Genomic DNA, 71,768 nt, shown 5'->3' with positions numbered 1-71,768 from the left:
ACGAGACCTCTAAGTGTCATTGAATCAAAAATCTCCCTTGCTTTGATCATTTCACCTCGAAGACAGTAACCATCAATAAGTGAACTGTACGTCACTATGTTTGGAACCTCACCTCTCTCAATCATGATGTTGATAACAGCCTCAGCTTCTTCTACTTTACCTTCCTTGCAAAATGCATCAACTAATGCAGTAAAGGTTTTCACATTTGGAGAAATGTTCTCATCCTCCATTTCTTTTAGCATCTTTGAGGCCTCATCCCAATGACCTATGTTACAAAGGCCACGAATTAAAGAGGTGTAGGTAATGACATTTGGTGAAATTCCTTTTTCAAATACCATCTCTTTAAAGAGTTTGAAAGCATCATCAATCAGTTTATCCTTGCAAAGACTATCAATGATGGTGCTATATGTAACAATACTAGGCTTGCAGTTTTTTTGTTCCATTAGCCTGAGCAAAGCAACTGCTGTAACGTTATTACCGAACTTGCAAAGCCCTTTAATCATTGTGCTGTACATAACAACATTAGGTTCACAAAGTTTTTGTTTGACGAGCTTCTTGAATAACATCTCTGCTTCAAGAATCTTATCTTCAAGGACGAGTCCATCTAAGAGTGCACTATATATAAACTCATTCGGTGCAATAGATCGTCTAAAGCAACAACCTAGGACTGCGAAACCATCTTTGGAGCGATACAACTGGCAACAACACTTGATTGCAATGCTCATAGAAAATTCATTAACAGGGACACCAAGGGAACACATTTGGTTGAAAAGATGAAGAGAGGTAGAAAAATGTTTCATTTTAGTAACAGCATTCAACAACTGAGTGAAGTGAACAACAGATGGAAGAGGGCGTCTCTGTGACATTTCATCGAACAGGTTGAGTGCATCATTCAAGTTGGTAATTTTATGAAACATAGATCGATTCGAGGAAACATCGGAATGTAAAGAGAAAGGGGTTTCGGAATGAAGATGGAAGGAGGAGTTGGTGGTAAAATTACCTCGGAATTTGATGAAAGCTATGCGATTCATCATCTTCGGTAGGAGGAAACGGATCAGAAGTAGCCTTCAACCTAGCTATGAAATGTTACCAAGCATGTTCTATTTCCATTTCTACAAAACTCAAAAATTGAGTCACACACCCACATTCACATCTTTCATTTATCTTATTTTGCATTTTTCACTTTTCTCTTAGACTAGTGGAATTTTCCGACGAGTTGTGATATAATTAAGTTCGTGTCGATTAATTTTACTATGGTTCGTTATGGTAGCGGCATTCGGTACTACAACCAAAAGATAATATTCAAAGTCGTAATCTTCTAAAAATCGATATGTGTTTTACATCGATCTAAAACTATAAAACTAATATTTTTTTCGAAAGATAGACACATGTCATACCCGAAGATCACCCAAATAACTCATTTTTAGTTTAACAATCACTATTTCTATGAAAAATTTTAAAGGATTTAAAAATATATTATCTTATATGCTAGAATATTACATGTGTTTGGAAATGAAATATTTTCTAATTTGTTTGCATGTGATGTAAAACCAATTTTTTTTACCATTGAATTCTCCATATTTCTCACATGTGATGTAAAAAAAGAAATGTCATTAGATGACATTTTTATAAATACCTTTTAAAATGAGGGATGATTTATGTATTGTAGCTAAGCGCTTGGTATAGCTAAGTACTTGATCTTTTATACAAATATAATAACGTGTCATATTATACACCAGAAAGGACAACACCGTTGTAAGTCGTATTCTTTGTATCCATGAGTAAGGATTCTTGATTCAGATATAGATATAGATATAGATGATTAAAAGTAATAACTTAGAATTATGAGTCATTTAAAAAAATTAAAAAATAATAAATTTCAAATATTAAATTCAATAATTCACCCAACATATCCATATTATAAAAACTATTTACATTTCAATGTGGCTCTAGTCTACTGTAGGTTTTCTTTTTAGGTTTTTATCTAACTAGTTATTTTCCGTCCGCACGTTGCGGCGGGGACCCAATAACTACAAAAGGCGTGTCTGCAATGGCAAAAATAATACCGAATATCAAAACATAAATAAAAATGACGTGGTAAGGATAGTCTCTCCGTCCTAAAAAACGATTTTAAATAACCTAATATATAATAATAGGACCCACACGTTCTACACGTTGGAAATTCAGTTGTTTTCAGTTCAGTTATTACAGTGCTAACACGTTAAAATATGGATGAGCTCGGTACCGGTAACGGGACCGAAAGTACCGATCCGGAAAATCATCGAAATTAGGTACCAGCACCGAAAATGCTCGGTACAATACGGCGTGGTATTTGAAAGCTGTGCGATTCATCATCTTCGGTAGGAGGAAACGGATCACAAGTAGCCTTCAACCTAGCTATGAAATGTTACAAAGCATTTATCTTATTTTTCATTTTTCACTTTTCTCTTAAACTAGTGGAATTTTCCCGCAAGTTGTGACATAATTAAGTTCGTGTCGGTTAATTTTACTATGGTTCGGTATGGCAGCGGCATTTGATACTACAACCAAAAGATAATATTCTAAAAATCGATATGTGCTTTACATTGATCTAAAACTATAAAACTAATATTTTTTCGAAAGATAGACACATGTCATACCCGACGATCACACAAATAACTCATTTTTAGTTTAACAATCACTATTTCTATGAAAATTTTTAAAGGATTTAAAAATATATTATCTTATATGCTAGAATATTACATGTGTTTGGAAACGAAATATTTTCTAATTTGTTTGCATGTGATGTAAAACCAATTTTTTTACCATTGAATTCTCCATATTTCTCACATGTGATGTAAAAAAGAAATGTCATTTGATGACATTTTTATAAATACCTTTTAAAATGAGGGATGATTTATGTATTGTAGCTAAGCGCTTGGTATAGCTAAGCGCTTGGTATAGCTAAGCACTTGATCTTTTATACAAATATAATAACGTGTCATATTATACACGATAAAGGACAACACCGTCAGTGGCGGACCTAGGAATTATTTGTTGGGGGTGCGGATAAGGTGTTCAACCATATTTTCAAGGGGTGCGATCGGGTTTTTTAGGTAAAATATACACTAAATTTTTTTTTCAAGGGTGCGGCCGCCCACCTTGGCCAAAGGGTGGGTCCGCCCCTGAACACCGTTGTAAGTCGTATTCTTTATATCCATAAGTAAGAATTCATGATTCAGATATAGATATAGATGATTAAAAGTAATAACTTAGAATTATGAGTCATTTAAAAAAATCAAAAAATAATAAATTTCAAATATTAAATTCAATAATTCACCCAACATATTCATTTTACATATTCTAAATACTATTTACATTTCAATGTGGCTCTAGTCTACTATGGGTTTTCTTTTTAGGTTTTTATCTAACTAGTTATTTTCCGTCCGCGCGTTGCGGAGGGGACCCAATGATTACAAAAGGCGTGTCAGCAACGGCAAACAGAATACCAAATATCAAAACATAAATAAGAATGACGTGGTAAGGATAGTCACTCCGTCCTAAAAAAGCGATTTTAAATAACCTAATATATAATAATAGGACCCACACGTCCTACACATTGGAAATTCGGTTGTTTTCAGTTCAGTTATTACGATGCTAACACGTTAAAATATGAATGAGCTCGGTACCGGTAACGGGACCGAAAGTACCGATCCGGAAAATCATCGAAATTAGGTACCAGCACCGAAAATGCTCGGTACAATAAGGTGTGGTATTTGAAGGTAAAAATCAATAAATACAGGTATGGTGCTAGACCAGTGTCGAACCAAAAGTAACGATTATGAAAACGTCAAAAGGAGGGTACCAAATTGGTAAAAAAAAATGATTTGGTATAGTAAATTTGGTACCGATACGATACCAGTTTGATTACAGGAATTGATACGATTTGCTCATCAATATTCTAAATATCCAAGTTAATTTTACATGCTACATTTCATTCATTACAGAAAAAGACAAAAAAGAAAGCAAAATAAGTTGTTGTGTATATAAAACCTCATTACGAAATACAGTTTACTTACTGTGTGTATGAAAAATAATCTAAACGTGCAATTACTTGCATTGCTGCATTGCTACAAGATATGATGAGCTCGGTACCAACCGGTATCAAAAATACCGTTATCGAAATCCCCAAAAGTGGGTACCGATACCGAATATACCTGGTATGGTACGGTTCGGTATTGGTACGACACTGGTATTTGAGGGTAACAACCGGTTAATACCGGTGCCGAACCGGTACCGAAAATACCCCGGTTTGGTAAATTTGGGATCGGTACCAGTACCCGTACCCGATACCATTTGCTTATCTCTTAGTGATGTTACTATTCATTCCATTCTAATTTTAATATATAGGTAATACATTTCATTCATTACAGAAAAAGACAAAAAAGAAAGCAAAATAAGTTGTTGTGTATATAAAACCTCATTCAAACGAAATACAATTTACTTACTGTGTGTATGAAAAATAATCTAAACGGTGCAATTACTTGCATTGCTGCGTTGCTACAGGATTTGATGAGCTCTGTACCAACCGGTATCGAAAATACCGTTACCGAAATCCCCAAAAGTGGGTACCGATACCTTCTATATACCTGGTATGGTATGGTATGGTTCGGTACTGGTACGACACCGGTATTTGAGGGTAACAACCGGTGAATACCGGTACCGAAAATACACCGGTTTGGTAAATTTGGGATCGGTACCAGTACCCGTACCCGATACCATTTACTCATATGTTAGTGATGTTACTATTCATTCCATTCTAATTTTAATATATAGGTAGTGTGTTTTGTAAGTTTTAATCACATCTTTAAACTTTAAAAAAATTGTGTTGGTTAATTATTCCAATTGCCGGCATTGTACAAGTAACTAAACGAAGTGTGCCAACACCGATTAAACAACGTCAGTATCAGTATAAATATTCGTTTCTATTGTTTTTGATTGATGTAAAACATGCCTCCATATCAACATTTTTGTTTCTCTTTCGGTTTTTATAGCGAGTGTTGGTATCATAACGAACCGAACCAATACCAACCAAATTCCTACCGCATAGATTTAGGGTATGTTTGGTGCGAGGTAATAGAATGGATGAGGGAATAGAATGGACGGGGGAATGGAATGGGCGAGGTAATGGAATGGAAAACCGAATAAAATGAATCATTCCATCCATTGTGATGTTTGGTTACTCAGTTGTGAATATAATGAAATATTACTTTGTACAATTTGATTGGCTTAGAAAGGTTATACGCTTGCAAAGTATGTTGACTTGATTGGCTTAGAAAGGTTATACGCTTGCAAAGTATGTTGATGACCAAATTCCTTACCTACACTGAACAAATGTGCATGTTGACACTTTACCCAGTTTGAGGCAAACCAGTTCGTCCTCTCGTAACCCGGCCCGATTTGCACTACCAAATCGGTTTCAACCAGACCCAAACTGCCAATTCGTTCTTATCAGTACCTTTAGTCTATATGTGTTTGGTTATCAATACATGAACATTCGGCTTGCTACAATATTATCAAATCGTTAGTTAAAATATCAAAAGTTAACCTTTAGCAAGTGACTAGATTTTAGAAATATCTGCATTTTTTATAGCACCGGGAAGCACATCATTGTTGGGTTTGCAACATAAGCTTCGCCCCTTCAAAGCTTCGCCCATGATGATGAGAATTCAGAAGCAATGTTAGCCAGCAGCACAAAGATAATGGCTAATATTGTATTTAACTCAAACTAGCAAATACAATTGATAAACTGTGAAATATCATGTCTCAAGAGAATGATATTGCAGGTAACTTTCATCAACAAGCAAAATATCACAAAACTATAACAAACACAGATGTGAATTCATTAAATGCAGAATGTCTGATGACCAAACACATGAAAACCACATGTCAAGCAACCAAACACATGAACACCAAATAGAATTAAGCAGAGATTCCCACATATACTATTTCAGTTTCTCTCCCAGGTGCACAACCTAGGATGGTCCATTAATTCTTTTGAGACAAGCTTACCGAACAACTTTAGCATACTCCTATCTAGTGAACCAGCTGCGATCTGATCTATTAATAATGATAAAGTCGAAGCATCAAGTGAGTAACCTCTTCCATCCATTTCATTTAAAAGCATCTTTACATCATCATAGTGCTTGTTCTTTAGACATCCTTGGAGAAAAACACGGTAAGTAACATTATCTGGGGGGCATCCACTCTCGTCCATTTTAAGAAACAATAACTTTGCTTCCCCCAATTGACCTCCCCGACAAAAACCACCGATCATCACAGTGTATGTACGAACATTAGGTTGCAAGCCTTTATCAATTAGACCTTGGAAAAGAACCCTCACAATATCCACTTTCCCAAATTTTCCTGCACCATCAATGAGGATATTGTACACAACAATATCAGAATTAAGCTTGCTATCACCCATCAAATGAAACAAAGAGAGAGCATCTTCTACTTGACGATTGCTGCAAAGGCCCTCTAAAACTATTCGATAGGTGCATTCGTTTGGATTTTGGCCTTGTGCATACATCTCATCAAAGAGTTTGCGTGCATCTACACAACGCCCAACCCGAAACAGTCCTTGTATCATGGTGCTGTAAGTGACTACATTGGGCGGCAAACCTTTTCCAGTCATTTCACGTAACATTTGCATGGCCTTTTCTATGTTCAGATTTTTGCAATACCCATTCAACAAACTACTGTAAGTGACAACATCGGGACCCAAACCTCTAAGCGTCAGTGAATCAAAAAGTTTTTTTGCTTTGATCATTTCCCCTCGCAGACAGTAACCATCTATAAGTGAGTTGTATGTCACTATGTCTGGAACCTCACCTCTCTCAATCATGATGTTGATAATAGCCTCGGCTTCTTCTACTTTACCTTCCTTGCAAAAAGCATCAACTAATACATTAAAGGTATGTACATCTGGAGAAATGTTCTCATCCTCCATTTGTTTTAGCAGCTTTGAGGCCTCATCCCAACGACCTAAGTTACAAAGGCCACGAATTAAAGAGGTGTAGGTAATGACATTTGGTAAAATTCCTTTTTCAAATAGCATCTCTTTAAAGAGCTTGAAAGCATCATCAATCAGTTTATCCTTGCAAAGACTATCAATGATGGTGCTATATGTAACAATACTAGGCTGACAATTTTTTTGTTCCATTAGCCTGAGCAAAGCAAGTGCTGTAACGTTATTACCGAACTTGCAAAGCCCTTTAATCATTGTGTTGTACGTAACGACATTAGGTTCACAAAGTTTTTGTTTGATGAGCTTCTTGAATAACATCTCTGCTTCAAGAATCCTATCTTCAAGGACGAGTCCGTCTAAGAGTGCATTAAATATGTACACATTGGGTGGAATAGCTCGCCTAAAGCAGCTTCCTAGGAGTGCAAACCCGTCTTTGGTGCGATACAACTGACAACAACACTTGATTGCAATGCTCATTGAGTATTTATCAACGGAAACACTGTAGGTCCCTTTTCGCGGAGGATTACGAACCTAAACCTTGTTATACAAACCTACTAGCGAGTGCGGAATCCAAGCTAGCAAGCAAACCGAGTTAGTAGCAAGTAGAGAAACAAACACACAAGTTCACCGATTAACACAACTTGTATTAATGCAATGAGGGTTCGGTTACAAGCTCAATGTTTACAGAAATGTTCTATAAACTCTCTAAGTGTGTGTGTGTTTTCTGGACAGAATGCTCTCAAAGCTATCTCTCGGAGGTGTGTGTTCTATCTGTCTATCCTATCTAAAACTCAACACTGCATGGGTATATATATACCCAGCCTAGCATGCCTGATCGAAGGATCTGATAGATGGGCCGAAGGATCATCTATCGAAGACCAAGTATTCGAAAGATCATCAAGGACCTCGAAAGATTACCTTTCGAGGTCTATGATTCGAACCATATCTTTCGATGAGGTCGAAGGATCCACATTATCCTTCGACCTCTTATCCTTCGACACAGAACATCTTTCAACTGTTGACTAAGTCAAACCAGGAGGACGGTTGACTTTGTCAACTTACAGGACTGATAAGGACATCGTTTACATACAGACCGAATACAGACAAAGTACAGACACAAGTGCACCAACAAACTCCCCCTTGGCTGTAGCTTTGTCTTTATCTTCTATAGTTATAGACTCGTCTCGAACTTCGACGGTCTTTTGTCTTCGAGTTATCAAAACTCTGATGTCCTTTCAAGTCTTCATAGTCGGAGGATCTTCAAAGTCTTCACGTCTTGAAAGCAGAGAGTGTATCAACAAACTACCCGTATCATGTAGGAAGTGTGTTGACAAACTCCCCCTTAACATAAGCTCCCCCTTGAGTTATGCTCGTGAAAAGACTTTATCTTTATGAAGTGAGATCCTTGTGGTGTTGATGATGGCCAACGGCAACTCGATCATCTTCATCTTTTGAGCGCCTTCTCGTCGTGTCTTCATTCCAAAGCTTGTCATCGACCATGTTCTCCTAGCCTTTAGAATCTGCACATGCAAGAAATCTAAACGCGTAATGAGAACAACTGCTTGGAACAGTATAAACAAATGACACACGAATGACCATGTCATAATCAAACACCGTCCGACAGTTTGAAAGTTTAAATTTGTCAATTTTAGTTTTTTAACTTTCAAACATGCAAATTTTTGACCGTTTATGAAGATTTAGTCAATTCGGTTTTCAGTCAGGTTTCAGGTAACGAAGGCTTGAGCTCCAACATCGTACGATCGAAAATAAAGCAGAAATAAAATCTTTTTGGCTTTTATAAAGTTTATATTAAAACACGGATTTTAGGCGTGTTTTTGAAATTAAAAGACAACAATTTAAAATCCTTTGAGTGTTATCAAACGACATCACCGCTAATGTCGTGCTGATATGCACCAAACGACGAAACTGTTTAAAAGAAAAACAATAAAAGTTAAGCAGTAAATAAATAAATATATACAAACATTCTTTTTGCGAGTTTCGAGGGTAAGAGAATCATATCAGTGTACGGTCATGCCAAAACACTCTTGTTGTTCAGTTAGTTAACATTAAGATAAACATCCTATAACAATTATCGGTATTGTTGTCCACTTAAGCTCAACTTATCAGATGTAATCATGGCGAGGGGATACGTTAAGGTATGATTTATACTTACCGACCGGTGTTCATCCACATCACGACACATTCCCGTATCACGGTATGCACGAGAGTTCATCTTACCGGTGAGTATACCGATTATCATCTGTTTGACCGTATAAAATGTGAGATACTCACTTATTTTGATTTGAAAACAAGCCCTATGTGATATAATCACTTATTGATGAGGAACTTGATTTTCATATGCATGAGGGCACAGGTGCAAGTCCGTGAACAGGTCAGTACTTCCGTACAGCAGAGAGACGAACTTGACACCCGGATAAATGTGATATTTTTATCACTTATTTGATTTGGACATGTGATTGTTTATCACTTATTGAGGTCGAATGCAGTATGTAATATGTACACGTATGTATAGTATCATGGAAGATCTAGACTTGCGTTCCCGTTAGTTTTCGGTAAAAGATACAACCATGATACCCAGATGATAAGCAGCATAAAGACCGAATATCTCAGAACCTCGGCAATCTATCAAACGAAATTTCGGTACTAAGACCATATGCCAATGAATGGTTCCCACCTGGTCTTCAGTCGATTAAGATTTATATCACCCTGCACACTTTAAAATGATTGTGAGCCTACCGATACATCTTATATAGAGCTGCTTATCGTTTTTCATTTAATGTTTAAAGAGGTTTGGATAGACCACTGATGTACTATCATTTTCTCTTTTGCTCGCCAGGAAACTCATTTTTGTTTTTCTATTGTTTTTGTGTTTTTGAAATTTTTCAATGTTTTTGGATTTTCAGATTTTTGGATTTACTCCCCCTAAAATCAATAAACTAAGATAAATTTAAAACACACAAAGATATTTTCAAAAATGATTTTCCGATGTTGGTTTTACTCTTGCTTGACCTTGATGCCGTTTACCAAAATTAAGTTTTATCAGAAAAGGTTTAACAAATTTTGGAAAAGTGAGTTGGCATGTCAGTAAGCGGTGCGGACCATGACAACATTGATGAGTTTCATATTGAAACAATCACGTGTGAGGTGATATCCGAGATCAACGTGTCAGGTCAAAGAGTGCTGTTCGAGATAATAATAATTCACAAAGTAGCTTAAATATCGACAAGTATAGGAGAGATTAAGAATTTAGAGGCGTATCCTGCAACTGTTCCGTGCATTGCAAGGAATCTAAGCTCTCTCCCAACTGGATATCCACCCGGTGTGGACTTCAAGGTCGAATTTGCAACTACTGAAAAGTCTCTTGACAGCAATAAAATCATAAACCTCCGGGTCCGGCTGGTCTTCCACATTGTACCAGCAAAGGTCTTTGACTTTCTATTTCAGAAATGGTGTGCGGATGTTCAATCCATGCAAAGGCATCGGCACACACTTCACTTCATTCGTTCCTGAGGACCCGCTCAAAACCAGAATGACCAAATTTTCGGCACGTTCTTCATTTGGTCGAATTTTGCAACTTCATTCATCCAAATTTTCTTTTTCTTTTCTCTCTCTCCATCAAAGGCAACAATTTCTTCTGTCGCCTATCTTGTGCAAGGACATTCCACTATCAACAATCCTAAGACTATCAATAGTTCCTCCTGGAACTTCCTGCACACTCACTCAGAGATTAGTTGGAGAGTGGGACCCAAGCCATTGTGGTCTTGGGTCTTCCATTTTCATCAATGACAATAACTTCTTGTCTTTGATGGTTTGTAAATTGTGATGGTCCCCCTGATTCAGTAACCGATTTAGGTTTCCATGTCTGTTTTGTTTTATCAGTGTCATTCTTTAAAATTTTAACTTCATTACAGTTTGAAGTTTTTGAATTTGTTGATTTTACAGAAACAGATTGTTTTTGAACCACATCGGTTTTAATTGCTTTTTCAATCCTTTTGACCTGTTGGCGTTTCTGCTTCTTCTCCCTTTCTTTTACAAGTCGGGGATCTTGTTTTGTGGAAACAGATGGCTTACGGTCAGTCTTGCCACGGGGATCATCAACCTTTCCTTTTTGCTTATGAAGATAAGGGCAATTTCGAATTATATGCCCAATGGTTCCACACTCAAAACATGATCTTCGTTCAACATACCTCGAAGAATCATGTGTTCTCTTAGCCGATGATGTTGAACTTTGTGAACCCGAGGTACTAGGCTGTGAACTGTTTTGTTCATTTCTTTTCAAAACAGTAGCTTTCTTGACAAAATCTAAGTTAGATTTATTTTCAAACGTTTCAATTTTGTCCGTTCCCGTCGATTTCACAAAGTTAACATTTTTCTTCTTCTTTTGATTCGGCTTCTTCTGGACTTGAGCCGGTGCCTTTCCTTTGGGCTTGGTGTGATTTTGCTGTTTTGGCATTGCTGGTAATTTCTTGTTGCCAAATTGTTTTCGAACTTCAGCCTTTGGGATTGGAGGACACTGTGTAACTGTAACATGTGGTCCTTTCTTCCCCAAAAACTTACTTGTCGAATTTTCAAAGACTTTATCGATAAAGGATTGATTAACGTTCTTAATAGGAAAATCTTTGTCTGAGTAAATTTTATCATCACCAACCAAAGTGTACAGCAAGGTCACACTCTCCGACTCCTTCTCAGACGAGGACTCAGTTGCAACAGTCTTAGCGGGTGTGGCAGGGGGATCACATAGAATGTGATTCTCAAGAGGTATGTCCTCATTTTTTACTACCGCATCAGACTTTGCTGGGACAGTATTATCAGATTCATCATCAGACGAATCAGCATCCTCAATCACAACTGGAGGATCCTGTTTCTGTTCAGCAGTTACAGATGTATCTGCTGACACATTTGAATCTGAGGATACTTCTTTCTGGTATCCGAGTCCTGCTGCAAACTCCTTCACATCAAGAGGAACAGATGGTTCGAAGAACACTCTATCCTCCTCATCAGGCATGGCATCATAATTGTGTCTGACTGGTGGTGGACATTTTTTGTATCCTATGCATGTGACATCCCGTTTTTCTTTCTGAACGTCAATGATGTGATCCAACACATAGCTAGAGCTCAAATAACTGTCTAGCTTAAGCTGGATCGCATCACTTTCAGTTTTGACACAAGCCATTTCCTTTTGCATCATCTCAAGGCGAGATATATACAAATTGATGTCCGTTTGTTTTCTGGAAACCATTTTAGTCAATTCAGTTTTATCTTTCTTTAATGTCTCAATTATTGACTTAAATTCTTTTTCATGGTTTTCATAAAACATATTGGCTTCTGTGCATTTCGAAAGATCCACAGTCAACTTCTGATTGTGGATGAATGTCACATCATATTTTTCTTGCAAAGCCTCGTGTTTGCTTTGCAATGCACACCACTCAGCATTCAAGGAACCATGTTTGTCTTGCAAGTCAAACAAACTAGCTTGTAAAGCATCATGTTTGGCTTGCAACTCAGACATGCTTGCCTCAAACTCAGCACATTTAGCCTACAAGCTATCACAGTTATCACAGTTTACAGCAATGGGTTCATCGACACATACCTGACTTGAAGAACTGTCGACATTAGCCATAAAGGCTGAATGGAGAGAAGACGAAGTACAAGCAGCTTGATCCATCAGAACAGATCTTCTTTGAGTTTCTGCTGCAGCTTCCTCCAAAAGTTCATCAAAGTCAACATCATTCGAAACATTAAATGTCTCACCCACATGATCATCACCTGACCCAGATGAATCTTCATCAACACTCCTGCTGTACCCAGAAGAGTCTTCATCCTCAGAAGATTCACCACCACTGGCGGAAGATTCTCCACCACTGGTGTTAACTACATCCTTCACAACTTGAGCAAAGCAAGCTGTACCATTAGGAGCATCACCACCAAACTGGATTGACCAGTCGCAACCTTCATCCATCTGAACTACAAGTGCCCGGTTGGCTTGATTGTTGACAGGCACTAAAGTACGTTCATTATTTCTGTTCTGGTTCTGCTGGTTGCCCTGGTTTCTGAAGGGGTTCTGGTTTCCATGCTGTGCTGGCTTTGCACATTCCCTCTTGAAGTGACCCCGTTCACCACAGTTGAAGCACTTTACAGCTTGCTTATCGAACCCATACTTGGTGTCTCGCTTACTTTCCAAGCTGGTTCTGCCAGTACTTTCCATCCAATCCTTTGCTCTTCTCACAGCACTAGCAAAGGCCCACTTGATATCCATCAAGTCCATCTCTTCTTTATCTATCTGCCGATAGTCTTCCTGTGTCAGATTAATGTTACCAATCTGACCTTCTATCAACCCACAGTACGCGCTCACTATAGTGTTAAGTAGCTCCATGTGTTCCTTGGCTACTTCTACACTGACTTTAGAAAAGCTTGAAGTGTCGAGCTGTACTGTATTTGGCTTTGATTGTTGACCAGCAGATGATGTTCCTCCATAACATGCACGTTGTTGTTGAGCAGGAGGAGGTGGAGGTGGTTGGATTGGATTTCCAAATATGTCTGTGGTGGGAGGCGGCTTAACAGGGACTTGTATTGGATTGCCAAAACAATCTGTGCTTGTGACAAACGCCGTTTGAATTGGAGCATGTGAACCAGTTCTTGCAGACGAAGAGCTGGAAGTTCCATAATACATTTCTGGATTCTGTGGCAATGGAACTCTCTTCGCCTTCAATGTTTCCTCCTGATCCTTGTTTTCTAAAAGCTGCACGAAGTCGTTAAAACTTGTAGTTCTCAACGCTCCGTTATACTTAAGGATTTCCAAGAAACTACTCCATTGCGGAGGTAAGGCATCAGCAAACTTCTTTACCACCTCTGCTTGAGTTGTTGTAACTCCAAAATTGTTCAATTCAGTAAGCAGGTGATAGAAACGACTTGTCATGTCTCCCAGAGACTCCTTATCCAGGCAAGCGAAGCTGTCAAATTCTTTCTTGAGTAGATCATGACGCAGCTGACGTGTTGCTTCATTCCCTACTCCTCTTGTTTTCAACCCGTCCCACAACTTCTTAGTTGTCTTGAAGCTGACAAACTGGTGATAAATATCCTTGCTCAAAGCCTGGGTGAGAATGGCGTATGCTTTCTTTTCCAGATCATACGTTTTCTTTTTATCTTCGGGAAGATCAGCAAATGACGCAGTCTCTGAAGCAGCAACCTCTATGGCTTGATCGAAATCTGTGGTGAAACGTATCCACAGTTCCGTATTTTGACCAAGAACATATGTTTTAAACCTCTCAGCCCATCCTGGATATTCATTCAAACTCATCAGTTTTGGGGGTCGATTCAAACTTCCTGTTTCGCTTTCGCTTAATAAGATACTTTGTACACTCGGAGTTTGACCCGTTACTAATGCCCATTGATTTGATGGTAAAGCATTTACTTGTGAAGATGTAGATACTGGAGATTCGGCCCATGATGGTGATAGACTTGTACACGTGTATTTTCCACTATCAGGAGCCGGTGTACCCCACCATGAAGGAGTAACTCCTGAACTTGTATATTTACCACTATCTGGAGCAGGATTCCACCAACTCGGATTCATGATTGATAAGCAAAATAAATGCTAAGTAATAATCCGAGAGATCACACAGCCGAACGATCCTGTTCGAAAGATCTGAAATCACAGAAACTTGTTAACAATAAACAGACCACAATCGAAAGATCAACTATTGTTCGAAGGATCAACAGTACTCGAAAGATTACTGTTGAGTCTTGAACAATAATTTCGAAAGATTCAAGAACTCGAAAGATTCAAGAACTCGAAGGATTCCCTTTTGAAAGATCCTTATCTTTCGAGTTAAATATCCTTATCTTTCGTATATCTGACTTTCGAAAGATCACACTTGTTCGAATGATCAACAGTGTTCGAAGGATCACTGTTGACTTTCGAGCAATGGCTTCGAAAGATTCAAAATCTCAAAAGATTCACACTTGAAAGATCCTTATCTTTCGAGATAAAACAATTATCTTTCGAAAAGATTCCCTGATCGAAAGATATGTTTCGAACTTCGAAGGACTACTCGAAAGATGTTTATCTATCGAGCTGTCACTGATCGAAGGATGGTCTTTCGATGTCGAAGGATACCTTTCGATGTCGAAGGATATCTTTCGAATGTGCACTGACACACTGACACAGATGTGACGGGTTGGTGAAAAGGTGATGGGTTGGTAAGTCAACTTTCGGCAAAAGGGTATGGCAGACTGTACTATCTTACCAACCACGATTTTCAAACAAGAACTTACCCAAAATGGTAAATTTAACCCAGAAACCGGTGACCGGAACCTTAACCGGAATATTGCCGGAATTCACCAAATCACTCAAAAACAAGTTTTCAAGTTACCCAACCCACTTACGAACACTCCCGGTAAGTTTAAAACACGTTTTTCAGTTTAAAAGTGTAGAAAATCAACAAAAACGGGTGTTAAACCAAGTGTTCAAACACACACCAAGAACTCGAATAACCCGGTTTTAAACAAGGTAAAGAGCCAAGCTCTGATACCACTTGTAGGTCCCTTTTCGCGGAGGATTACGAACCTAAACCTTGTTATACAAACCTACTAGCGAGTGCGGAATCCAAGCTAGCAAGCAAACCGAGTTAGTAGCAAGTAGAGAAACAAACACACAAGTTCACCGATTAACACAACTTGTATTAATGCAATGAGGGTTCGGTTACAAGCTCAATGTTTACAGAAATGTTCTATAAACTCTCTAAGTGTGTGTGTGTTTTCTGGACAGAATGCTCTCAAAGCTATCTCTCGGAGGTGTGTGTTCTATCTGTCTATCCTATCTAAAACTCAACACTGCATGGGTATATATATACCCAGCCTAGCATGCCTGATCGAAGGATCTGATAGATGGTCCGAAGGATCATCTATCGAAGACCAAGTATTCGAAAGATCATCAAGGACCTCGAAAGATTACCTTTCGAGGTCTATGATTCGAACCATATCTTTCGATGAGGTCGAAGGATCCACATTATCCTTCGACCTCTTATCCTTCGACACAGAACATCTTTCAACTGTTGACTAAGTCAAACCAGGAGGACGGTTGACTTTGTCAACTTACAGGACTGATAAGGACATCGTTTACATACAGACCGAATACAGACAAAGTACAGACACAAGTGCACCAACAAACACCAATTGCACACATTTGGTTGAAAAGATGAAGGGAAGAAGAAAAATGTTTCATTTTGGTAACAAGATGCAACAACTGAGTGAATTTGACGACAGATGGCAAAGGGCGTCTCTGTGACATTTCATCGAACAGGTTGAGTGCATCATTCAAGTTGGTGATTTTATGAAGCATGGATCGATTCGTGGAGAAATTAGAGTGAAGAAGGAAGGATTTGGTGATAAAATTAGGTATGAATTTGATAAGAAGAGAATTTGTGAGATTCATGATCCGTCGATTCATCGGTGTCTCCTGCAGGGAAACGGAGTTGATGGTTCAACCTAAAAATAGAATTTTGAAAAGCATGTTCTATCTGTATTTAAGTATTAAAAATTTAAAGTTTATTTTGTACATTTAACTAGGTGATGCCCCGCCCGCGTTGCGGGGCGATGGCCGAATAATTTTTAACCAATTAAAAAAACAGTACTATAGTTTTGCTAGAAAGAAATAGTAAAAAGAGTGTTACAGCTTTTTGACACGATTTTTACCTGGGGACAAAGTCATATTTTTATTTTTACTTTTAGGAAAAATCAATTTTTTTCCCGAGGGAAAAATCCTAATTTTTAGCTTGGGGAAAACCAATTTTTTATTTTGCAATGGGCCAAAAACGTAATTTTGAATTGAGGGTGATATCGTAATTTTGAACCGAGCGGAAGTTCATAAGTTTTAGCTGTGGGCAAAAGCATAAATTTATTTTGAACTGCGGCAAATACGTAAATTTAAACAGTGGACAAAGCCGTAATTTTAAAGTAGGTATAAAATAATAAACTGGTGTAAAATCGTAATTTTTAACCGGGGGAAAAACAAAATTTTATTTTGAACTGGGGCGAAAACGTTATTTTCGCTGAGGATAAAAGCATAATTTTTTTACCGAGGGCGAGCAAAAACGTATTTTTTAACAGAGGGCAAAATCGTAGATTTAAGCCGGGAGGCAAAGTATAAATTTAATTTGGAGTTGGGGTAATATCGTAATTTTAAACAGGGGATAAAATCGTAATTTAACGGGACTTATAAATAACTATTTTATGAAAAAAATAAAAAAAATAAACCTCACCGCCACTTTTAGCCAGCCATGTGATTTCACTGTTCCCCGCTGACGTCATCCATCTTGTGATTGTATGTGTTGTAAATTCACGGATGACAAGCCCGACGGGTATACTTAAAACCCGAAACATCCGGACAAGGTATACCCAAAACCTGATGGGTATGAGACCGAGTATGAGATTGAAAAAAAAATCACAGGTATGGAACGAGCGACGTCTTCGAAAACTCTCAAAATAATTTAGGCATCACGCAAATTAAAATACTAGGCCCAAAATTATGGTAAGGGGAGATGAATTAAAAAAATGCCTTGAACTTGAGACCTTTACATTATTTTGAGATGGTTTTTTCCACCCCTCCAGAAACAATTTTATGTGCAATAAATGAATACGTATTTTAAATACATAATTTACTATATATAAAAAAAACTTTTCGGACCCTTTAAAAATTTGGGCCTCGAGTGACGGCACGGATTGGCCGGCCATGTATGGAACGGATATGAGATCACACATTTTTTTATGTTTTCTAGTTACATGTGTCAATGGTATTACCGTGAAAAGAGAGTTGTGATGCATAAATATCTCTTTCGTATTTATTAATACCAAGGGTATTATAGTTTTCTTTATCATGACTTAATAGAACTATACTAACGGTGTTAGTGTGGTGTGGACTGAAACTGTTACAATCAACAAATTAATGGATAAAAGATGCAATATTTAAATTATTGGGCTAAGAGTGTTAAAATCATCAAACCACATGGATGAAAATTGTAGTTTACTCTAAATACTAAAATGATAATTCTATAAAATAACCGACGCATAACCTCCTCGCCTAAAATTCGTTGCCCTTTGCTCGATTATCTCTCTCCGCCTCTCACTTGGTCTCTCTCTCTCTCCTTCCATTTGTGTATTCCGAATAGGTGTTGACGGCGAAGATGTGTGGTGAGAAGAAGGAGGAGGAGGAGGAGGAGAAGGGTGTTGGGGGAAGGGTGATCAAGTTTGAGAAGTCGACACTAAATGGGTTGGTTAGGCTTGTTTTTTTGTTTTATTTTCAAGTAAGTCCAACTATTAAAATAGTATGGTATTTTGGTCGATAAAAGTTTTAACCAAAATAAAAAAAGGTAATGTCTATCTACGCGACTACGCCATGAACCAACCATGTAATTAACTCTTGATTTTATTTAAAGATTTACTTACTTATAATAATAACTAGCGTGATTTCCCTGCGCGATGCGGCAAGAATTTGACCGGTATCAGTTTTCATGAGGCTATCGATATGATACCGACACTTGGTTTAAAGTCATGTTTTTTCAACAAAGTTCATACATAACGCTGAGAAAAATACATCAAACAAAGTCGCGTATTCATCTTTAAAAATAAAAAATAATTAATGCAACTTCTTAGAGGAAAAATCAAATTAAATAAAAACAAATTGGGCTAGAATCGTATATTATTTAAGGTATAATGGGTGAAACTGGAACATAATAAAATGAAATATAATATCTTAAAAATTTATGTTACTATTCATTAGGGTTCTAAATTTATGTCCGCAATGTGGTGGGAATTCGCTCGCTACTGGTTTGGTTCGTAAGAATATCACTATTGTACCGACTTTCGGCTTAATGTCAATGATATACACAAATAAATGTGTTTCACATTGAAAACCATGAAAAACGAATATCGTTACCGGTTTCTATAATAACAATACCGGTACCGATGTCCATAAAGAATCATATAAAAGAATAATGGTATTCGATTCGATAATAACAAATAATAGAAAAACCGATGCACCACTAAACCATGTTAAATAAAACTCTTTTCTTCAACAAAATTTATACAGACACATCGATAAAAATACATTAAACACAATCACCATATTTAGTTACAAAATAATGAATGCGAGTTATAGGAGAAAGATCAAATTAAATAAGAATTAAATTGAATAAAAACATATATAATTTAATGTATATGTAAAAATTTTGTTTTACTACTCGTCGCAAATTCAAATTAATATGTATAAAATAATAACTGAACATAACAACATAAAAGTTCAAATTAATATGTATAATAAAGGTTGTGCTCCCTACCTCCCTTTGTTTTTTTCTTATTGGATATACCCCATGCCTAAATCACATATATGAATTACAAGGATGCAACATCGATGAAATTATGGAAACAACATTGTACTAAAATAGATACAATTATGTAAACATATAATAAATGATACCCATTGAACAAACACATGAAGACCAAATACAATTCGGTACAGATTTCTTATTGAAGGTACCATCTTCATTTCTCTTCATCAGCAATCAATTTTCAACTACATAAAAAACCGGGACCTTCCATCACTTTACTTTCTTTGGCACAAGCTTACCTATCAAATTAAGCATGCTATGATAACATTCGTAAAGATTTTGAATAATCAATGGTTGATTGCTAATACAGTGCTTCTTTTAGAAAAGAAAAACTATGATCTAGCTATGATATCCACATTGTTGATATATATAAGAGTAAAGTGCCATTTTGGTCCCTATGGCTTGGCCAGTTTTGCCAGTATAGTCCAAAGGTTTCATATATAACTTGTGGGTCAAAAAACTTTTCACCATTGCCAGTGTGGTCCAACTGACTTAACCCCATCCAAGAACTCCGTTAAGTCACGTAAAATTTTGTCCTTTTCTTTTATTTATAATAGTTCATTTATTAAACCCTCTCCTTTTAACCCATTATCTTCAACCTATGTGACCATGGACTCCTCTTAGAAGACCTTATGTGATGAATATAACATTTTTACTATATACAGCTGAATGTGTGCGTCTCAAACATAGCAATCTTTGAATATGTTTGTATATATGTATCTAAACAAAACTGATTGTCTGCTGCTGCTTACCGGTCTGCGATCATCAAGTACTGTACGTGATATATGTGATAGGTTATTCGAGAGGGGGGGGGGGGGGGGGTTGGAGAGAGAGTGAGAGGATATAAATGAAACCTTTGGACTATAGTGGCAAAACTGACCAAACCACAGGGACCAAAATGACACTTTACTCTATATATAAAAATGGAACGGGCATATAAAGCCGATAAAAAAGTGAAGCATCATGTCTCAGGAAGCAAAAAGTAAAACACAAAGAAGATATTACCATCTGAATCGTCTACAGGGCTGATTTCAGAAAAGAAAAACAATGACAGACACGGTGTAGATGTTAAACTCGAACTACCACATCAAGTCGATAAAAATGTGAAATATCATGTCTCAGGAAGCAAAAGATAAAACACAAAGAACAAGTTACAGCTGGTATTCATGAAATGAGCAAAACATCATTAAACTACAACAAAAACAAATGCGTAATCGTTGTGAATTCGTTACATTGAAAATGTCTAATGATTAAACACATGAAGACCACATGTCATCCCACAATTACTATTTAAGTTTCACTCCCAATCGCACAAGCTAGAATCGTCCAATAATTCTTTTGGCACAAGCTTACCTAACAGCTTAAGCATACTTCTATCTAGTAAACCAGCTGCGATATGATCTATAAATAACGATAAAGTCGAAGCATCAAGTGAGTAACCTCTATCATCCATTTCCTGTAGAAGCATCACCACATCATCACAGTGCTGGTTCTTTAGACATCCTTGGAGAAGAACACGGTAAGTAACATTATCTGGCGGGCAGCCACTCTCGTCCATTTTAAGAAACAACAACTTGGCTTCCCCCAAGAGACCTTCCTGACAAAAACCACTTATCATCACAGTGTATGTACGAACATTAGGTTGCAAGCCTTTATCAATTAGACCTTGGAAAAGAACCCTCGCAATATCCACTTTCCCACATTTTCCTGCACCATCAATGAGGATAGTGTACACAACAATATCAGAATTAAGTCTGCTATCACCTATCAAATGAAACAAAGAGAGAGCATCTTCTACTTGACGATTGCTGCAAAGGCCCTCTAAAACTATTCGATAGGTGCATTCGTTTGGATTTTGGCCTTGTGCATACATCTCATCAAAGAGTTTGCGTGCATCTACACAACGCCCAACCCGAAACAATCCTTGTAACATGGTGCTGTAAGTGACCACATTGGGTTTTAAACCTTGTCCGGTCATTTGACGAAACATTTGCATAGCCTCTTCTATATTCCGATTCTTGCAATACCCATTCAATAAACTACTGTAAGTAACAACATCAGGAACGAGACCTCTAAGTGTCATTGAATCAAAAATCTCCCTTGCTTTGATCATCTCACCTCGAAGACAGTAACCATCAATAAGTGAACTGTACGTCACTATGTTTGGAACCTCACCTCTCTCAATCATGATGTTGATAACAGCCTCAGCTTCTTCTACTTTACCTTCCTTGCAAAAAGCATCAACTAATACGTTAAAGGTTTTTACATTTGGAGAAATGTTCTCATCCTCCATTTGTTTTAGCAGCTTTGAGGCCTCATCCCAACGACCTAAGTTACAAAGGCCATGAATTAAAGAAGTGTAGGTAATGACATCTGGTAAAATTCCTTTTTCAAATAGCATCTCTTTAAAGAGCTTGAAAGCATCATCCATCATTTTATCCTTGCAAAGACTATCAATGATGGTGCTATATGTAACAATATCAGGCTTGCAGTTTTTTTGCTCCATCAGCCTGAGCAAAGCAAGTGCTGTAACGTTATTACCGAACTTGCAAAGCCCTTTAATCATTGTGCTGTAGGTAACGACATCAGGTTCACAAAGGTTTTGCTTGATGAGCTTTTTGAACAGCATCTCCGCTTCAAGAATCTTATCTTCAAGTACAAGTCCATCTAAGAGGGCATTATATATGTACACATGGGGTGAAATAGCTCGTCTAAAGCAGCATCCTAGGAGTGCAAACCCGTCTTTGGTGCGATACAGCTGACAGCAACACTTGATTGCAATGCTCATTGAGTATTTATCAACGGGAACACCAATTGCACACATTTGTTTGAAAAGGTCAAGAGAAGAAGAAAAATGTTTGATTTTAGTAACAGCAGTCAACAACTGATTAAACTTAACAACAGAGGGCAAAGGGCGTGTGTGTGACATTTCATCAAACAGGTTCAAGGCATCATTCAAATTGGTAATTTTATGAATAAAAGAGGAAACATTGGAGTGAAGGGAAGCTGTGTGAGTAGCGAATTGGAAAGATGAGAGAGAATGAAGAAGGAAGGAGTTGGTACCTCTGAATTTGATGAAAGCTGTGCGATTCATCATTGTCTCCGGCAGGGAAACGGAATTGAAGCTTCAACCCAACTATCAGCTGGCAGAAAGCATGTTCTTTTTGTATTTCTAAAAAAACTCAAAATACACACTCATATCATTTTTTTTGCAGGTGTGACTCGTAAATATCGGGAGGTCTGGGTTCACGCTAGAGAGACCCCTATTCAGATCCCCAAACACACTCAAATCATGAAAACCTCGTTTTCCAAATAAAAGGGGTAGTCAGGCAAAGCAAAAGCGGTGATCGGAGACAACCTTTTAACACTTTTAAGAAAAACCCATAAAGATATACTAATTGTCATTTATTACCTTACATTTTGTTATACAAGTTTTATCAAACTTGATCCATGATATCTTAAGTACAATATTCGATTATAAAGTTAATGTGATTCGTATACAAGGAGAGCATTTACACATACATAAAAATCACCAAGAACATACAATATAGAGGTGGCAATCTTGACCCAAAGGCTTTCAAGTGGGTTAGTTTGGGTTGCTTTTAAAATTATATGGGCTAGTTTGGGTAAGATATTTTAACTAAACGGGTCACAACGTGTCGATTGAAATTCCATCTTGTTATTTTCGAGTCAAAGCGGGTCGACAACTTTAAAGAAATGGGTCGATGCGGGTTAGCACCTTAAAGAAACGGGCCGGATTTCGGATCAGAATGGGTTTCGGGCCGGCACAAGTATCCACACAAGACGGGTTACGGCACGAAATAGGTGTTGGATCGGAACGGTTTTAGTTCGAATTGAGTTTCGGACCGAGACGGGTTTTGGCATGTGGCGGGTTTTGGATCAGAACGGGTCAGTTCGGATCGGGTTCGGGCCGACATGGGTTTCCGCACGGGACGGGTTTCGGATTGCAACGGGTTTTAGGCCGACACGGGTTTCCGCACGGGACGGGATCGACCACCACCCTACGATCCATCAACATGTTTTAAGCGTGAACATTCAAGTGTCCATTGGCATAACACATCTTCATATGTATATGTTAAAAAATGGATGTACCTCTACTGATATTGTACCATATTTGAAGCCATTGACATTTCACTGTAATCCTGATAATTACTATAATTAGTAATTTAGCATACCATAGTCGATACAAACACCAAAAGTTTCCAAGACTATCTGATGCTTTATGCAATGAATTAGGTTGCAATCCCATGTATTACACGTTGATAAATGTAATATTATATAATATAATGGTTCGAAAGGCATATCTGTTTGCAACAGATCCTCAACAAACCGATCTTTTAAACCAAACCTGTTCCGGTCGACCGGTTATCACAGTTGATAAAGATAAATAATGGTTTCGGTTTACTTTAGAGGAATCCTTTTATCTATGCTTTTCTCTAACATGTATCAAGATAGATAGTAGACAGTGATCATCATGCAAAATCAGACAACGAGTTATGGCGGTATACGGTTTCGAAACAGCCATCTTTCGTTCACAGTTTCAAGGCTTATTCTCATCTACGGGCCAAGAATTGACTTTTGATTTTAACAGTAGTTAAGTTTGTTAATATATTCAGTTAGGCAGGTTAGTTGGTACATAACCCCTTGATGTACAATCTCTCTTTTTTTAAAGAAAGCAACTTTTAACCAACCCGACCCAAAACCCATTCTGACCCGGACCCGTTTCAACCCGAACCTGTTCCGACCCGAACCAAAACAACCCTTTTTTGTAATTGACCCGTTTTGGCCCGAACCCGTTTTGACCCATGACCCGACCCGAACCAACCCGTTTGCCAGGTATCAAGGTAGATTTGTAACATTCGTTTATAATCTTCAAAACAAGGAGCTATGAACCTTGTCCATCTCTTCCTCGCTCGTGAGATAATCCGATATTTCAAGAAAAAGCTCAATGAGTCAATTCTGAATTCTCATCAATCATGCGTTTTTGAATTATGATCCAGTGCAGACTAGCAATCCTCGTTTGAATTATGATCAAGCTATGATATACACATTGTTATATAAAAATGGAACTAGCTTTCACAAACTAGCAACATATCATTTAACTACAACAAACAAAAATGTATAAGCATTGTGAATTCACTAAATGGACAATGTTTAGTGACCACACACATGTAAAACCACACATCTAGGAACCAAACACATAACAACCAAATAGAATTTTAGCAGGTTAGTGTACAAACTTCAATTATTTAAAGGCTTAAACATATTGCAAGGGTCTAAACTTCATTTATTTATAAACTACAAAACCCAGTCATCTTATTGTGACTTTATCAGAATTCAGAGATGAATACCTTTTCCTCATGTCAAGCATTCTACATTTTGCAAGTTAAAATCTTCATTGTTCATCCCACAATTACCGTCTCAGTTACTCTCCCAGGCGCACAACCTAGGATCGTCCAATAATTCTTTTGGAACTAGCTTATTGAACAACTTAAGCATACTTCTATCTAGTAAACCAGCTGCGATATGATCAATAAATAACGATAAAGTCGAAGCATCAAGTGAGTAACCTCTATCATCCATTTCCTGTAAAAGCATCTCTACATCATCATAATGCTTGTTCTTTAGACATCCTTGGAGAAAAACACAGTAAGTAATATTATTTGGCGGGCACCCACTCTCTTCCATTTTGAGAAACAACAACTTTGCTTCCCCCAATTGACCTTCCCGACAAAAACCACTGATCATCACGTTATATGTACGAACATCAGGTTGCAAGCCTTTATCAATTAGACCTTGGAAAAGAATCCTCGCAACTTCGACTTTCCCATTTTTGCCTGCACCATCAATGAGAATGTTGTACACTGCAATATGAGAATTAAGCTTGCTGTTACCCACCAAATAAAACAAAGAAAGCGCATCCTCTACTAGATGGTTGTTGCAAAGGCCATCTAAAACTATTCCATAAGTGCATTGGTCTGGGATTTGGCCTTGTGCATGCATCTCATCAAAGAGTCTGCGCGCAGCTACACAACGCCCAACCTGAAAAAATCCTTGTATCATGGTGCTGTAAGTGACTACATCGGGTTTTAAACCTTTTACAGTCATTTCATGAAACACTTGCTCAGCCTTCTCAATATTCAGATTCTTGCAATACCCATTCAATAAACTACTGTAAGTAACAACATCAGGAACGAGACCTCTAAGTGTCATTGAATCAAAAATTGTTTTTGCTTTGATCATTTCACCTCGTAGACAGTAACCATCAATAAGTGCGTTGTATGTCACTATGTTTGGAACCTTACCTCTCTCAATCATGATGTTTATAACAGCCTCAGCTTCTTCTACTTTACCTTCCTTGCAAAAAGCATCAACTAATACATTAAAGGTTTGCACATCCGGAGAAATGTTCTCATCCTCCATTTCTTTTAGCATCTTTGAGGCCTCATCCCAACGACCTAACTTACAGAGACCACAGATTAAAGAGGTGTATGTGATGACATTTGGTAAAATTCCTTTTTCAAATACCATTTCTTTAAAGAGCTTGAAAGCATCATCCATCATTTTATCCTTGCAAAGACTATCAATGATGGTGCTATATGTAACAATACTAGGCTTGCAGTTTTTTTGTTCCATTAGCCTAAGCAAAGCAAGTGCTGTAACGTTATTACCGAACTTGCAAAGCCCTTTAATCATTGTGTTATACATAACCACATCAGGTTCACAAAGTTTTTGTTTGATGAGCTTCTTGAAGAACATCTCTGCTTCAAGAATCCTATCTTCTAGGACGAGTCCATCTAAGAGCACACTAAATATGTACACATCGGGTGGAATAGCTCGCCTAAAGCAGCTTCCTAGGACTGCAAAACCATCTTTGGTGCGATTCAACTGACAACAACACTTGATTGCAATGCTCAATGTGTATTTATCAAGAGGGACACCAAGGGAACACATTTGTTTAAAAAGATCAAGTGCATAAGAAAAATGTTTCATTTTGGTAACAACATTCAACAACTGAGTAAACTTAACAACAGATGGCAAAGGGTGTCTGTGTGACATTTCATCGAACAGGTTCAGGGCATCATTTAAGTTGGTAATTTTATCAAACATAGATCGATTTGAGGAAACATTGCGAGTATCGGAATGTAAACCTATGTGGAAAGATGAGAAAGGGGTTTCGGAATGAAGAAGGAAGGAATTGGTGGTGAAATTACCTCTGAATTTGATGAAAGCTATGCGATTCATCATCTTCGGCAGCAAACAGAGTAGAAGCCTTCAACCTATCTATGAAATGTTACAAAGCATGTTGTAGTTTAAGGGGGTGTTTGGACCTGCATTCTTGATGGGATTTGTTCCATTGTTTTCTCAGTAGATCTTTGCTTGTTATTATTTAGAGAAAAATGCCCGGATAGTCTATGTGGTTTCGTCTTTTTTCACCTATAGTCCCTATCTTTCTAAAACTACTTGAATAGTCTCCAAGTTTTTTACTTTTGTTCTCGGATAGTCCCTGGGTCTAACTTCAGTTACTTTTCTCAGTTAAGTTAAGTGGGTGTTGAAATGACCAAAATACCCTTTCCTTAAAAGGCCAAACCATAGGGACTATCCGGGCACCTTCTTCATTTTTATTTATAAAATCCCCCACACCCACCCTTCTTCTCCACCTGTTGGATCTTCTCCATAGTTGTTTCATCTCCGGTGCCGACACCTTATCGGTGTTCAGACGCCGTCTTTTCACCACCATCTTTTACCATTGTTCAGGCGGGACACCAACACCATCTTTTAATTAGTCCAAAACTAACAATATTTGATCCGAAACAGATCAAATCAACTTGAAACTCTCTGAAAATCAATCGAAATCGGTTCGAAAAGCACATACGACACGTCAAAATTTGTCTTAAATCAACCGAATTTGTCCGAAATTCAAACGAAACAATCTGAAACTAGATCGAAATACGAATCGACACCAGCTTCTTTCAGCAACTCAGATTCAGATCAGTTCGTTCAAATATAGTTGTTCAATAAGTATGTAAACAGATTAAAATTGTCTTATAATTTTTGAAATCTCAAAACTTCGATCAAAAACACTGATTCACACAGAAACTTGAACAAATTTGATCCGATACAAACCGAATTAGTCCGAAACTCTTAATCGACAAACCGAAACAGTTCGAAAATCACCGAAACTCATTCAAATCAGTCCTAGACACGTTAAAAATCAATCGAAACTCATTCGATTTCACCGAAACAAAGTTCACTGATTATGTTCGAAAATTATGTAGAAACAACTTAGATTCGATTGTTTGAATGAAACAGTGATGTGTTTCAGATCTGAATTGTATATCAAATCTGAATGAAATCAGTTTGAATGAAACCGCCGCGACCCGCCGCCACTCACCAACCTCCGCCATTTCTCTCCCTCTCCTCGGTCTCTCTCTCTCTCTTCCTCTCTGTCTCTCTGGTTCCGCAGCCATCGCTCACCACCACCGGACGGTGGTGGTCCGTTTTGTCGACGAGGGGAGGTGTTTGGGGGTGTCTTGCCGGCCGATTAACTAGTTAGACCCGTCACCGGAGTCCAGTCGGACTCCCTTGTGCTCGTCGGTAGGGAAAACAAGAGGCAGGGGGTGTTTGGTAGTGGATTTAAAGAGAAGCAGGGTGTGGGTATTAGGGTTTCTTAATGTTGAAGATGAAGGGTGGATGGGTTTTATAAAGAGAAGGTGCCCGGATAGTCCTTATGGTTTGGCCTTTTAAGGAAAGGGTATTTTGGTCATTTCAACACCCACTTAACTGAGAAAAGTAACTGAAGTTAGACCCAGGGACTATCCGAGAACAAAAATCGAAAACTTGGGGACTATTCAAGTAGTTTTAGAAAGATCGGGACTATAGGTGAAAAAAGGCGAAACCACAGGGACTATCTGGGCATTTTTCTCTATTATTTATGAATAATTGATTATTATTCGTTTTCATTCATTTAACATTTGTAGTTATGAATCACCAGCATTTTAGTTTCTTGATTAATGGGAGTGTTCTGGGAACGTGTTTGTGTGAGAGAGATATGAAGTTTTTATTTTTTACTTTTGTACAAAATAGCTACTGAATTAGACTTTTTTTATAAAATAGCCCATAGAGAGGTAAAATGACAAGAATATCCTCATGTGTAAGGCACATGACCATATTTAACCAAAAAATCTAACTGGGTTTAGCCTAAAGGAGATAACGTGCAGGATTTTGAAACGCTAAGGAAAAAACTCTAAAAATTTAAAGGTAAAGGACACCACCTGTAATTTGATACAAACATAAATCACAAAACTTGTAATTTACTCAATAAACTAGGTTAGGCATAAAGGGTATAACGTGAAGCATTTTGAAACATAACGTATAAAAATCATCAATTTTAAACACAAAGGACACTGCTTGAAAAATGGTATAAAGATAAAGGATAAAAGTTGTAATTCACTCTAATACATATTTTGTTAAATAATAGTCGTGAAAATAATGAAATAATAAAAAAAACTCGAGTAATTGCATTAATAATCTTTTAAATATTAAAAGAATTTTGTAATTATCAAAAACAGTCCCTGAGGTATATAATGACCTAATTACCCTTACACTTAACTGTAAAAAAGTAACAAAGTTAGTGTCAGGGGCCAAAATTGTTATAAAATGCAAACTCGTGATCTGATATGTTAAACAATTCTTTTTTGGGCTGAGATGGTTAAACTGGCTAAACCACATGGGCCAAAACAGTAATTTACTCTTATCAGCGGATGGTGTGAGATTAAGCCTATTTTTGTGTTGGATTTAAAAGATTTAGCAGACTTACATAACCACAATCGTGAGCATGGGCGAAGCATTGAAGGGGCCGGGAGGGGCGCCCGACCCCCCGAACTTTTTGCTCAGTAGTGTTATATATGTACGTTTCGTATAAATTTTTTTAGGTATATACGTTTTCGACCCCCCGGTTTTATACAAAAAATAAAATTTAGGCATATACTTTTAGGTCCGGTGACTTCCGACCCCCCGGGAGAAATTTTCAAGCTTCGCCACTGATCGTGAGTCGAAGAACTGGAAAACGCTGGTAAATTTGATCATTCAAACAACAATCTGGAGTATATGGAAATGCCGAAACTGTGTGATTTTTTTACCAAAAACGGATCATCGTGGCAAACTTAATTGAGAAAGTTAAAGCTATTGCCTTCTTATGGTTCCGGAGCAGAACAAAATGGCACGATCTCACCTGGGAAACATGGATTTCTTTTGATTTAGCATGCTTGGGTTTGTAATTTATATTTTGGTTGCTCTACGTTTTTGGTGGTCTGGTTAACAGGATGCTAGCCTGCTCACTTTTTGGTGTATAAAATCTTTTTGGTGGCCTTTCAAAAATAAAGTTTAAATAACTTGTGTTTGTGTCAATGAGGTAGTGCTAGAGTGGGTGGGGAAAGAATTGGTGTTCCTTATGACCCAGGTTCGATTCTCACTCTCATTATTTTCTGCGGCGTCCAGGTGAAGAGCGAATACGGGTGGCACCGGTTCGACTTGGATGAGAGGCGAGGTTTTACTGATTATTCAATTGTCGTGCCTTCGGGTGGGTGAAGGTCGGGTTTCCGTGCATCTGGGGAGAGCCAAGAGGCTGGCGGCGGTCGAGGAGTCGACCTTGGCCATATCGCCCAGTGTCACGATGGTTGGCACGTCGTTCCTTGTCGTTAAAAAAAACTTGTGGTCGTTAATTATACTAATTGTTGGCATTATACAAGTAACAAAACGAGCACGTTAGTACTTAGTATCGACCAAACAACCTTAGTATTGGTATCAATATTCGTTTCTATTGTTTCTGATTGATTTAAAACACGTCTCCATGTCACGACTTTAACTTTTTTTTGTTTCTTTTTCGATTTTTATAGCGAGTACTGGTACCATAACGAACCGAACCGATACCCACCAAATTCATGTCGCGTAGATTTTTATTATTATAACTAATTTTCAGTATATTTAGTTTTTTTTTTATAAATTTTAATATACGAAGTTTTATAAAATTAAGAGTTTGTCGATGCGACATGCCTATTTTATCTACGTCTCAATATAACTTTTTTCCCGAAACCGTGTTGTGAGGCTGACGGGTCGAATAAATGTAATTTTATATATTAAATAATAATAAGTTATATCTTTATGAACCCCGTATATTGTACGGGTTAAATAAATGTCATTTTATACATCAAATAATAAAAAATATTATCTTTAAAAATCATGTGTATTACACAGATTAAATAAATGTAATTTTGTATACTAAATACTAAAAACGTCGTATCTTTAAAAAACTCGTGTATAATCGGGTTGAATAAATCTATCAAATAATAAAAATATTACATCCAAACGTCGTATCTTTAAAAAAAACCCGTGTATAGTCAGTCGGATTGAAAAAACTACCAAATAATAAAAAAAAATTTGTATCTTTAAAAACCTCGTGTATCACACGTGTTGAATAAATCTAATTTACGTAGCAAATGATAAAAAGTTATATCTTTAAAAACTTTGTGTAAATGTAACTTTGTATAGTAAATAATAAAGAAAGTTATATTTTTAAAAACCATGCGTTGAATTAAAGAAAGGAATATTGGATTTTAACAATCCCAACTATTCGTTGTTGGCCGCTAACAGTTCCAATTTCAAAAATAACCACTGGCTGTCCTAACTATTAACATATTGGCTTCCAATGGACCTTGACTAACAGAACCCTAATGTTGTTAGCCTTTGATCACCGGAAAAACGATCATATCCATCTGCAGTAGCCATGATGCCTATACACCAATTCATGAGAAAACCCAATAATTTGAGAAAACCTCTCTTGTGGGAATCGAAAATCTATACATAAAAGGTAACTTATAATGCTCAATTTGAAACACTAACATTCATCCTAATCCGTTAAGTAAATAAAAAATAGAGTTGTATACAGAGATGGATTTATAGACCCAAAAGCTCTATATATTCTCTTCCAGTCAAAACGAATTGAAGAAATTAAAGAAACAAAGTACATTATGTTTTGGTGTTGAAGCATGACTATGAATTTGAAAGGTAAATTAATCTCTATCTTTACAAACAATTAAACGTTAATATATTTTTTTATCTCTGCTGGTGACACGATGATACTCCAGTGATCTAATATCCACAAAGTTTTTTTTAATGGGTGTGGGGAAACAAACTTTGCCATTATAGAAATGTAAAGGTTCACGTGATCCTTAGTTTCTTGTAAATGCAGCTTATGAACATATATAAAAAAAAGTTATATTTTTAATAAATTAGGACAACATTTAATATTAATTTATTATTTATATATTTAATATAAGATAAGTTGGAAAGAGAGGTATTTGTTTTAAAAATATATTAAATTAACAATTTAGATTTGAGGATAATATTTTATTAAAGTATGATAAGATTTAATATTAATTTGTTATTTAATTATTTAGTTAATATAAGATAAATATAAATTTGAGGATACCTTCCATGAATGACACGTGTCCAAATTTTGTTTCTTTTATTATATAGATTTTTATTTAGAGTAAATTATAAAAATCGTCCTTTATGTATCTCACTTATTGCAAACTGTGTCCTTTATCTTCAATAATTACAGAAAACGTACCCGATGTTTGTAAATCCTTGCAAGTTATGTCCACTAGCCCTAACTCAGTTAATTTTTTGTGGTTAAATCTGACCAAAATGACCCCACATGAGGGTATTTTGGTCATTTTACTCTCACGTGGGGTCCATTTAGTCAGATTTAACCACAAAAATACCCTCATGTGGGGTCCATTTGTTCAGATTTAACTATAAAAATTAACTGAGTTATGGTTAAATGACATAACTTGCAATGGGTTTGCAAACATCGAGTACGTTTTCTGTAATTATTGAAGAGAAAGGACACAATTTGCAATAAGTGACATATATAAAAGACGATTTTTGTAATTTACTCTTTTATTTAAAAAAAATAAAAAAAACATAATTTCAATAAAATAATTATAAGATTACAAACTACTTAAAAATAAAAAAAAACTACAAAGTTACTTAATAAAACTACAAACTTAAAAATAAAAATAAAAATAAAAACCTACTAAAAAATTACATATATTTTGCTCGGATATTTTGCTTGGGTTTAGGGTATGTTTTGGGTTCGCGAAAAAATGGTGGTGAGGGATAGTATCCAAAAAACCCGGGAAGCGGTGGTGGCGTTGTCGAATGAGGGGAGGTTGTGGTGGTAGGTGGCATAGGACAATACCCAATCTCACCCGTTCACAGGTCTATTCGGTATCAATTTGCTCGTTGTTTGCTAATTTACCACAAAACGGATTGTTGGGGTCCCACGCGTTTTGATTGTTGGGAAACATTGTGTGAGTATGATAGAATGTATAAAATTTATGGAGAATAGATTGTAGAAATGGTATGGTTTGAGTAAAAATGGTAGGATATATATAGTGTGAAATTTTAAAAATAAAAGTTTTGTAAATTGCCAAAATCGTCCCTGAGGTTTGGGTATGTTTGTCAATTTCATACAAAACAAATTTTTTGTACCATATAGTCCTTCACTTTTGAGATATTTTGCCATTTTCATCCAAACGTCTGACTTTTTTTTTGTTGCCAAAATCGTCCCTGAGATTTGATATTTTTTTGTCATTTTCATCCAAATGTTTGATAGAAAAAATAAAGCAAATTAGATGTTTGGATGAAAATGACAAAAAAATCTCAGAAGTGAAGGACGATATTGTACAAAAAAAGTTGTTTTGGATGAAAATGGCAAACATGCCCAAACCTCAGGGACGATTTTAGCAATTTACTCTAAAAGTTATTTTTTTTTAAAATATTACGGTTATCAAATGGTAAAGTGAATGGGGACCGCCAAAAAAGAGCCCTTGGCGCTCGTTACCATGCTATCGGATGATCAATGCCCCCCCTATTGGTAGACGGAAAATGGGGGAGGAGCGCTAAGGGATGCCATCGAGGGTGATGTGGCCAGGGGCGGTACACCACACCCCCCGATCTAAGTAGTAATGTACAAGTAAACCGAAGCACAAACGTAAATGTTATCAAAGTGACCCCACATTTAGTTTTTTTTTTTTTTAAAGTAGCGGCGTATACTATTTTTATAGATAATGTTATGAATATACCGTTGTAACGTGTTAATTTTTATGCACATATAAATTTCATTGGAATGGAGTTTTATTTGCAAATACTTGTAACTTGCAAGTATTTGTTTGTTATGGTTTTTGGTCGATGTAAAACACGTTGTGGCATCCTTTGGGGCTTGTCGCGACTTTATTTTTAAGTTTTATTTTCCGGTTGCTATATCGAGTGTCTGTATCGTATCAATACCGTAATGAAGCGAATTGAATGGATTCCTACCATTAACGTTATTTATAACATTGTGTAAGGTCACTGATTGCCTTAGAAAGGTTATACGCTTGCAAAATATGTTGACCAGTTTATCTACGCTGAACAAATGTATATGTTGACACTTTACCGGTTCCCCCTCTCGTAACGGGGTCCAATTTGCACTACCAAATCGGTTTCAACCAGACCCAAACTGCCAATTCGTTCGTAGCAGTACCTTTAATTTATGTGTTTGGTTATCAATACATGAAGATTTGGCTTGCTACAATATTATCAAACCGGTAGTAAAATATCAAAAGTTAACCTTTAGGAAGTGACTAGATTTTAGAACCAAACACATGAACACCAAATAGAATTTGGTAGAGATTTTCTGCTTTCCACATTTTACAAGTTTTAATCTTCATTTTTCCTCTAAACAATTACTATCTCAGTTTCACTCCCAGTCGCACAAGCTAGGATCGTTCAGTAGTTCTTTTGGCACAAGCTTACCTAACAACTTAAGCATACTTCTATCTAGTAAACCAGCTGCGATATGATCTATAAATAACGATAAAGTCGAAGCATCAAGTGAGTAACCTCTATCATCCATTTCCTGTAAAAGCATCTCAACATCATCATAGTGCCTGTTCTTTAGATATCCTTGGAGTAAAACACGGTAAGTAACATTATTTGGTGGGCAGCCACTCTCTTCCATTTTAAGAAACAACGACTTTGATTCCGCCAATAGACCTTGCCTACAAAAACCACTAATCATCACAGTATAGGTATGAACATTAGGTTGCAAGCCTTTATCAATTAGGTCATAGAAAAGATTCCTTGCAATATCCACTTTCCCATATTTTCCTGCACCATTGATGAGGATATTGTACACAACAATATCAGAATTGAGCTTGCTGTTACCCACCAAATGAAACAAAGAGAGCGCATCCTCTACTAGATGGTTGTTGCAAAGACCCTCTAGAACTATTCGATAAGTACACTGGTCTGGAATTCGGCCTTGTGCATGCATCTCATTAAAGAGTCTGCGCGCAGCTACACAACGCCCAACCTGAAACAATCCTTGTAACATGGTGCTGTAAGTGACCACATCGGGTTTTAAACCTTGTCCGGACATTTGACGAAACATTTGCATAGCCCCTTCTATATTCCGATTCTTACAATACCCGTTCAGCAAACTATTGTAAGTGACAAGATTAGGGACGAGACCTCTAGGTCTCAGTGAATCAAAAATTGTTTTTGCTTTGATCATTTCCCCTCGCAGACAGTAGCCATCAATAAGTGAGCTATATGTCACTATGTTTGGAAACTCACCTCTCTCAATCATGATGTTGATAACAGCCTCAGCTTCTTTTATTTTACCTTCCTTGCAAAATGCATCAACTAATGCAGTAAAGGTTTTCACATTTGGAGAAATGTTCTCATCCTCCATTTCTTTTAGCATCTTTGAGGCCTCATCCCAACAACCAAACTTACAAAGACCACAAATTAAAGAGTTGTAGGTGATGACGTTTGGTAGAATACCTTTGTCAGATACCATCTCTTTAAAGAGCTTGAAAGCATCATCAATCATTTTATCCTTGCAAAGACTATCAATGATGGTGCTATATGTAACAATACTAGGCTTGCAGTTTTTTTGCTCCATCAGCCTAAGCAAAGCAAGTGATGTAACGTTATTACCGAACTTGCAAAGCCCTTTAATCATTGTGTTATACATAACCACATCAGGTTCACAAAGTTTTTGTTTGATGAGCTTCTTGAATAACATCTCTGCTTCAAGAATCCTATCTTCAAGGACGAGTCCGTCTAAGAGTGCATTAAATATGAAGACATTGGGTGGAATAGCTCGCCTAAAGCAGCATCCTAGGAGTGCAAAGCCGTCTTTGGTGCGATTCAACTGACAACAACACTTGATTGCAATGCTCATAGTGTAATTACTAACAGGGACACCAAGGGAACACATTTGTTTGAAAAGGTCAAGAGAAGAAGAAAAATGTTTGATTTTAGTCACAGCAGTCAGCAACTGATTAAACTTAACAACAGATGGCAAAGGCTGTCTGTGTGACATTTCATCGAACAGTTCCAAGGCATCATTCAAGTTGGTAATTTTATGAATGAAAGAGGAAACATTGGAGTGAAGGGAAGCTTTGTGAGTAGAGAATTGGAAAGATGAGAGAGAAGGAAGAAGGAAGGAGTTGGTACCTCTGAATTTAATGAAAGCTGAGCGATTCGTCATCGTCTCCGGCAGGGAAACGGAGTTGAAGCTTCAACGACCTAACTATCAAATGGCAGAAAGCATGTTCTTTTTGTATTTCTAAAAAACTCAAAATACACACTCAAATCATGAAAACCTCGTTTACCTACTTCATATTTATGTTTTATAACTTTTTTTTTATGAATGATCAAGAAAGCCCTATCACCCGGATAACGGGATAAGTCGTCCGCGAACACAGACGTTGCTAGTGACCCGACTCACCGCCCAAAGGCACATTGTGGTAAAACATGGTAGACCTAATGGCAAAAGGTCACCCACGTTCGTAAACACAGACGACGCTGGTGACACAACCCACAACCCGAAGGCACGTTGTAGTAAAACCTCTTACTCAACCTGACCTATGGGGTTGCCAATCCACCAGAAGATTTGCCCGATAACTTTTTTTATATGTTTCATGTATTAAGAAAGACTAATAATGAAGCATGTTCTACTAGTTTTAATTATTTTTTAAAACATGTAAAATTATATATACTTTTATAGAAATAAGTTTAGTTTGTCATAAACAGATCACGATTTTATTATCCATTTTTCACTTTTATCTTACATGTGTTATGTTCGCATTTCATGTCGTACTCAATGAGATTTAAACTTTACAAAATTATTTAAAGCTTCATTTTGTGCATTTTATATTTTCATATTATACTAATATTAACATTGAAATTAATTATCTACGTTAATGGACCAATTTGTGCATTTTAATATTAACATTGAAATTAATTCTCTACGTTAATGGACCAATTTGTGCACTTCCTTCCTTATGTTTTAACTAGAACTAGTGTTATACTACAACGGCGCGTTGCGGTGGAAAATCACGGGTCAAGACTTCACGTGTCTGGTAGTAATTTTGGTTACGATAGTGGTGTACATCAGAAAAAAACCATCTATTATCCCGACCATGGTGACCGGAACTACATACAAACATTGTATCATTAATGCATTTGTTAGGTTTAAGTTGCAACAAAGTCATAATAGTTAAATCAATTTATAATTGTTTTTTTAATCTTTAGTTTATAAAGATTTTCTTTTAAAAAGAAAAGATAGATTGAATGGGACTCGCACTTTCATCAATGAGCTCATCCGTTAACCAAATATTTTTGCTCTTCCTTCGGCAAGGATGAATCCGCACAATGCCAACATTTGTTGTTTCACCCATCCTTCGCCACCCTTGTGGCATCTATAATCATCCATAGCCCCCACATTATAGATGCTATAATAGTAACATGCAAAGCTTCTTAGCACATATTACACAAACAAAATCATAAGCATAACAAAAAGAAAAGTAATGAAAATATTATTCCAAAACCATACTTCATACCGGATACACCCTGAATAATTCTCATATGGTTTGTAAGTATTCTCTCAAAAAGTATTTCTATGTAGATTGTACTTCTAATTTATTTATCCTATAATTATGTAATATTTTGATTTTTACTCTAGAAAAGAAAAAGAAACAATTCAACCACATTCTCCTGTCTTTCCTACTAAATTACCTGTTTCTCGTTGTCATCAAATATATAAAGCGTTTAAAAAATCATTTGTACACAATCAAACCAACTTTGTCACATTAAAACGAAATAATGTATATGGATACAAAGATCACTTCGTTCTACTTAAAAAACCAAAAACTTGATCCATAAGATAAGACATACATTTATATTTATATAATATGAAAATGAAAGGTCGGTGGTGACCATCTTTCTATTTTTATAAAATTCACCTTAACTTTTTTTAATTGATAAAACTCTCCTCTCAAATTTCTAACTACAGAAAAACCAACCTTCTATTTTTTAACTTGACAAAAAAACACCCATACTTTCTAACTTCTTTTTAACCTTCAAACTTTTTACAAATAACCCATCCTACCTCTACACTTTACTATAATGTCATAGGTAACCCTCTAACTTCAACTTTCTAAAGTTTCGAGCTTACCCTAAAACTCTTTTCTTACGCTTTTATTTTTATAGACATATCGGTATAAATTCGAGTTCTTCTACGCTTTAACGTAAGTTTTGTTTGAAAATGAGTTGGGTCAATTCTTAAATGTTTTTTATGTACGTTTTGATGTAAACTTTGTTTGAAAATAAATCGGGTCTACGTTTTGATTTGACGGTATAAATTGGAGCTATCATACGTTTTGACGTCAATTTAGTTCGGAAACGAGTCTGGTTGATTGTAATCTATACGTTGTCATTTCACGTATGACGCCACCGCAACGCGCGGCGGGTATAAAATCTAGTATACAATATTATCAAAGGAACAATTACACTTTGGTATCATATACTTCTGCTGCATCCGGCATTTGTTAAGCAGCTACAATAGTTGGTTGGGCGCGCCATGAACCTGTTGTATCCGGCATATGTTAAGCAGCTACAATAGTTGGTTTCACTCGCAAGTGTATCTTAGATTATTCGTTAATAAATCGCACATGTATGTTAAAAATGAAAATCTTTCCGTTGCTGTCATTGACCATAGGCCGTTGTCTTGCTTTTCTTCCACAGTTATTGGCTCCTTCGTTTCAGCACCTTCTCAAAACCAACATTTACATGTAAATAATCACCAAGCAACAACCAACTTTTACGTCGGTACCAATTCATGACACCATCAAATGCAAACTCAAAAATAAAATAAAGAGTTAATTGCCATTTTAGTCCCTGTGGTTTGGCCCATTTTGCTAGTTTAGTCCAAAGGTTTCATTTTTAACATCTGGATCTAAAAATGTTTCATCGTTGCCATTTTGGTCCAACTGACTTAACTCCATCCATATTTGTTAAGTCTGCCAAGGGCATTTTAGTCATTTTAGCCATAAAGGGTTGATAAAAAGAAAAATGAAATGACTAAAATACCCTTGGCAGACTTAACAAATATGGATGGAGTTAAGTCAGTTGGACCAAAATGGCAACGATGAAACATTTTTGGATCCAGATGTTAAAAATGAAAACAGAACTGAAACTTACCTCTGCAGCCTTATCCCTCAACTCAATTTGACTTTCTTCATTTATTATCAAATATAAGGGTGTTAGGAGTGGTGCGGCAAAGGGTGTCGACAAAGGCCTTTGCCGCGCGGCAACACCGCCGTCGAGCCCTTTGCCGCTCGGTTTCTTTGATCAAGCGGTGTAGGCTCGCCGATGCGGGAATCATGAGAGAGAGGGTAGTGTGAGAGATAGAGGGTAGTGTGAGAGATAGAGGGTAGTGTGGGGTGGGGTCCATTCCAAACTCAACCAATCACACTTTTTTCCTTTTTTCTTTTTAAATAGTTTACCACTTTACTAAGTGTCTAAACCATTGCCAACCTTTTGAGCATAGTTTACCACTTTGACATGGCACACTCTCATTGGTTGAATTTTTAGTTTGCCACTCCCAAGTATCTAACCACTCCTAACACCCTAAAGAATCTGTAGATGAAAATCCAGCTAGAAAAATATTGAAGTGCAATACTTTTGAACAAAGCAAGTTTTTTTAATTTCCAATACAAATCAAATCTAGTGTAGATTCATTAGTACCTTTAATTTTATTATTCTGGATTATAAAAACCAATATCAAATGATTCTTCATAAGATGATTTAAAACTACAATCTACAATGACGATTACCGACCTAAGTTTTGATATGGTTCGTGGTAACATCGTTGAGAGCGGAGCAACCGGAAAGAGCCATTGTGAACTCTAGTTCATCCTTCGACATCTCCATCACTGTTTTTACTCCATACTCACCCTTTGTTGTTAAGCCACACACAACCGCTCGCCCAACCTACAATATTAGAAAATATCACCATGTATAATTCTAAGAAAATCGCTAAAACTTTGAGTTTTTTCTCCCATTTGTTGGTAAAATTACCATAACCACTTCGCACCAAGAGCTAAAGCTTTGAATACATCTGTTTCTTGTCATATTCCTCCATCAAATGGAACCTGGTATTCTTCTCTGAACTGAAAGTACCACTTGTAAGCCCTACAAATTTCTTAATCGATGTTGATAATCACAACGTGGTAGGCATAACTGTGCTCGTGACAAGCCCGCTAACTCGTGCCATAACAACTTCAAAACTTTACCTTGTGGCGAATCAAGTCGACCATATGGTTACTTCAAATACACCAACAAAAACCATCATGTCAGACTAAAACAAAGATCAGTGGAGCGATTTGAAGGTCTGATGATGAATAGTTAGAAAGCATACATGTAACCTCATTCTCTCAAAGTTGTTAGAGCAGCATCACATACTCGTTAGATGAGTATATATACCAAACTAATTCACAAATCAAGCACAAATTCTAATAGCTAAACGAAAAAATCGAACCTTATAAAGAACGCAACGGACGGTCACCAAAGGCATTTTCGTAATTCCCAATCTCCCGCCGGCAACTCCTCCATCTCCTCCCTCCACGCCTCTGGCTGGCCATATTCCGGGTTCTGTGACTCACACTGGTCTTTTAGGCTTGGGAATCCTAGAAACCACAGCCGTCACGGTCACCATCAACCACCACCATAGGTGTCCGGTCGGAGACGTGGCCGGTTTTTCCATCACCGCCGCTCCTCTCTCTCTCTGTCCACCGCTGCTCTCTCTACCGTTTGCCGCGTCAAAACCAGCCGACCATCATCACAGCCAAGAGGGTGGCTAGCTGGAGACGACGGCTCCGATCCCTCTCCACCTCTAATCTGTCTCTCTCTCTCTCTCTCTCTTACTCCACTGTCTAAACCCTATTCCTATTCTGTGTTCATACTTCATACAGCAAAAGAAAAGGGATGAGAAGCGGTGGAAACTATGTTTGATATGAAATCCCTAACATGCCCTTTGTTACTGTTCAAAGACTTCAATTATTAATACGTGTATAATTTTGACCGGTCGTACGTTGCGGCAAGGTCGAAACTTAAAATGACTCGAATTTGTACCGTTAAATATCAGATCCGACTTGTTTCCAAACTCGAATTTGTACCGTTAAATATCATTAAACTACAACAAACACAAATGTCTAATGACCAAACACATGAAGACTACATGTCTAAGGACCAAACACAAGCAGACTAAATGGAATGGAATTTGAAGGAGATGTCCTGCTTTCCACATTTTGCAAGTTATAATCTTCATTTTTCATCCCACAATTACTATCTCAGTTTCACTCCCAGTCGCACAACCTAGGATCGTTCAGTAGTTCTTTTGGCACAAGCTTACCTAACAACTTAAGCATACTTCTATCAAGTAAACCAGCTGCGATATGATCTATAAATAACGATAAAGTCGAAGCATCAAGTGAGTAACCTCTATCATCCATTTCCTGTAAAAGCATCTCCACATCATCATAGTGCCTGTTCTTTAGATATCCTTGGAGTAAAACACGGTAAGTAACATCATCTGGTGGGCAGCCACTCTCTTCCATTTTAAGAAACAACAACTTTGCTTCCCCCAATTGACCTTCCCGACAAAAACCACTGATCATCACGTTATATGTACGAACATCAGGTTGCAAGCCTTTATCAATTAGACCTTGGAAAAGAACCCTCGCAATATCCACTTTCCCACATTTTCCTACACCATTGATGAGGATATTGTACACAACAATATCAGAATTAAGCTTGCTATCACCCATCAAATGAAACAAAGAGAGAGCCTCTTCTACTTGATGATTGTTGCAAAGGCCCTCTAAAACTATTCGATAAGTGTATTGGTCTGGGTTTTGGCCTTGTGCATGCATCTCATCAAAGAGTTTGCGTGCATCTACAAAACGCCCAACCCGAAAGAATCCTTGTATCATGGTGTTGTAAGTGACTACATTGGGTTTTAAACCTTTTCCAGTCATTTCATGAAACATTTGCACAGCCTTCTCAATATTCAGATTCTTGCAATACCCATTCAATAAACTGTTGTAAGTAACAACACCAGGAACGAGGCCTCTAAGTGTAATGGAATAAAAAATCTCCCTTGCTTTAATCATTTCACCTCGCAGACAGTAACCATCAATAAGTGAGTTGTATGTCACTATGTTTGGAACCTTACCTCTGTCAATCATGATGTTGATAATAGCCTCAGCTTCTTCTACTTTACCTTCCTTGCAAAATGCATCAACTAATACGTTAAAGGTATGTACATTTGGAGAAATGTTCTCATCCTCCATTTGTTTTAGCATCTTTGAGGCCTCATCCCAATGACCAAACTTACAAAGACCACATATTAAAGAGGTGTAGGTGATGACATCTGGTAGAATGCTTTTGTTACATACGATCTCTTTAAAGAGCTTGAAAGCATCATCAATCAGTTTATCCTTGCAAAGACTATCAATGATGGTGCTATATGTAAAAATATCAGGCTTGCAGTTTGTTTGTTCCATTAGCCTGAGCAAAGCAAGTGCTGTAACGTTATTACTGAACTTGCAAAGGCCTTTAATCATTGTGTTGTACATAACAACATTAGGTTCACAAAGTTTTTGTTTGATGAGCTTCTTGAATAACATCTCTGCATCAAGAATCCTATCTTCTAGGACGAGTCCGTCAATGAGTGCACTAAATATGTACACATTGGGTGGAATAGCTCGCCTAAAGCAGCTTCCGAGGAGTGCAAAGCCGTCTTTGGTGCGATGCAGCTGACAGCAACACTTGATTGCAATGCTCATAGAATATTCATTAACAGGGACACCAAGAGAACACATTTGGTTGAAAAGATGAAGGGAAGAAGAGAAATGTTTCATTTTGGTAACAAGATGCAACAACTGAGTGAATTTGACAACAGATGGCAAAGGACGTCTCTGTGACATTTCATCGAACAGGTTGAGTGCATGATTCAAGTTGGTGATTTTATGAAGCATGGATCGATTTGTGGAGAAATTAGAGTGAAGAAGGAAGGATGTGGTGATTGAATTACCTCTGAGTTTGATAAGAAGAGAATTTGTGAGATTCATGATCGTCGATTCGTGAGGAAAAAGGAGTTGATGCTTCAAGTTATGAAATGTTGGAAAGCATGTCTGTCCTTGTTGTTGTATTTGTATTTCTTAAAAATCAAAATGGAATCAATATCTTTTTTTTAGCAAAGTGCCTGAATGGTTTATGAGATTTCCTTATGAATCTGGTTATAGGTATTTCAATTTTATTTTTATTTTCATCGAAAATTAAAATCTAGTCAATTTTTTCGGTTAAAATTTAGTTTTGTTTGTCTTTTTTCTTCCTTTTAATAAAAGGTAAAATGGACTTTTAACATTTTATTATAACAAATTATAGAAACCTAACAATTTTGCCATTCATTAAAAGGGAGGAAAAAGATAAAAAAAAATTGGATGTTAACTAAAAATCTGATCAGATTTTGCTAGTGACAACAAAATTGAAACCACATGGACCCAGATTCAAAAAATTTAAGTTTTGAACTAAAGTGACAAAAGTGATCAAACCTTAGGTACATTTTGGGAGTTTACTCATCTTTTTTCTTGTTTCTCATTTATTACTTTTATCGCAAAAAAACAATGGTGAACATTAGACCGTGGGGTATGGTGGGGCTTGGGTTGGGGCATCGGTTGACACGTGTAATTTCAAAACTCAAGTTTCAAATCCACTTTGAAGGGGGTATGGTGGGCGTGGCTTGGCTGGCGTGGCCAAGCCACATCAGCTTTTTTGTTTTTTTAATATATATATATACTAGATTAGTTCCCCGTGTGTTACACGGGTTGAACAATCTATCTATCTACTATAATAAAAGAAACCAACTTTTGGACACGTGTCATTCATCGAAGGCATCCTTAAATCTATACTTATTTTATATTAACTAAATAAATAATAAATCAATATTAAATTTTATCATACTTTAATAAAATATTATAATCAAATATAAATTATTAATTTAATCTAAATTCTAATAAAAGACTAAAAATAATACCACGTGTCAATTCCTCATATTATTCCTCAAGAAAATCAATATTAATAGTTTTAAAATTTAAATTATTGATATTATTATTATTATTATTTAAAACAAAATTTATCTAATAATATACCATAAAAGATTAGTACAAAGAAAATAATAAGTTAATACGTTAATGAACAAAATTTATCTAATAACATACATAAAAGATCGGTACAATAATTTTTTTAATAAGCTAATCAAATATACCTTTTTATATTGATCGGCACAATATTTTTTTTTAATAAGTTAATAAGCTAATCAAATATATATTTTTTATATTAAAAATATGTTGATGTTGATAATTTGTATCATAGATTAAACTAAATAATATTTCATAGGAGATTATCTATAATTAATTAGAATATATTAAACTAAATGATAACTATCCATATAGTACATGGCCTAATATTATGACAAGTGTCTCAAACATGGTTTCTTTTATTATATAGTATAGATATATATATATATATATATATATATATATATATATATAACCAAAAACTACATAAACATACAAAAAAATTATTAAAATAAACATACAAAATAATTATCAAAATAAAAAACTATCATTCTTCGTCGGTTTCGAACCCAGGAATCGTTGAAACATGTTCCACCAAATCAGATCGAAGACTGAGAAGTAATCGCTTACCAACAAATCGTTAGTGGTGTGCCGTTCACGAGCGATGTACCTTCTCCTCCGTTTAGGTTATTGAGTCTCTTCCTCATCGTCTTCGTCTTCCACGATAGCTTTCACCACCGCCGCGATCGTTTGTAGAAATATTTCCGCACCATCGTCAGATGATGATGATGATTCACTATAACTTGAAGAACTCATGGCAAGATTGTGTTTTATGTGTTTGATATTGTGTGAGAAAAATGTTAAATATGGTAAGGTATTTATAAAGGATTTTTTTTAAAGTAGCCCCCAACGGCTAGTTTGAATGGGCCATTCACAGCCCGCCATGTCAGCTTGCTCCCCCGTCCCACGCCTGGCTTGAAAGCCAAGCCCCAAGGGCCACGCCCCAAACCCAAGCCCACCCGGGATGGTGGTTTGGGCGTTTTCCCCCAACCCAAGCCCCATACCCCACGGCCTTATTATTATCCCTAATGAAAAGCATTAAAAATTTAATCCTTTATTTTTTTTCATTTTTAAAATGCTAATTTGAGATTTTTCTATAACTGTTACTTGTTAGTTATATCATACAAAACCAAGGCCTCATATTTATTTCAACTTACAAAACTGATATATTCCTAGATCAAATATTTGTTTTAGTTATTTTTATAAATCTTAACTTGGTTTATTATGTAGATTAACTTAAAAAGTTTATTTTACTAGTATATTGTTTATAAACTTTGAGTTTATAAATAATAAACTTCAAATCTATTTAATTTTATAAATATAAATAAAACTGAAAATATCACTTTAAATTATTTTAGTCAAATATACTTTATTAAAAATAGCCCCTCTAGTTATCAAATGACATGTTATTCAATTTAGCAAGATTTAACAAAAAAAAAAAAGTTAACAAGGTTTAGCCATAATACTCAACATTGTGACAAAGTTTGGCTTTAGTACTCAATATTGTGACAAATTAGAACGTTAATACCTGATTTTGCAACAAAAAACGATTAGTACCCGACATTGAAATTCGACAGAAACCACAAGGACCAACGGTGTATTTTTTCTTTAAAAGAAGAAAATGCTAAAGGAACGGCGAAGGAAATCGTGGTGGCCGTTATTAAGGAACTCGTGGAGCTAAAGATTAAAGAAATTGAGGAGTTGAGGATTAAAGAAATTGAGGGGGCAATGTCAAAAAAAATAACGTTTATGATGGATATTAAAAACTTGTTTAATTTTCCATTGTATTTGAGATTTTAAGTTAGTTGTTGTATAGTTTGTATTTGATACTTCAATGGTTAGTTTTTTTTTTTTTTATTAAAAATCGGTTTTTGTTTTTTTTTTTTTTTAATCTCAGGTGATCCTGTTTGGACCGAAGATAGGGAGTACGTTTTAGGCCTTGCTTTTGTACAAGTTAGAACCTTAGACTTAGACAAGAGGGGTACAAGGGATAGATTTGGTATTAAAATTTGGGATCGCGTCAAGGATAGATTTGATGAGGAAATGAGTTTCGCAATCGAGCGTACAACGGATTCAATATTTTCAAAGATAATGTCGTCAATGCTGAAAAGATTTCACATAATCTACTGTAGATGGATAGACAATTTGGTTGACGATCAAAACGATAGGACTGTTGTTGAAGGCGGTTTACTAAGTTAGAAATTTGGAAGTTTATGGTTGACGTCGGCTTTACTTAATTTTATTTTATTTATGTAAGTTTTTAAGTATTAATGGATATGTTGTTTTAAGTATTTGTATTTTTAAAAGATTCTAAGTAATGATAGTGGGGAACCCGTGCGTTGTGGCGGAGTCGAGAATTCGGGACAAAACATAAGTCAAACCTTATCTAATATTGTTCGCTTGGTTAAAGTACTGAAATGATACCGACACTCATGTTTAATGAAAACAAAAGACAACCATATAATGTAAATAAAAAATAGTAACAATAAACAGAGCACCGTACGTCTAAAAGCGGGTGGATTCTGTTGGCATGATGTTGGTCGTTAATAGCATTACCGAAGTATAATAGACTTGTGAACACTACCAAGATTTCCTTCATAACCTATGTCTCCATTTTCACCAATAAAAACCACAACTTTTGACAAGTCCATACCCCATCGGAGATATAAGTACCTGAAATTATATGGTAAAAATGTGCAAGCATGACTTCATAGATGGTCCAAAGAATGGGACCTGTCCACAGCACAGCCCAACATGCCCGTAACCAGACCCGTGGGGACTGGTGGTCCTAAAAAGGACCTAGTATATTTTGCATAGACAAGTCAACTATAAGGCCCGACTACTTATAAATCAAGGATGAGTAGAAATATTACCGTACAACCAAATAAAGAACAAATAACATATCGCACAAACACACCTGAGCGTTTGGAAACGATACGCCCACACTGGAGTAACATTAACTCTCCTCCCATTTTGGCAATAAATTGTGACAAGGGAGCTTGAATTCTCATCATCTTCCTAGGATCTTTTGCGGGCAGATCCTCCACCAGTTAAAAGTCTCCAAATATATAGCGCACTAATTAAATATATAGTGTTTATGGGTCAACCAAACGTGAATTGACTTGTTTTAACATTTTACCCAGCCCGTCCGCCCACCCGACCAACATAGCAATTAATTCGGGACAAATGAAGTAATAGATGTACTTACCAAGTTACCAGTGCTGGATTTTGATAATTAAAAGCATAACAGTAGTTGGTAGAAACCGCTTCATCTTCTGTAACAACATGTTCATTTTATTCTGGGCCTTTTTCTCAATAACAGAAGAATCCCACCTTAGTAAAGTCTTCGTAATCCGTTGACCACCCCACCGGTATGCAAGGTAAGAATGAAATAAAGATCAAATACAAACAGGTTATCTTCAGGATGAGAAGATGTTAGTACAGATCTAATAGCACACGTGCAGTTGGATAAAAACAAATGAACTTGGTTAGTCATCCTGAAGATAACCTGTTTGTATTTGATCTTTATTTCATTTTCACCTTGCATACCGGTGGGGTGGTCAACGGATTACGAAGACAAAGATTTGAAAGTTAGAAATGTGGCCGGAGAAAATGTTACAACCAAAATAAAGCCTTAAATACTCACATGCAGTTGGATAGCACCGAATCCAAATTTCGAAACTGAATTAAAACGGCAGCCTACAATCACTCAATTCCTAATTCAACCTAACATCAACTACAACAACCACTAACAACAAAAAAGCTGAAACGGAACCGACCAAAACGAAACAAAAAAGCTGAAACCGAACCGAAACGGACCAAAAAAAAGCGAACGAAAAAAAAATCGAAACGAAACCAAAAAAAACTAAAAAATCGAACGAAAAAAGCGACCAAAACGAAACAAAAAATCTCAACCAAAACCGAAAATAACCGACCCCAACAAAACAAAAAAAAAAACAAACTGAAACCGTCTAGTGCTAAAATCTGTCCCGACTCGAAACTCGTCCCGTGCGAAAACTCATGTCGGCCCGAAACCCGTCCCGTGCAGAAACCCGTGCAGACCCGAAATGGCAACAGTAAAGGCACAATACACCTACAAGAGAGGCTAAAAAGCATGTTTTACTGTATTGGAAAGAATCATTGATCACATAACCACATGCCAAAGCAGTATAAATAAAATGTAGAGTGTAAGCAATTATTAGGGATAGGGAAGGATATATAAAAGATCAAAGTTAGCATTTTTAGTTTATTTTTTTTATAATAAAAATGTCAAATTCTATATTTTTTTATTCATCTCATTACCTATTTGGGCCCAGTTTAAAACTATAATGCCCCAGCCCCTTAATCCTCCAATTTGGGCTAAAATGTTGGGGGAAAAAATAATAAGATTAGAAACATATTTTGGCCTCTACAGGTGGAAGTGCACAAAAATCCATTTTAAACCGATTCAAATTGATTAAGAGGGCCAAAACCGGATCTACTCAAACCTGTTCAGATTTAAAACCAGATTATAAGGGGAAATTTCGAATATGTTCGAAAGTGTTTTTATCCAGTTAGGTTTTAAGCGGTTTCAATTAATAAATCCTCAAATCTTTTTTTAATGGGTAGTTTGAGTCGAGCCCGAAACTAAAAATAAGCTTGTTTAGTAAACGAGTCTGAGCCCGAGCATTACTTATCGAGCTCACGAGCCTAACAAGTCTATTATATATATTATTTTTTATTTAATATATTAATTAATAGATGAAAAACGAGCCAAGCTCAAGCTTTGAAAACAAAGCTCGAACCGACTCGGGCTCGGCTCGTTTGCATCCCTAGTCATATCCATTTAAGTTCCAAAAAGTACAATGTCTACGACTCTCAAAGTTAAATAAGGATCTTTACTTACGCCAAAGGAGCAATTCTAGATATCAATATTGCAAAAAAGAAGCATAAAGAAGATAACACAATCACACACACATACACACACTTTAAGGATTTAGTAAAAATAAAATATCAATTGATAGAATCAAAAAACAAAATGATACAAACAAGAACACGAAAGCGGTGAAATCTACAAAAATTTAATCCATGCAATTGTGAAATTAGAGGGCTAGGAAATAGGAAACCTTTGTTTCATATGATGAGATGAATCGGTTGCAGCCTTCAATTAAGACTCTGGTATCCAAACCCTTGGGTCTTGCTTGCTTGAGGGATGCTCTTCTTTCTTTATCTCATCTATTGTAGGATTAAAGGGGAGGTTTCGACTTAATTAAATCTTTAATTCATCATAATCGAAGCTTTAAGAATTGAAACTCAGGTTATAGGGAAGATGGGAACGGGCGAATACCAAAGATCGCATTCATTTGCTATTGAAGACAGAAAGGCACGATGCACGCAACAGGGTTTCAACTTTTAAGGGGCGGGGGCATATTTGGGAACAGGGGACAAAAGTGGAGGGAAATTAGCTTAGGAACTTATATGGCGTCTTAAAATTGTGTGGGAAAATTTCATTTATGTCCCATTAAAATGCTTTATATAGATGTATAGATGTATAGATACAGAAGTAGAATGTAGAGACACAGAGGAGATTGGGATTGCACTGGGATGTGATTTGTCCAAAAACAAGAAGCAGATTGAAGACACCATCATTGGTGAAAGGGCGGATGCTATGTCTAAATGAATTGGGCCTCGTTAAACGTAAAAGGAGCAGGGGGTTCGGGCAAAGCGTCGATGGTCAGGAAGCTTGTTAGAGAGAATAACGTGGGGTTTTTGGCTCTTCAAGAAACTCAGTTGTGCAGTATGACGGAAGCAAAAATTAAGAAATTTTGGAACGGGTCGAAGATGGAATATGCAAAGATGGACGTTGATGGAAGATCAGGAGGGATTCTCTCAATATGGAATCCAGGTTTGTTAAAAAAAAATGTTGAGGTAGTGGATAAGAATTTTGTTATGGTCAAAGGGGATCTGATTGGGATGGGGTTGGAGATTACTGTGATGAATGTTTATGCTCCAAATGTTGGGACGGAAAGAAGGAGAGTCTGGGATAGATTGTTATCGGTAACAAATAACACACAGGGGTTGTGTCTTTTAATTGGGGATTTTAATGAAGTTCGGTTTCCAGAGGATAGATTGAATTCCATCTTTGATAGTAGCAATGCAATGTATTTCAATAATTTTATAAGCACAGCTGGGTTACTAGAATACCCGATGTCGGGGAGAAAGTATACCTTCTTATCAGGTGACGGGAAGAAAATGAGTAAAATCGACAGGGCTTTAGTTTCAAGTGAATTCATGACTAAATGGCCAAATGCAACACTGAGAGCTTTAGAGCGGGTTATATCGGATCACAGTCCATTGATCCTAGTGACAAACGAGTCGGACTATGGCCCAACTCCTTTCCGCTTCTTTAATAGCTGGTTGGATATCCAAGGTATTGATGAGGTTGTAAGAACCGGTTTAGAGCATCAAACAGAAGAGCGGTTTAAGGATTTAATTCTCGGGTCCAAGTTGAAGGCGATCAAGGAGGAAGTCAAAAAATGGAGAAAGAACACCAAAGAAGAAGAGGAGAGAGTTTTCGCGGAAGCCACCAATCAAATTAAAGTGTTGGATGCGTTGGCGGAAGAGAGAGATTTGGAGGAAAGCGAAATTGAATTGTGGAGAGAGTGCAAGATAAAGGTCAGGGAGTGGCTTCATAGAAGAGCAAAAGATCTCCAACAAAAAGCAAGGGTTAAATGGATATTGGATGGGGACGAAAATTCCAAATACTTTCATACCATTGTGAATTGTAAGTTGGCAAGCAGTAGGCTGAATGGTCTATGGATCAACGGGGTATGGGTTACCGATCCACAATCAATCATGAAGTTCATACAAGAAAGTATGGGAAGGAAATTTGCTGAACCGTGTGAATCTAGGCCGAGAATGCCACCAGAGGGCTTTGCAAAGTTATCACCTCCGGATGCAAATTTCCTGATAGCGGAATTCTCCCGGGAGGAAGTCAAAAAGGCAGTGTGGGATTGCGGATCAGACAAGGCACCTGGCCCAGACGGTATCACTTTTGCGTTGATCAAGAGGTTCTGGAGTGATTTAGAGAAATTCGTTATGGATATGATGGTTCAGTTTCATAAGCATGGCTCTATCCAAAAATCCTGTAGCGCCTCATTTATTTCTCTAATTCCGAAGGTCTCGGACCCAGTGTCATTATTGGATTTCAGGCCCATTTCGTTGATTGGTATAATTAATAAAATTATATCTAAAGTCCTAGCCAACCGGTTGAAAGGGGTCCTCAACAGCGTCATCTCAAAAGAACAGTCTGCGTTTGTGGCCAATCGTAATATTGTGGACAGTCCCTTGATTCTTAACGAAGTGGTATCTTGGGCGAAAAAACAGAAGAAGATATTCCTATTCAAAGCGGACATCGAGAAAGCATACGATACCCTTAGTTGGAAATTCTTGGTCACAATACTTACACTCATGGGGTTTCCGTCTAGGTGGAAAACATGGATTATGGGCATTCTATTCTCGGGCAAAGCTTCAGTCCTGGTAAATGGGACTCCAACGGGCGAATTCCAATACAAGAGTGGTTTAAGACAAGGTGACCCGTTATCACCCTTTTTGTTCACTATAGCTATGGAAGCTCTCCACGTTCTTATGGAGAGAGCAGTGTCTTCCGGAATATTCCAGGGGGTAAAGATGCCTAACAACGGGCTGATTTTGTCTCACCTTTTCTTCGCAGACGATTCCATCTTCATGGGAGAATGGGATGAGGTCAACTTGAAAACTCTAAGACGTGTGTTGAGGATTTTTTACATGATGTCGGGCTTGAAGGTTAACCACAACAAAAGTTTTCTGTATGGAATCGGTTCAAGTGAAGAGGTTATTGGGAATATGGCTTCTGTCCTTAACTGTAAAGCTGGGTCTATACCATTTACATATCTCGGATTGAAAGTCGGCGCGAACATGAATAGAGTGGTGAACTGGAAAGAGGTACTAGACAAGTTTAATAAGAGATTATCTAATTGGAAAGCAAAATTATTGTCATTTGCGGGGAGGATTACGCTAGTCAAATCGGTTTTGGGCTCGTTGCCAAACTATTTTCTATCCTTATACAAAGCTCCGAAGGATATCCTAAAAAAACTCGAAGGAATAAGAAGGAGGTTCCTATGGGGTGGGTGTGGAGGGTCAAACAAGATCCGCTGGGTAAAGTGGGAAAGGATTGTGGCGTCGAAAAATATGGGCGGATTAGGCATCGGAGGGATTAGGGAAATGAATATGGCCCTTTTGCTGAAATGGAGGTGGAGATACAAAGAGGAACCGAATCAAATGTGGGTGAAGGTCATCGAGGCTCTACATATCAACAGGAGGAAAATTCAAAGTATACCGGTAAAAAAGACATCAACTGGTGTATGGAAATCAATTGTAGGGATTGAAGAAGAGTTCATGAAGGAAGGTATTGACGTGGCCAGTAACATCAGGTGCAAAATCGGAGACGGTAGCAAAACAATGTTCTGGATGGATCCGTGGGCGGCCTCTCGGCCTCTCAAGGACGATTTTCCACTCATTTACAGAATTGTGAAGGATAAGAAAAATAAAGTTAACCAAAATTACAAGGAAAATATTGGGGGTATCGTGTGGGATTGGAATTGGATATGTCTCCCGAGTTCGGTAGAAGAAAGGGCCGAATGGGAGGACCTAAAAACACTGTTATTACAGCAGGTCATTAGTCAAGGAAAAGACACTTGGAGCTGGAAGAATAATACAGAGGGTGGGTTTTCGGTAAAATGCGTGAGAAAAGATCTAGCAGGTATCATTGATATTAATTCAGATCCGAACAGGTTCGAGTGGAGTAAGGTTGCTACGGCCAAGGTCAACTGTTTTGCTTGGCGAGCGATAGATGGAAAGATCCCAACGCTGGAAGCTTTAAGGAGAAGATGAGTTCAGGTCGGATCGGCTATGTGCAGCGCGTGTCAGGCAGGTACGGAATCAGCGGATCATGTCATTCTTCATTGTCCGATTGCTAGGTGTGTTTGGCTGCAAATATGGTCCTATATCAGAGTCCCTTTCAGGGATCATGGCGAAGACTTTTCATCTCGTCTGGCCGATAAATCAGACTGGCCTCACAATAAAGCGAAAATAATATACGCAATCTATCTCCTTACCGCATGGCATCTTTGGAGGAATAGAAATAACAGAATTTTCAATAATAAACAGTTGGAACCGAGTTGGATAGTGGAAGAGATAAGAGAAGAATCTTTTGAATGGATAAGGTTCAAAGCGAGACGCACAGGAATAACATGGAACGAGTGGAAGCACTTCAGATTTTCAGAGTAAAGATAGTGTAGATCCATGTTTAGTTCTCTTGTAGTGTTGCCTGACTGAGTTTTGATTGGTTTTCTCGAATTATGTACTTGATTTGGTTTGCGTCTGCATAGCGTCTTGCTATGTGTCGTTTTCCCTTGACGTTGACGTGCTTGAATAAAGATTCCATCGTTGTTGTTCAAAAAAAAAAGATAGATAGATAAAAATGTATTTTTAGTTGTTTATATTTGTTTTAGAGTTAAATGTCTGGTTAGTTCCTTTGGTTTGCTAATATTGCAGACTTGGTCTCAGTGGTTCAATAATTAGACACTTGATTCTTATCACTAACCTATATTAAATATCTCAGTTAGGTATGTGTAAAATTACTATATTACCCTTAACAATTAAAAAAACAAAAAGAAATGGGTCCACCCTGTCATCTTCTTCTGCTTCCTACCCCATCTCTCTGTCTCTAAGAGCATTCACATCCAAATAACTAAATCATGTGTGTGGTGTTTTTAAAATATAAAGAGTATAAAAAGTGGTTGTGAGTGGAGGAGAGAGAAAATGTTACTGTTTATCTGTATATTTGAGGGGACATTGTTCACCCCATATAATTTTTTAATATATTTTGAAAATGGTTGTGAGTAGAGGAGAGAGAAAAGATAATGATAAAGATATAAAAAAAATATTATTTAATTAAAAAGGAGAGAGAAAATGTAGTGTTTTTTAGTGTAATTTAGAGTGAAAATATAGTGGATTGAATGTGAATGCTCTAAACCCACCTCCACTTCCACCTTCAACCTAACACCACCACCTCCAAAGATAAATCATTCAAGTGGGCCGACCCCCACCATTACCCCACACCTCCTTCTTCTCCACACCACCGCGAATCTCCACCTCCACCCCAAGTCCACTTTTGCCTCCACGCTAAAACCCATAATTTCCGATTGGGACACATGGACCCCATTAATTCTCGCACAAGTATAGTTGCAACTTCATGAAAAAATAATTTAATCAAGTGATTATTTTATTAGATTAACACATTTTAGGAAGCTTTTTTATCTTATTCAGTAATGAATCAATTCAGGTAACTTATTTCTTAATCTTTTTGCCTAAGGGGGTGTTTGACCTAGCTTTTTTAATAAAGCGTATAGCTTTTTTAGCTTTTTTAGCTTTTTTTTACAAAATATGCTTAACTTGAAGTTTGGTTTAGCTTTTTAAGCTTATGCTTATTAGCTTATATAAGGTAATTTGAAGATGGTTTTTTAGCTTATTTGAAAAAGCTTATTTGTGTAAGGGCAAATGATAGAAAATAAGCTATAAGCTAATCCAAACACTTAAAAAGTGCTTATCAATTGATTTGATTAACATGATGATGGTCATCATTTCCTTCTTATGTTAGTAACTGAGTCATGTTTAATGAAGATTTCATCTGGGTTTTGTTAATTTCGTTAGTTATCCAATTAAATTTATTAATTTACCTGAAACAAAAGCACATGTTACAGCTGGTATTCCTGAAACAAGAAAAACATCATTAAACTACAACAAACACAAATGTGTAAGCGTTGTGAATTCTTATACTGAAAATGTCTAATGACCAAACAAATGAAGACCACATGTCTAAGGACCAAACACAAGCAGACCAAATGGAATGGAATTTGAAGGAAATGTCCCGCTTTCCACATTTTGCAAGTTATAATCTTCATTTTTCATCCCACAATTACTATTTCGGTTTCACTCCCAGTCGCACAACCTGGGATCGTCCAATAATTCTTTTGGCACAAGCTTACTTAACAATTTAAGCATACTTCTATCTAGTAAACCAGCTGCGATATGATCTATAAATAACGATAAAGTCGAAGCATCAAGTGAGTAACCTCTATCATCCATTTCCTGTAAAAGCATCTCCACATCATCATAGTGCCTCTTCTTTAGATATCCTTGGAGTAAAACACGGTAAGTAACATCATCTGGTGGGCAGCCACTCTCTTCCATTTTAAGAAACAACAACTTTGCTTCCCCCAATTGACCTTCCCGACAGAAACCACTGATCATCACGTTATAGGTACGAACATCAGGTTGCAAGCCTTTATCAATTAGACCTTGGAAAAGAATCCTCGCAACATCTACTTTCCCATTTTTGCCTGCACCATCAATGAGAATGTTGTACACAGCAATATCAGAATTAAGCTTGCTGTTACCCACCAAATAAAACAAAGAGAGCGCATCCTCTACTAGATGGTTGTTGCAAAGACCATCTAGAACTATTCGATAAGTGCACCGGTCTGGAATTCGGCCTTGTGCATGCATCTCATTAAAGAGTCTGCGCGCAGCTACACAACGCCCAACCTGAAACAATCCTTGTAACATGGTGTTGTAAGTAACTACATTGGGTTTTAAACCTTGTCCGGTCATTTGACGAAACATTTGCATAGCCCCTTCTATATTCCGATTCTTACAATACCCATTCAATAAACTACTGTAAGTAACAACATTAGGAGCGAGACCTCTAAGTGTCATTGAATCAAAAATCTCCCTTGCTTTGATCATTTCCCCTTGCAGACAGTAGCCATCAATAAGTGAGTTGTATGTCACTAAATTTGGAACCTTACCTCTCTCAATCATGATGTTGATAACAACCTCAGCTTCTTCTACTTTACCTTCCTTGCAAAATGCATCAACTAATACATTAAATGTATGTACATCTGGAGAAATATTCTCATCCTCCATTTGTTTTAGCATCTTTGAGGCCTCATCCCAACGACCAAACTTACAAAGACCACAAATTAAAGAGTTGTAGGTGATGACGTTTGGTAGAATACCTTTGTCAGATACCATTTCTTTAAAGAGCTTGAAAGCGTCATCTATCATTTTATCCTTGAAAAGACTATCAATGATGGTGTTATATGTAAAAATATCAGGCTTGCAGTTTGTTTGTTCCATTAGCCTGAGCAAAGCAAGTGTTGTAACGTTATTACCGAACTTGCAAAGCCCTTTAATCATTGTGCTGTACGTAACAACATCAGGTTCACAAAGTTTTTGTTTGATGAGCTTTTTGAATAACATCTCTGCTTCAAGAATCCTATCTTCAAGGACGAGTCCGTCTAAGAGTGCATTAAATATGTAGACATCAGGTGCAATAGCTCGCCTAAAGCAACAGCCTAGGAGTGCAAACCCGTCTTTGGTGCGATGCAACTGGCAACAACACTTGATTGCAATGCTCATAGTGTAATTACTAACAGGGACACCAAGGGAACACATTTGTTTGAAAAGGTCAAGAGAAGAAGAAAAATGTTTGATTTTAGTCACAGCAGTCAGCAACTGATTAAACTTAACAACAGATGGCAAAGGCTGTCTGTGTGACATTTCATCGAACAGTTTCAAGGCATCATTCAAGTTGGTAATTTTATGAATCAAAGAGGAAACATTGGAGTGAAGGGAAGCTTTGTGAGTAGAGAATTGGAAAGATGAGAGAGAATGAAGAAGGAAGGAGTTGGTACCTCTGAATTTGATGAAAGCTGTGCGATTCATCATCGTCTCCGGCAGGGAAACGGAGTTGAAGCTTCAACCTAACTATCAAATGGCAAAAAGCATGTTCTTTTTGTTTTTCTATAAAACTCAAAATACACACTCAAATCATGAAAACCTCGTTTATTGTAGAAGCTCATTTTGTCATCATTCATTTGTACAAAAAGAAAATGCCACCAAAGTACTTAGTTTTTTTTTACACACATGTTGGCTAATCTTGAATTTTAAAATAAGAGTACGAGAATTAGCCTGTCATAATCCCACCTAAACCAACCTTATTGACCATTAATAATCTCATCTCATAATATTCCTCCTATCAGTCTCACTTTTCACCTATTTTTCTACAATGGTCCCCCGTTAAAAAAAACTTAACGAAGTTATGTTTTTTTCCAAATTACAAGCAAATTTTTTAGGACTTTTGATTAGAACGACGATACGATTCCATTGATGTAAAACTTATTTCGAAATGGTACTCCAAGTGACTTGATTTTGGTTAATTAGAAATTTAAACACCTGAATTGAAGCTCCGTTTTCATCGTTTGAAGCACCGTTTCAAGGCAAGTTTTACATTAATTGACTCGTATCGTCGTTCTATTCAAAATCCCTAAAAAATCTACTAGTAATTAGGAAAAAAACTTAACTCCGTTTAGTTTTTTTAACGGGGGACCATTGTAAGAAAATAGGTGAAAGGTGAGACTGGTGAGGGAATATTCTTAGATGAGTTATTAATGGCAAATAAGTTCTAGGTCGACAGGTCAAGGTCAATTCCCCTAGGAGTATTAAAATTAGCATGTGAATCATCTTGTGATTCTTGTCTGATGCGTACCGACTATTACCAAGAACTTTTCTTTGAGAAAAATAACAAGGGAAATTGGCATGTAATAATCCCATCTAGACCTTATTGGCCATTAATAATCCCACCTTAGAATATTCCTCCCACCAGTCCCACCTTTTACATATTTTTCCTACAATGGTCCCTCATTAAAAAAAACTTAATGGAGTTAAGCTTTTTTCCAAATTACAAATAGACTTTTTAGGGCTTTTGATTAGAACGACAATACGAGTCCATTGATGTAAAACTTGTCTCGAAACGGTGCTCCAAACGATGAAAACGACTCTTCAATTCGGGTGTTTAAATTTCCAATTAACCAAAATCAAGTCACTTGGAGCACCATTTTGAAATAAGTTTTACATCAATGGACTCGTATCATTGTTCTGATCAAAAGCACTAAAAAACCTGTTTGTAATTTGGAAAAAAGCTTAACTCCGTTAAGTTTTTTTAACGGGGGACCATCGTAGGAAAAATAGGTGAAAGGTGGGACTGGTGGGGGGAATATTCTGAGATGGGATTATTAATGGCCGATAAGGTCTAGGTGGGATTATTACAGGCCAATTCCCCAAATAACAATTTAAAGCATTTTAATTTTTCAAAAAACAAAATTTAACGTGCTTTTGCTCTGAAAATAAAACACTATTAAATATCCTAAAAATATTTATATTTTAAAAAATAAAGTATATTTACTTTAGCTCTATAGATCAATCCCTCTTAATCAGAACATCTAACAACAGCAAAACAAATGAAGTTTTTTAGTCTTTTATCTTCACACAAATGTTACATTGTACATAAACACAACACCACCACTTCCACTATGATACAATCATCACCTTCTTTCCAGACATATATATAACCAACCTCATTCTATCTTTTTAACAAAACTCAAAACAAAACAAAAATAAACAAATCATACACCTAACCAAAGAACAAAAATCATGTAAAACAAAAACCAGCAATGAAAATCAAAACTCCCCCTTTGCCAATGCACAAAGGGATTGCTAACCCGCCTTTGCTGCGTTTTTTGTGATCTCAAATCTTCATTTTTACTAACTATGTGGAGTCAGGTTGGGAGGATACGGTTGAACAAATTCTTGAAAGCTCTTGAATGAACCAACCGTAGCAAAGTTTTCTGGGTGATTATAGAGATGTGATTATACGATACTTCAACAGTTCAACTACATCCATGCAAGAGAACCACGATCATTTGTAACTTGTGGACGGCCTCTAGTTGGCGTTGGCGGTCTGTTTGCATTAAGCTCCTAATACATGTGAAGAACATGTTCATGTTAATAACATCAATAAGACATAATAAAGTGATGAAAATATGGATTTGAAAACGTACCTGCATCCATGTATCATCGATATGCCGTTCAGGGGAAGTTTCAGGTGATGAAATTGCTGGTGGCAGAGGATGAATAAGTTTCGGAACCACTACAAGATCTCTACCCAGCACTAATATCGCGCCTGCATTATTTGCGGTACCTAGAGAATACACCAATTGGCAAAGTTCAGTACGTATCATTAGATATGTGTCTAGGGGTGTTTTTTTAACCTAAACCCGACAACCGACCCTAATAAAATTAACCCAAACCCGATTACGGTGTTACCCAGTTAACCCGAACAAAATGGAACCCGAAACCCAAAAATAGTATCCGGGTCGGTAATTGGGTTAACAAATGTTAATCGGATTGACCCAATTAACCCGAATTAGATTAAAAAAATGTCAATTATAACTTATACATAATTCACAACAGAAAAGTCTAAAGTTCCTCCCTTATGTTTTGTTTTTTGTCGTGAACATGATTTTTTTGTTTCGGTGTTTCATTGGTTGATTGAGGAACTAAAAAGATTCGGTTCGGTTGATATGATTTGACTTTTTAATTTATACGATTGGTTGATACGGTTTGGTTTTGTGATTATTGTATTTGACATTTTTTTAGGTAATATATATGTTTAGCGAATCGTTTGAACGAAATATCATATTGGGAGTGTTTTTATTTGGCAATTTGTGTTTTTTACTTGATGATCATGTTAAATTAAATTGTAAAGTACGCATTGCAGCTTGTATTTAAAAAATCAGTGTACCAAATTAACACAGTTACGACCTGCTAACTAGCTTTATTATAAAAATTTTGAATCTTATTGTAACGTTATCGAACGAAAGAATTACCACAATAATTAGTGGCTGAGAAGAGGGTAATCAAATGTCCTTGGGCAAAACGTTCAAATCCATCCATTACACATTCATGTGCACGTACAATCAGTTGGAGATCATTGTTGTTGCAGAATTCCATAACACGATCAGGCTGTCAAATCCATGCATATGCAAATGAATTACGAATTATGAACCATCTTTTCATATATATAATAACTAATAAGAAACAACACTCACCCCGAAAGTAACTAACCCAGGACCTCTGGCATTTGGTCGCAGTCCTTCCACACTGTCATTTTCTGTTGGGTCAGACCTATTCAGGAACCTAACCGTCAGAACATGTATAGACTAATTCGATAAAATTCAGTTTTAACAATGGATGAACAAAGAACCAACCACAATAAATCCATAAGTACAATTGAACCAGCTTCCATCGTGATCGGCCGTTGAAGGTTTTCGATCTGCTCAATATGATTAATTGACCTCCCGATACCACCATGCATACAAATAATCTTTTTCTCAATTAACGCGGCCAGTGGCAACCAGTTGAATAATCTGTTTATCCTGTGCCATACCCAGATTCCATCTCTCTCACCCTGTTTATAATTAGTTATGATCATTGAAATTAGAAATAACAATTTCTACCTATTATCTTACGCATTGATCAACTGAGGTTCAATTTTATCACTGGTTTAACAGATCAAAAGTCGCCCAAAATGTAATTTTAATGCAGAAATTCTCCTAAACCATTTTATTAATAAAGCAAGTATTAATGAAATGATATAAACTTATAAATTTAGGGGTGCCAACAAGCCGAGCTGAGCCCGAGCTCGACCAGGCTCGAGCTCGGCTCATTGGTAGTTTCTCAAGCTTGAGTTGGGCTCGTTTATTATCTATTCATTAATATATTAAATAGAAATAATACAAATAATAGACTCGTTTAGGCTCACGAGCTCGATAAGTGAAGCTCGAGCTCGTTTACAAAACAAGCTTATTTTTAAGTTCGGGTTCGGCTCGCAAACAAGTTTAAATAAGCTCGGCTCGGCTCGTTTCCTAGACAACTTTAAATAAGGGTAAATGTTATTAAATATTAATAAAACTTAATTTTACACTAAGGCTCGACGAGCCTGGCGGGCTTCACATGCCAGACTCAAGCCGATCTCAAGCAGCTCACGAGCCACTTGGCTCGTTTGCACCCCTACTTATAATCATATTTGACATGCTAAAAAAAATTATAATGAAAGAGTTTTGGATCACCAGTCAAGATCCTTCTGTACCCATGCAAAAAAAAAAAAAGCCATTTTAAGTCGTAACCCACATCTTTCCACCTCTACTAAAAAAGGAGAACCTCAAAACTAAAACCGAATAAACAAAACAAATAGCATGATGTTACCATTCGCTCTATGCACTCGATTCGAAAGCCAAAAAGTGCATTTATATCTGCAGCTTCATGATTCCCACGAATTAAATGAACATTGTGTGGATATTCAACCTACAAAATTTCACCAGTTGCAAAATGCATAAATCATGTTTTACAAAGCTAAAAATCAGTTTTTGGTACAAAAGTGAGACGCAGATTGTACCTTCAGAGCTAACAGAAGGCTAATGGTTTCCAAACTGTGTTGGCCTCGATCAACATAATCTCCTAAGAAGAGATAATCGATATATCTAATGATTAAAGCATAAAAAATTAGCATATCAACTGTCAGAAGTCAAAGAGGACATAATTGTATAAGTAATAAGAATGTTCTAGAAGGATCTCTTACGCTATGTCTCCAGCCGTAGATGGGGATCCGTACTCATCAAAAAGTCTCATGAGGTCTCCAAATTGCCCATGCAAATCACCAAATATCTTGATTGGAGCCCTAAGTTGTAAAACACTAGGTTCACTTGAAAATATTCGTTCAGAACTATCACAAAGATCAGCTATCTCATTACAATCCAGAAAGAATTGTCTGCGAACAGGTGGCTTCCACCCACGAGGCTTCAATAGGTGAGCAATCACCTGAAGAAAAGTAGAAAGAGAGAATGCAAGCGGCTTTAACTATTTTCCAAAAACAGTAGACATATTTATGGAAGAGTAAAATGCCATTTTAGTCTCTTGAGGTTTGGTCAGTTTTGCGACTTTCGTCCAAAGGTTTGTTTTTCCGCATCTTGATCCAAAAGGTTTAAAATCTTGCCATTTTCATCCGGCTCGTTAACTCCATCCATTTTTCTTCGTTGAGTCAGGGGTATTTCCGTCTTTTTTGTTAACTTAAATAACAATTCGGTCTTTTTACATAAAGTGAATAGGACCGAACTGCCCTTTAAGTTGGAAAAAAGACGGAAATACCCCTGACTTAATGGAAAAAATGGATGTAGTTAACGAGTTTGATGAAAATGGCAAGATTTCAAACCTTTTGGATCCAGATACAGAAAAACAAACCTTTGGACAAAAGTCGCAAGACTGACCAAACCTCAGGGTCGAAAATGACATTTAACTCTTTACAGAAACACAATCTCTAGAATTTTCTTTACCTTTTTGGGGACACTGTTGATTGACATTTGCCGATCTAGAAGCTTCCTTGCTGCAGTTGCGTTTTCTGGGGTCCCATAACTAACCCTCCTGCCTTCATTTTCAAACTGATCTATTGACAGCTGTCTCACCATTCCACCTAATGCTCCACCCGTCTCTGCAGCTACTACCACCTGTAAATCCATGGAAATCAGATACACTGTACACACTATACACACTCAATATAAACAGTAAAAAACTAGGAAAATAATAATTACAGCTCGATGATGCAAACGTATGCCAGCTGGCGCAGAACTAGCTACAACATCAGAATCAGGTTTTATCATTTGTTTCCCACTAGGAGTAGCCTCCGCTCCACGGTCTCTATCTGGCAGATCAACTTCACCGTTAGATTGACGTGCTTTTGCGGCGGCTAGGGTTTTAGCAATAGCTTCAGCTTCAGCTGCCGATGCCTCAACCAAATATTCAACTCCTTTGCTTAATCTCCTGCGCATGAACCATGACATTCTCAATTAGGCCTGTAAACGAACCGAATGTTCGTGAACTGTTCGCAAACTTGTTCGGCGGGAAGGTCGCGTTTATTAAATAAACGAGCAAACATGAACAAAACTATTTGTTCATTTAATTAAACGAACGAACATGAACACACGTGTTGTTCATTCATTTATGTTCGTTTATTTATGTTCATTTATGTTTGTTAACATTTTAATAAATACATATGAGGTTATATTTATATATATATAAACATAAAAGAGGTTTTTAACTACTTACATTATGACTAATTGAATATTGGGCGTTCCAATAATAAGAACGAGCTTTCCAATATAACTTATCGTAACTAATCAATAATTTATATAAAAAAGCTACTTTATGTTTGGTCATTTGTGTTGTTTTATGTTTGCTTGTTTATGTTCGTTTACGTTCATGACTTGTTCGTTTAGGTTTTAAACAAACGAACGAACATAAACGAACACGCCCATTTTCTTAATGAACGAACACGAACAAAAAAATATGTTCTATTATACGTTCGTGTTCGGTTAAAGTTAAATGAACAAACACGAACATGCCTGTGTTCGAGTTCGTTCGGTTCGATTAGATTACAGGCCTATTCTCAATATCAAGCTTATGCATGTCCTTCAACTAATACAAGTCTAAATGTGTGGGTTAAGTGAGTTTGGTAATGGGTCAAACTGGTCAGGCTGAAATTAAGCACAATTCTAGTTGATAAACTACCTTGAGCCGGGGAGCATGGCATTCTCAGTGCTGAGATCTGTATACATGTCACCGTTAGCAGGCGGAGCAACAGGATCCCCAAGTACGACTGCACCGTCAGCATCTGTTTCAGAATTTGGCTGCCTCGTTCTGTCTTCAACAAATCCATAGCGTCCAGGTGGCCTCCCGCCTACCTGTGCATTAGAGGCTACAGCTGCAGCAGCTGCATGTGACGCTGCTGATGTCATTTCAGCAGCAGCCAGGTCTTCAGCAACTAAAAGATCATCTAACAATACCCCTGCAGTTAACAAAGCAACAGTAAATAAAACACCATAGTACCAGATTTTTTTGAAAATGTGAATTATTAGTGTATCGAGAGAACTGAAAATATAGATCAGGTCTTACCTCCACGTAAACCACCGTAAATGAAAATTAAATCCCCTACAGCAGCAGCCGCGTGCCTACACCGCCTTGTTAATTCAACCGCGGCATCTCCGCCAGCAGCATCAGCACTGTATCTACCAGTCCTTGGAGAAGTCACAACAGACTTTGTATCGCACCAAACTCCTGCTGCAGTATCAAGAACTACACAAAAGAATGCAAAAAAAAGGAAATGAAAAACATCTGAAAAAAACATACAAAGGAATCCAAAATTAAAATCAGAACACACCTCGGTAACTGATTCTCAACATTCTATTATTTCTAGTTTATACAAATCCAAATCGGCTATCTTTCCATTATATAAAAACAAAAAATAAAGCCTATATTTTTGTTAGGTTAAAGTCAAATCACACCTGCCACGCTAGATGAGTCTTCCACCATGCGACCACCACCAAGGGCCCCACCAGATACATGGAGCCTAGCATTGACAAAAACCTAAACACAACAAATGGGCAAACACCTATAAGCACTCCGTGTGTTTGTTTGGGTATGTGTTAGTATGTGTACTATAACTAGTATTTGGAGAAAACGAACCGCTGCATGTTGATAACGAGGAGATGGTGAAACCCCAGGAGCAATTGCCCATTCCCACCTACCATCTCTGTGTTTTGCAAGTCCATAAGCACTTGCCAGAGGCTGCAGATATGGTATTGCAAACGATACCAATTAGTTGTGGCCAACACAAAAGCATAACTAAGCATCAAAAACCCGTGGTTTCATGGGATGAGTAAAGTATTAGCAATCAAAACACTTCCACCAGAAAATGAAAGATCTTGAACAAAATGTAAACACGGTTCCTTCATCTTTTCACGAATTAAGTCATTAGGGTTTTTTCAGTACATTTCACAGGGTTTTATATATTAACTTTTTTGGAGATTACAAGGACAATTTTGCGTGCAACTATAACATATTGCTCACCACGCTATTTGCATCCCGTCCTCCACAAAGCAAAAGAAGACCATCAGAACGTGCACTTGCAGTAGCATACCTGCGTCAAAGTGGAAAAATCAAATGAGAGCGAGCTTGAAATGATAAGAATCATTTTAGCAAACATAGAGGAAAGAAATAAACATTAGCTTTAATTGGTCAAACCGGAATGTAAAAAATTGTCTAACATGCTAAGCATCTGGTTGATAAAACTTTATCAGCTTATCAACAACGCCTATCGAATAATACGAAGTTATCAAAAGTTCAAGAAATGTAATGGGTCTTCTAATACTCATTTTAAGTAATTATGGAACTAACCTAATAAACAATTAAATTACAAATTGGTGGTAAAATAATTCGAGCTAAACGAGCGAGGCGTTTTTAACTAGCCTAACAAGCAAGCCTACAGACGACCGCCCCTCTTACCAGGGATATTAGACCATGTGTAGTCATAACACCCTTTCATCCAACATAACCCCCCATAACCCCCACCACATACCCCACAAAACATATTTCCCAACCCACCTTCACTCACATAACCCCCCCCCCCCTTTTCTCGTTATGGTCATCACGGTCATCCCAAAAAATCAGCCCATGGTGCCCTGGGGGCGGTGTTCCCAGGCGCTATGGGGCGCCATGCCCATCTTCACCCCTGTATAACGCTCGAGTACACATGGGGTTAGATGTGTTATTTGATTATTTGCTTGATTATCTGAATGTTAGCTTCTAACTTGTTGCTTGATTACCTTAAAATAATTTTTGTTAATGTTAGCTTGAAACTTGTTGCTTGATTACCTTGAAATAATTTTTGTTAATGTTAGCTTGAAAGTTGTTGGTTAATTACTTAATTGTCCACGATTTTAAGAAAGCACAAAAATGTTATATCATTGTCAGAAACAGATTAATGAAAAGAATGATTATTTCTCATAACGATAACATTATCTAATTTAGCAAAACGAATGTTATTAGGCATACATGCATGGTGGCGGACCCTCCCCCTCTGGTTCCAATTTCCGCCATTCATATGGTTTTGCAGCTGTATCCAGGGCCCAAACATCAGCAAGAGGCCGTTTTCCTGTTTATAAAGCATGGTATGCATTAGTTCTGTTAAAACAAACCCAAAAACCTTCACAGCTAAAGCAATACACTGGAAGAGACCGACCATCATTTCCACCAATTGCCATAAGATATCTTTGCCCCACCAGAGCCATTACATGCCCATACCGTGGGCCTGGACCTGGACCTTGAACCACCACTCTACGAAAGTAAACAATTTATCAAAACCCTATTTGCAGATATGTACAAATAAAGAATCACGTATTTCAAATTCAAACCTATGCCATCGAGGCCGTTGTTGTGTTAGATCAAGAACGTGAAGATCCTCAGCAGACAGACCAGCTGGACCAATTCCACCCTATGTTGTTGGGAGTAAAAACAATATATATAACTAAAATGTAAATAAATTAGCAGAAATTAGAATTAGAAATTTGTATAAAGTTACTGCAGTTTCGAACTAGCACACCTGAATGACGACCATTGTACCCACGGCAGTTGCCACATGTGCTGCCCTTGGTGTAGGCGGTTCTCCAAAGGGAGTTATTCTGCAAATTTCTCGGTAGCTTATTGGATTGTAGAAAGATTGCATTTCACTTGGAAGCAAGCATTTTATATTTTAAAAAGTTGACTTATAACTCATTATGAAAAAACACTAACCTAGACCATTTATTTGTTAATACATCATAACAGTGCACATCAGCGGTCGCGCCTGATAGACCTGTGATATCAAAACACATAGGATCAGGCAATAAGAAGAATGTTTCACTGATAATGAAAAGCAAATCTTATACTACAGTTCTATATTATGTGGAAATTTGATTAAGTAATTAACTATCTAAAAGCAACTTCAGTTTCTAAACGTGAACCTATACACAAACTGAATGCAGAATAACTGTGTAGTTACCTAAAGTCAACGACATTCATATTTTTGGCATTAAACTAATTACTTCAGTACTACATATCTCGCATCGTGACAATGCTGAATATAGATAGTAGCCAAACCAAGGATGTGATTTAAAGGTCTCGGCTTAAAAAAAGCTTCAGATTCACGTGTCTTAATTAAGATTGATTAAATCAATGTCCTAGAGTTAACTAATCAATCATTATGTAACTGAAACACTTAGGTTCAGAATCCAAAAGATCTATAACCTTCTACAAATCCAGTGTCAACACAATCAAAATAAAACTGAAATCAATACACAATAAACATTCCATTGAGGCATTTTTATTTATATATCATCATTGACAAAACAGACAACAATGAAAACTTCTAGCTTAAGATAACAAAGGCAGAAACATACGGATTCCGGCACCTCCTGCCGATGTAGGAGTCCCAGCGTTCGCCGAATTGCCTTCGAGAGCCGTTGCACCACCAAAGAGTATAAGCCTCGGCCCCATATAATTAGCCGATCCTTCCTCCCCAACCGCAGCAACAGCCGTCAAGGTATGCCCACACCTCGGACCCGGTCCATCTTCCTTCTTCTCCAATATCGCATTCACCACAGAGTAATTCGGTGCATGCCTGGGCCCGCCCACCGTCGACTGAACCGGCTGAGCCAGAGAAGCCGGCGAGGCCGGAGACTCCTCCCCAGCCGCAGACGGCCCCTCCTCTACCCTCTCCTCGGTTACAGGCCCATTACCATCTATACCTTCACTCCTACCATGATCAACCTCCAACGATGACGTCATTGACGAATCCACATCCATTATTCACCGATTCAAAACCGTTATTCTCTAGATCGGAGTTTGAATTCTCACTAATTCACATTCCTGATCAACATCATGACATTAATACGCACAACATATCCTCCGATTAACTTAAATTACGAAACCCTAGGTTCGAGATTCGAGATTCAATCAGCAAAAGCTCCGATAAGAGAAATGAAAGTAAATGCTCTTTAGGTTAGGTTAGGTGTTATTACCTTTAGGTTTAGAATCTTCTCTCTCTCAAGGAATCAATCGGAGATTCTTTTTCTCTGTCTAGAACAACAGAACCCTAATTATCGCTCAATTTTGGATTAGGTTTTTTTACTCTGCAGAAAGTTTATGATAAAAAAGGAAAAGGTGTGATTGAGTGTGGTTTGGGATGTTGTTATTGTCGCCGGAACGGGGCGGTGAGCGGCGGAGCGAGGGTTGAATGATCGCCGGCTTTGGATTCGTTTGGGTACGGCTGATTGGGTGCACGAGGAAGAGGATTTTTCAAATCAAAAGGTTAGGAGAAGGTCGAGAGTGGAGTATACGCGCTTCTAGGTGCGTGTATTGGATTAGATGATTAAATATGTAAGTAGAGAAAAATAATGAATAATTGCTGATTTACAGATACTTTTGCTTTTCTTGAAAAAATATTTTGGTTTGGGTATAACATTATTAAAAAAAACTAGAAATTTTACCCCGCGCGTTGCGTCGGAAGCTTGATTATCAATATAGTACCGACACTTAGTATAGCAACCGAAAGAGATAACATAAAATCATTGGAAAAGGATTATTGAAACGTCCACATATGTATAAAAAACACTAACAAACGAAATACTAAAAGAAAAAATATTGGTTCTGATAATACCAATAGCGGAAACAATATTATTCAGTTGGATTGGCTTTGGTTCATCACGTTAGGGAGAAAAAAAACTCTAAAAGGAGAAATACTTAACTAAATAAAAGTAAAGTAGAGTAATTAAATATGTATATCAACAAAGTTAAAGTAGATGACGTAAACATATATATAAGCAAAGTAAACTAATGGGGAATCAAATTTATTAAGTTGAGGGACTAAATATATATATATATATTAGGAAAGCTAGAGTAGAAGGACAACAAAGTTAAATTAGATGGACTAAACATGTATATTGGCAAAGTTAACTAATGAGGAATAAAGTTTATTAAGTAGAGGGACTAAACATGTATGTTATGATAGTTATGATAGAATGACTAAACATGTAAATTAGAAAAGTTAAGGCTTAAAAGCAAATAATTCTTTTGACCAACCAGAAGACACTTGGCTATGTCAGATTAGCCCACCGACATGGCCTTTTAAGTGTATATATAATTTAGAATTTAGAATTTAGAATTCATTCTTACATTAAATTAAACTAGGTTTAAACAAGTTTGTCGCGTTGCAGCGAAATTCTTTTGTTATTTAGTTTGTGTTTATATGTGTTTTTAAATCACTACGGATGCGTTGTGAACGGAACTGCTGAATAAAAAAATTTAACACCTTGGGTCCCTAACCGCTTATTTTATAACGTTTTGAGTTCAATTTTTAACAATTGTATTTTTTATTTTAGACTCAAATGGTTAAAACCACGGAAACACCGGGACTCAAAATGTTACAAAATGAGTGGTTAGGGACTCGGAGCTTTGCACTTTTTAATTACGGATTGAAGTGGTTAAAACCACTAAAACACAGTGACTCAAAAAGTAATTTACTCGTAAAGAAATTACAATTTCCTCCTCACTTACCATTGCTAGCACACTCTGTTCCCGAGTTTATTTAACAAAATAAAAAATAACTCTTTTATTTCCCTTCTTTTTCTTTTCTTTTTTTTCCTCTTATCTTCTCTATTCTTTGCTTCTTTCCAATTTGAAAGGATGCAATTTAGCCTCAAACTCTCCTTCGTTTTTTTCTTTTCGATTTCCTCCAAATTCCATTTTCCTTATTTTCTTTCCTTAGGTAAACTCAGGAACAAAGTGTACCTTTATGCACATCACCACCACCACCGTCACCACCTTAGTGCTACTTTGTCGGGTTTGTGAGTTTAAATGAACATAACCAAAATTCATATATTAATATCAATCATAATTTATACATTCTTAAAATACTGTGGTTCTTTGTATCTAAATGTGTCAAGTGAGATGATGGTTGTAAATGGATGCGGCTGTAAATGGGTTGATGGATTATAAATGGGTAGTAATAGATATGGGTATGTATTGACGGTTTATATATAGTACGTAAACGTTCGACGGGTCATAAGCTTACATGTGATTTCAATGACTTTTGGGACGTTATTGAACCTCGAGTCGATGTAGTTGTAGATGAAACGAAGATGTACACCGCATTGGGGTACATATGTCAAACCCTGCCGGATGACATCTTGGTACAAGTTGGCATATTCATTAATGCTAAGGAAGTATGGCGTGCCTTGAAGATTCAATTTCTTGGAATTGATCATGTAAGAAAGAAAGAACATGAAAAAGCAGCTCAATAAGCCGCTGAGAAAGAAAGATTGGATGAGATCGTTGAGAAAGAGAGATTATGCAATTGTTCAAGAAGAGCAAACTCATAAGAAAGAAGCTCGGGAAGCTACAAAGAAATAAGAAGCTTTGCAAGCTGTTGTGGAAAGTGAAGAAAAAGAATGGTTGAATAAAGAAAAAGAAAGAATTGCTTTGAAGAAGAAGAGAAGATGAATCTTCAGGTATATTTTCCTGAATTAAACAACCTTGAAGATAAAGAATTTATAAAGATCAGTGAGCAGCAACGAAGCAATAAATCTGCTACTGATCATGATGATGAGAGAAAGGATCTAGTATTAGACAAAAGGAATGATACAATAACAAATCTGCACATTTAGAACCGTATGTGAAAGTTAACAATCAAGCATTTGTTGAAGAAAAATTAGAACCGAATGAAAAGTTAAGAAGTATACTCAGAGAGAAAAGCCCAAGAGGGTCTGATAAAGAAAAAAATACTAACCCAACTGCGAGTTTTGGGTCAAAGTCAGATGACCAGGAATGTTTGGATAACCAAAGAAAGAAAAGAAAAGTGAGGAATAAGAACTTAACAATTGAATAAGTGATGCAACAAATATTTGAAGATAGAAAATTCAAGAAAAGAAAGTGATGAATGAATTTGCATCTAATAGTAAGGTGGATGGTTTGAATGATGAGCGTGAAGAACCTGTTAAACAACTTTGTTTTAAACAATTGAAAAGAAAGAACTAAAACAAATTAATTATAGAAATTGAAGAGTTGGGAGTGCTATTTGGGATTCAAGACCTTGGTGGTACAAAGTGAAGAAAGTTTGGGCCTAGTTTTTGGATTAAGATGGAATGTTGAAAGTTAATCCGAAAACTCGTATGAGTTGAAAGTTGAAGGGTCAAGGTGAAAGTTTGATTTAATTAGTTTTTAGAGTAAATTACAAGTTTTGTCCTTTATGTTTATATCAAATTGCAGGCGCTGTCCTTTTGGCCAAAATTTTACACGCGGTGTCCTTAACCTTTCAAAATCTTGCACGTTTTGTCCTTTAGGCCCAAACCTGGTTAGAATTCTCAGTTAAAAACTGTCATGTGCAATGCACATGAGGGTAAAATGGTAATTTCCATCTCAAATCCATTTAAAATAAAAAGAATTTCATTAAAACAATTCCTTTCATCGTCACTTCCATTCTCAATATCCACGTTCTTTCTAACTTTCCATTTCCAACTAAAATATTTAGCCGTTCTTCCTTTCTTTCATTTTCAGTTTCAATCCGCACAAGAACTCCCACTTTCCATTTCCATTTTTCGTTTCGTCATCCCTCTATTTCGCACTTTCGCGTTGCACAAGAACTCCAAACTTTCCACTCCACTCCACATTTTTCTCTTTACCATCTTCACTTTTCACAAAAAGAATACTTGTAATACCCTCAACATCTTCATTGATCACCTGATCTTCACTATGTACCCTAAAAATTCAATAACAAGAAATATAAAACTCAATCGCAAGGTGATTCACAAAATGCTTAGAAGACATCAATCACACAAACTATTATAAAAACCCAGTTTCTGACTTTCTGCAACCTTGACACCCCCCATTTTC

General features: G+C 36.9%; 8 protein-coding genes and 1 long non-coding RNA gene across 11 annotated transcripts in view; all 9 read right to left on the bottom strand.

The window, feature by feature from the left end:
- LOC110930863 (putative pentatricopeptide repeat-containing protein At1g12700, mitochondrial) overlaps positions 1-1,095 on the bottom strand; it is a 2,053-nt gene extending 958 nt beyond the window's left edge. The window contains exon 1 of the mRNA XM_022174253.2: positions 1-1,095. This exon is cut by the window's left edge and continues 958 nt beyond it. Coding sequence (XP_022029945.2) covers positions 1-917 — 917 coding nt within the window. The 5' untranslated portion in view covers positions 918-1,095.
- Positions 1,096-5,989: 4,894 nt separating this feature from the next.
- On the bottom strand, positions 5,990-7,486 carry LOC110932614 (putative pentatricopeptide repeat-containing protein At1g12700, mitochondrial). Its single transcript, XM_022175939.1, has one exon. The coding sequence runs from the start codon at positions 7,484-7,486 to the stop codon at positions 5,990-5,992; it is 1,497 nt and encodes a 498-aa protein (XP_022031631.1).
- Positions 7,487-20,505: 13,019 nt separating this feature from the next.
- Positions 20,506-22,665, bottom strand: LOC110930862 (putative pentatricopeptide repeat-containing protein At1g12700, mitochondrial). Its single transcript, XM_022174252.2, has one exon. The coding sequence runs from the start codon at positions 22,508-22,510 to the stop codon at positions 20,711-20,713; it is 1,800 nt and encodes a 599-aa protein (XP_022029944.1). The 5' UTR covers positions 22,511-22,665; the 3' UTR covers positions 20,506-20,710.
- A 1,986-nt stretch (positions 22,666-24,651) lies between these two features.
- On the bottom strand, positions 24,652-26,764 carry LOC110930861 (putative pentatricopeptide repeat-containing protein At1g12700, mitochondrial). Its single transcript, XM_022174251.2, has one exon. It carries the CDS (start codon positions 26,680-26,682, stop codon positions 24,856-24,858), a length of 1,827 nt encoding a protein of 608 aa, XP_022029943.1. The 5' UTR covers positions 26,683-26,764; the 3' UTR covers positions 24,652-24,855.
- Positions 26,765-34,240: 7,476 nt separating this feature from the next.
- LOC110932613 (putative pentatricopeptide repeat-containing protein At1g12700, mitochondrial) lies at positions 34,241-35,731 on the bottom strand. The gene has a single exon (XM_022175938.1). The coding sequence runs from the start codon at positions 35,729-35,731 to the stop codon at positions 34,241-34,243; it is 1,491 nt and encodes a 496-aa protein (XP_022031630.1).
- Positions 35,732-38,245: 2,514 nt separating this feature from the next.
- LOC110930859 (putative pentatricopeptide repeat-containing protein At1g12700, mitochondrial) lies at positions 38,246-43,048 on the bottom strand. Its single transcript, XM_022174246.2, has 4 exons — positions 40,373-43,048; positions 39,913-40,158; positions 39,673-39,825; positions 38,246-38,601 (listed from the first exon to the last, which is right to left on the bottom strand). Exon 1 carries the CDS (start codon positions 42,963-42,965, stop codon positions 41,190-41,192), a length of 1,776 nt encoding a protein of 591 aa, XP_022029938.1. The 5' UTR covers positions 42,966-43,048; the 3' UTR covers positions 38,246-38,601; positions 39,673-39,825; positions 39,913-40,158; positions 40,373-41,189.
- A 3,385-nt stretch (positions 43,049-46,433) lies between these two features.
- LOC110930860 lies at positions 46,434-49,878 on the bottom strand. Its single transcript, XR_002588106.2, has 3 exons — positions 47,242-49,878; positions 46,951-47,109; positions 46,434-46,706 (listed from the first exon to the last, which is right to left on the bottom strand). It is a non-coding gene; the product is annotated as an uncharacterized LOC110930860 (long non-coding RNA).
- A 4,913-nt stretch (positions 49,879-54,791) lies between these two features.
- On the bottom strand, positions 54,792-56,887 carry LOC110930858 (putative pentatricopeptide repeat-containing protein At1g12700, mitochondrial). Its single transcript, XM_022174244.2, has one exon. It carries the CDS (start codon positions 56,841-56,843, stop codon positions 55,044-55,046), a length of 1,800 nt encoding a protein of 599 aa, XP_022029936.1. The 5' UTR covers positions 56,844-56,887; the 3' UTR covers positions 54,792-55,043.
- A 1,528-nt stretch (positions 56,888-58,415) lies between these two features.
- Positions 58,416-68,202, bottom strand: LOC110930856 (serine/threonine-protein phosphatase BSL3). 3 transcript variants are annotated; one of them, XM_022174241.2, is made up of 22 exons: positions 67,901-68,202; positions 67,280-67,811; positions 66,636-66,696; positions 66,445-66,523; positions 66,257-66,336; positions 66,085-66,179; positions 65,898-65,997; positions 64,914-64,983; positions 64,530-64,631; positions 64,349-64,430; positions 63,960-64,139; positions 63,576-63,852; positions 62,600-62,828; positions 62,345-62,515; positions 61,594-61,832; positions 61,411-61,495; positions 61,221-61,319; positions 60,224-60,423; positions 60,065-60,140; positions 59,843-59,978; positions 59,015-59,154; positions 58,416-58,931 (listed from the first exon to the last, which is right to left on the bottom strand). In XM_022174241.2, exons 2-22 carry the CDS (start codon positions 67,683-67,685, stop codon positions 58,848-58,850), a joined length of 2,991 nt encoding a protein of 996 aa, XP_022029933.1. In that variant the 5' UTR covers positions 67,686-67,811; positions 67,901-68,202; the 3' UTR covers positions 58,416-58,847. The 3 variants fall into 3 exon arrangements, with proteins under 3 accessions (XP_022029933.1, XP_022029934.1, XP_022029935.1); XM_022174242.2 differs by having other exon boundaries at positions 67,280-67,748; XM_022174243.2 differs by lacking the exon at positions 67,280-67,811 and having other exon boundaries at positions 67,901-68,200.
- Between the last annotated feature and the right edge of the window lie 3,566 nt (positions 68,203-71,768).

This window comes from Helianthus annuus, chromosome 3 (assembly GCF_002127325.2).
Source record: "Helianthus annuus cultivar XRQ/B chromosome 3, HanXRQr2.0-SUNRISE, whole genome shotgun sequence".
In the NCBI taxonomy this organism is placed as follows: Eukaryota; Viridiplantae; Streptophyta; class Magnoliopsida; order Asterales; family Asteraceae; genus Helianthus; species Helianthus annuus.
The sequence above is the reverse complement of the archived record's forward strand: the minus strand, read 5'-3'. Positions and strand labels throughout refer to the sequence as shown.

Excerpts from the sequence above, each read along its gene's own strand:
- LOC110932613 (XM_022175938.1), bottom strand. The coding sequence starts at position 35,731 with ATGAGCATTGCAATCAAGTGTTGTTGTCAGTTGAATCGCACCAAAGAC.
- LOC110930858 (XM_022174244.2), bottom strand. The coding sequence starts at position 56,843 with ATGATGAATCGCACAGCTTTCATCAAATTCAGAGGTACCAACTCCTTC.
- LOC110932614 (XM_022175939.1), bottom strand. The coding sequence starts at position 7,486 with ATGAGCATTGCAATCAAGTGTTGTTGTCAGTTGTATCGCACCAAAGAC.
- LOC110930856 (XM_022174241.2), bottom strand. The coding sequence starts at position 67,685 with ATGGATGTGGATTCGTCAATGACGTCATCGTTGGAGGTTGATCATGGT. Across the intron at positions 66,697-67,279 it reads GGCAGGAGGTGCCGGAATCC|GTCTATCAGGCGCGACCGCT; the intron begins GTATGTTTCTGC and ends TTGATATCACAG. Across the intron at positions 66,524-66,635 it reads TTAACAAATAAATGGTCTAG|AATAACTCCCTTTGGAGAAC; the intron begins GTTAGTGTTTTT and ends AGAAATTTGCAG.
- LOC110930859 (XM_022174246.2), bottom strand. The coding sequence starts at position 42,965 with ATGAATCTCACAAATTCTCTTCTTATCAAACTCAGAGGTAATTCAATC.
- LOC110930862 (XM_022174252.2), bottom strand. The coding sequence starts at position 22,510 with ATGATGAATCGCACAGCTTTCATCAAATTCAGAGGTACCAACTCCTTC.
- LOC110930861 (XM_022174251.2), bottom strand. The coding sequence starts at position 26,682 with ATGATGAATCGCATAGCTTTCATCAAATTCAGAGGTAATTTCACCACC.